Consider the following 72,089-nt stretch of genomic DNA (forward strand, 5'->3'; position numbering starts at 1 on the left):
TAAGTCAACTACCCTGGCCAGCAAGATCTCCGGATCTGTCCCCCATTGAGCATGTTTGGGACTGGATGAAGCGTCGTCTCACGCGGTCTGCACGTCCAGCACGAACGCTGGTCCAACTGAGGCGCCAGGTGGAAATGGCATGGCAAGCCGTTCCACAGGACTACATGCAGCATCTCTACGATCGTCTCCATGGGAGAATAGCAGCCTGCATTGCTGCGAAAGGTGGATATACACTGTACTAGTGCCGACATTGTGCATGCTGTGTTGCCTGTGTCTATGTGCCTGTGGTTCTGTCAGTGTGATCATGTGATGTATCTGACCCCAGGAATGTGTCAATAAAGTTTCCCCTTCCTGGGACAATGAATTCACGGTGTTCTTATTTCAATTTCCAGGAGTGTATATGTTGAAGTTTGTACACTTAGTTCATTTTAACATGTTGTAGCTAGAACATAGTGTCATGGATATTACACTGTCTCCGATGTTATTCAGTCAGTATATTGAGCAAGCAATAAAGGAAACAAAAGAAAAATTTGGAGTACGAATTAAAAACCATGGTGAAGAAATAAATACGTTGGTGATGGACGACGACATTGTAATTCTGTCAGAGACAGCAAAGGACCTAGAAGAGCAGCTGAACGGAATGGACACTGTCTTGAAAGGAGGATATAAGATGAACATCAACAAAGGCAAAACGAGAATTATGGAATGTAGTCGAATTAAATCTGGAGACGTTGATGGATTTAGATTAGGAAATGAGACACTGAAAGTAGTGGATGAGTTTTGCTATTTGGGGAGCTAACTATCTGATGATGGTCGCAGTAGAGAGGAAATAAAACGCGGACTTGCAATGAAAAGCTTCAAAATGGTTCAAATGGCTCTAAGCACTATGGGACTCACCATTTGAGGTCATCAGTCCCCTAGACTTAGAACTACTTAAACTTAACTAAAATAAGGACATCACACATATCCATGCCAGAGGCAGGATTCGAACCGGCAACCGTAGCATCTGCGCGGTTCCGGACTGAAGCGCCAAGAACCGCTCGATCACAGTGGCCGGCCAATGACAAGGAAATCGTTTCTGAAGAAGAGAAATTTGTTAACATCGAGTATAGATTTAAGCGTCGGGAAGTGAACATGGACGATAGACAGTTTCGACAGGAAGATAATAGAAGCTTTCGAAATGTGGTGATACAGAAAAATTCCGAAGATTAGATGGATATATCACATAGCTAATGAGGAGGTACTGAAGAGAACTGGGGAGAAAGGGAATTTGTCGCACAACCTGGCTAGAGGTAGGGGTCGGTTGGTAGGACACGTTCTGAGGCATTAAGGGATCGGCAGTTTAGTATTGGAGGTAAGTGTTGAGGGTAAGAATCGTAGAGGCAGACCAAGAGATGAATACACTAAGCAGAGTCAGAAGGATGTAGATTGCAGTAGGTACTCGCAGATGAAAAGGCCTGCACAGGATAGGGTAGCATGGAGAGTTGCATCAAACCAGTCTCTGGACTGAAAATCACAATAACAACAACATTTATATTGCCTGTGTGGGCCTAAACTAATTTTATTTTATTAATTATTGTTGTTATTCTAAGACGATATTTGTGTTATTCAAGCAATTTTCAAATTTGTTCAAAAATGTTCGAATGTGTATGAATTTCTTAGCGACCAAAAGTGCTATCGTCATCGGTCTCATGACTTTCACACAACGTAAACTAACTTTAACTTATGCTAAGCAAAACACACACACCCATGCCCGAGGGAGGACTCAAACCTCCGGCGACATGGGACGCGCAATCCGTAACATAGCGACTTGAACCGCGCATTTACGCAGCGAGGCTACAAATTTGTTCTAGCCATAAATGACAAATGGTGTTACAACACTGTTTTCAATCTTGGAACTACCATTATGAACCTGAGACAAAGAGAGAGTCAGTGGCACGGTCTTCATCGTCTTTCCTGCCACGCAAAAGTATCGGCTGACAAAATTCCAAATTAACGTAATGGTTATTTCCCTTTTGGTCGACTAGGGCTTTCTGCCCAAGGGTGGCATGAAAGGCTATGAACACCACGGCACTAACAGTCACTTAGTGCCTCCATATTGTGAGTAGCTGGTCTCATCGCTTGTGATGCTGCGTGACCAATGAGCTTCCAGTGTTTCCATAAGAAACGTTGTTGACACTTTGCAAGTGCTTTACAAGCGACGTAAGAGGTTGTATAGCTAATTCTGATTACTGTGAAGACGAATAAAAGTGTTTTGTTCATAACTCTGATTTCTTTTATTTTTTGCGACTGTTCACCGAACTTTTCGTACGCACCTTGCGTATGTAGCTGGTATAATGATCACATAGACGTAAGAGTGGGTAGTTGAGTAGTGTATTGCTAGATGATATCTACGGATTGGGAGACTTTAGAGCAACCACGCAAGCAGTAGCTACTAGAGATTTTACTCAGCTTTTAGCAACAGATAAATCAATATTTTCTGTTGTAATAAGCTACTGTTGTCACAATTACTGAAGACTGCAGGCAGTATATTGTATGGTGCTACACTGTAGAAGGGTTGATTGTTTGGGATCAGATTGAAATGTTCTTATTACTTATTATTATAATTTTATGAAGACTTTTTGTTTTATTATAGATCCGAGCAAGTATTTTGGAACGACGAAGAAATGCTACGTTGTATATGGCTGCCATTGAAGTGATAGATTAAATTGTTTGTAGTATTTATTGCTATTACTTTAAGCGGATATTTTTTAGTATTCAAATTCTTTTCACGTTTATTCGTGCCACAAACTTTGGTTTACAGTAGTGTTTCCATCCTGTTAAATTCGACTTTTACATGGTAAATAAAGACTTAATAAAAATATTGATCCTCCTGTCTACACAAGAACCAGTTCGAATACCACTCCTCTTAAATCCCACACAACATCCTTGAGGACTGAATTCGTTTCACATTTCAGGAAGTCATTTTTAACGAGCATAAGTTGAGGCTGTCGCGCAGTGGTTCAAAATCCATATTAAATTTGATGTGCCTTTGCTACCAAACTCCAAAAGTCTCCACGAAAGGCGAGTATGTGATTAAGAATCATGGACCGCGTTTCAGGTTGTAGCACGCGCATACCCAATCATACATGGAAAAATTAGGATATTTAACGTCCTTCCATGCTCTGTCAACTATAACTATTGGTGAAAGTTTCGACTTCCAGTATTATACAAAACTTACGTCACATTATTTTATATTCAATTCCACCGTTACTAGCTAATAGTGAAAAATATGTCGATAGTTACCGTCTCTTCGTATGTAGTCAAGAAGGATGGTGCTACATGTTGAACTCCGCGTCACCACTGAACTGAAAATATACGGACATCTCGCTATTGATTAAACAAACCCATAATTAATTATGTCTATTCTGAAACTTCCTGGCAGATTAAAACTGTGTGCCCGACCGAGACTCGAACTCGGGACCTTTGCCTTTCGCGGGCAAGTGCTCTACCATCTGAGCTACCGAAGCACGACTCACGCCCGGTACTCACAGCTTTACTTCTGCCAGTACCTCGTCTCCTACCTTCCAAACTATACAAAAGCTCTCCTGCGAACCTTGCAGAACTAGCACTCCTGAAAGAAAGGATATTGCACAGACATGGCTTAGCCACAGCCTGGGGGATGTTTCCAGAATGAGATTTTCACTCTGCAGCGGAGTGTACGCTGATATGAAACTTCCTGGCAGATTAAAACTGTGTGCCCGACCGAGACTCGAACTCGGCACCTTTGTCTATTCTGACTAGAAAACAACCAAAATAGCTGTCGAGTTGAAATCCTGGCGAGGAAAATTAATTTTGTTTCGTCATTTCGGTTTCAATCAAGTTGGTGCTACTGAAAAATTTTGATATACGACATTTAGGGTGCTTAATTAACTAGCGATAGGGGTTCTGGATCAAATCCTCTCCCAACACAAAATTTTACGCCACTTCATTTAAAGTTAAGTATCTGCACACTCTGTTACTTGTGAATAAAAAACATTAAAGACTACGTCATTTCTAATAACTCCTTTCCTGATGTTTTCATTATCCAAGTGTTAATTTGCATATGGATTCATTGCCATAGGGACGAATATTATCTGATGGTCTCTTGTTGTAAAAACTTTGTACAGTCAAACGAATGTACCAAAAAAGAGATTAGGAGATTTGCAAGGATGCTACGTTATGTATGTTGCACAGAATTACGGTGCAACGTAGTTCGGGTCTGTCGAATAATCTTGATTATGATATAGCCGTACATTCTAGACAAAGCGATGTTCTGTAAATTTTGAAAATTGGATTACGGGGTTAGATCTCAATTCGAAGACTGTTGTACTGACATACGTAAATTCATTCTGCTGAACATTAGATTCATTTCGATAAGCTTTTGGAGTCAACCATTACAATAAGTATAGAATTTGGAAGTGATACAATTTAGGATGAAAGTTATATTCTATACTAGTTTGTTTAGTGATTCAAGCGTTAAATTGACATTTTAACGGTTTCGTAATCTTCTGTTATTAATATTCTGAAAAATCGGGATCGTGGTAAATCCGTTACATCTCGTATTATCGCCCAAAAGCTTTAGTTCCGTCAAAGCGAATCTCACTTTCTATCATCGATCCTGGACAACACTGTCAACAATGAAATAGAGCTTGATACGTCACGAGCAGTTGCCTGGCATCATTGCGATACTTATTCGCTACGAGTGAACGCTTTCTGTGTTGCTACTTGTGCTGTATTAAGTGTCGTGCGCTATTTAACTAACATCTTAGAGTGATACTTGATTTCCAAGGGTGCGTGAACTTTCTCGAGTTCTAGGAAGAAGACAGAAAACCAGTGTCTTAACGAGATTCTGTTGAGGAACAAGTAAGTGACCAGTAATCATCTCTTCTCAGACTTCTCGTATGCACACAGCGATGATTCCAAGTTGGCATGCCCTACACGCCTATATTGCAGAACGTTGTGATGTTAGTTGGTCAATCAAAAGTATAAACCTTTTTCACCTTTTCAGAGGTTCACTTCATTCAACTCCAGTTTACTGATAAACCTATTTCTAGTACTGATCAGAGTTAAAGCTACGAGAATAGTTTTACAGAACCGCATTATTCTGTCCTTCTTTAACGGTTACGTTATATGATGTGGAATCATTTGAACATTAGCAAGTACCACGTTTCTCCGTTCTCAACGTTATTGTTGGCAGGTATATTTGGCAGTCGTCGTGCTGCTGTAAAATTGTATCAGATGTTTGTACATATTCTAAAAGGCCGGCCGGTGTGGCCGAGCGGTTCTAGGCGCTGCAGTCTGGAACAGCGCGACCACTACGGTCGCTGGTTCGCATCCTGCCTCGGGCATGGATGTGTGTGATGTCCTTAGGTTAGTTTGGTTTAAGTACTTCTAAGTCTAAAAACGTCGGCCATTCCGCGAGTACGCTCTCATTCATCAGTGATGTGTTACGTCACTTGGATAGCCAGCTTTGGCGTATTATCGCCCACGCTAATGGGATTCTTACGTCACTTTTCAATCGATTTTGAACATCTCACTGACGGGGCTCAATATGATTCGAAAAAATTAGTATACGAAATATTCAAAAGCAAATGTAAGACGGTAAAAAGCACTGACGACAACACTTTTCGGTCTCCAAAGGTAACTGTAGATACTCGTCACTAATACTTCCAGCTTCAGAAGGAGAATACGCCGAATATTTTAAAGTCTTATGTGCTGCTTTAATTCAGACATATTTAGAGAAAAGAGGAATCAGTCCAGAGAACATATATTTTCGCAGAAGCTCACTTCATTGCATTCCATTTGGCTCCTTTGTTCAAAAATCTATTGCGGATGAAAGGTCGCCTACTTGCATAAACGTGAATTCCTTTCTTTTACGTTTCGGGAAATCTTGATTGTACTAGTGCTACTGACTATCTCACGAATTTTAAACGTGAGATATTTGCTCCAAGAAAACATACAACAATTATTTCGAAATATGATATTGTTGCAGACCACTCAGGTCATGGGGTGAAGTAAGCCCATCTTTCGAAAGTACACTTAGTGTTGTTTCGCTATTAATTTTGCATCTACGTGGCAGTTTGCTGTTGTAATTCCTAATGAAATGTCAATGTGTTTGTACTTCAATGCAATATATCCTACCAAGGGATTCTGAGTACCGTCTTCACTGGAGCTCGCTGAATCACTAAGATCGTAATCTCCAAACAAATATTCATCTGTAACATCATGATGTGTCGTCTCGGCTATTTTGTTTCGCAAATCTTTAGAAATAAAATTCTCGAATTCGTCCACTATTTCTTCGGCAGAATTTTCGTCTTTGTCCTCTGCAATGGAAGCACCAAGGAAAAAGGCATATTGTTCACATTACCAGTCAGTATTAGTAGGCGTACTCTATTTTTCACCTCAAGGTGCGTGGGATTACTATAAAATGTACCAAGTTCACGAATTCTAGAAAAGGTATCAAGATCACGAATTCAGGAAATGGCATTTCCGGCACAATGTTAATTCAGTCTGGCAGTCAGGATGTAGGTTGCCCCAGCATTTTCCACATCTGCGAAAAGCCCAAAAAGTTGAATCATTTATGAAGCAAATACTATTTGATACTGTTTGGAACTAACGTAATTGCATATTCGAGCAAATTTTCAAAAACCTCTTAAGGAAACTCTCTTGACTTCTGAGGTTGAAACCACGACCACTTCTAAGAGGTGCATTATCATCTTCAGTGTAACCCGCATTCAACATACGGAAATCGTCATTGTGATAGGTGATCGAAACGTCACTTGTCTGGCGGGGCACAAGATCTTCTATTACAGTCTTTGTAAATACGGTAATGGATACACCAAACTTTTTCCCCACCTACGAATTGTTTCGCTCCCATATCTCATGTAACAGCTACCACACGAACCCCAACTCTATCAAGTTCAGAAAGATTGTATGAAACAAACTGCATGTGACTGTGACTTCAAAATCGTAATATTTTGACCGTTTGCTCTTTGAAAAAAAAATCTAATCATGGCTACTGTACGTTCTTGTATGGTTCAAGTATGACATCGTCAGATGAATCGCAGCTCACGCGACTGTCAGTGTTCGTAGCATCAACGCTTAGTACAGCCCTGACCTCAAGTGATGTAAAAATTAGTGACGTGCCCTTAATAAAATATAGTACATTGTTTAAAGTGACTAGTTGAAACTGAAACTGCATGGCCGAATTTTGGAGTGTTGATCGACAGGGAAAACGACAAGGCTTTCATTTTAAGGAAGAAAATGATTTTGCAGACAAAGTTCTCAAACAAATTGCATTTTCCGTGTCTTCCGAACTCCAAGACACAATTCCTTTCCTTCGTCACCTACCAAATTTGTCCTTGGGTGAAACACTAAGATAGTTTAATCTTAACCTCCTCATTTAGTCTTCCCGTATTCTTAGTAGCAAGAACCCATGTTTTGAGAGGTGGACTTGTTTCCTAGCTTTCTTCAGAGTTTAAATTTTTGCTCCACTTAAGTGTTCCTTCCATTTATAATAGCCAAGTCTTTGTTCAAGTCCTTAAATTCTTCCTCTTTGGTTATACCGATCGAACCATAGGAAATTTCTGTGCTAATTGACTTGTACAGTTTTCTTTTATTGGAAGAGAAAACTTCCAGTGTTTTGAGATGCCTCTTCCGCACTGCCACATTCCCTATCTTTTACATTGTCTTCCACGCTGGCATTATCAGTAGCACCCAGTTTCATTACCATACCAGTTGAATATCTTCGGGGATGGAACTACATGTGACTGCAGCAACATTTTTCTAGGTAAACCCAGTAAATCATTTTGCTTGTCCCGTTCGTAATCCTATGGACGACAACTTTCGGAACATGTCCTTGCATTTTTGTACTGCTCTTGTCCTCGCATTTAGAACGAGACTACTATTCACGTTGGAGTACAAAGTCTTTCAAAAACCGATGATAACGAACGCCCTCGGTTCTACGCACGGAATTACTACTCTTAGCAACAGCACAACCGGAAGTGTCTTTGCTCATTTCACTCAGAAAATACTGTGAACAATTCGTAGGGTCATATATATATATATATATATATATATATATATATATATATATATATAGCCACACCTTGTCAGCCCCCACCCCCCACCCCACGGTAATCTGGTTATGTTCTACTCATTATGCCGATTGTTACTGACTTTAAACAAATGTTTTTTGTTTCATTCTATGCTACCTCATTTTTTAATGTAGTGGTAGTTGAATGATTTGCATAACTTGAATCTCCTTCTTTAACTGTAATTCAACACATAGTTCTATGTGCTAGGTAATTATAAAAACACAGAATTTTAAATATCTTATGCGGCAGATATTCAACAGTGTGTAGACTTACGATTTTCTCTCACCTACATCCACATCTACATGGATACCTTGAAAGTCTCATTTATGTGCCTCATAGACGCTTCATCATTCTCTATTATTCCAATCTCATATAGCGCGCGAAGACAACGAACACCGAATCATTCCGTACGAGCTCTGATTTCCCTTATTTTATCGTGGTGATCGTTTCTCCCAACGTAGGTCGGTGTCAACAAAATATTTTCGCATTCGGAGGAGAAAGTTGGTGATAGGAATTTCGTGAGAAGATTCCGTCGCAACGAAAAAGCCTTTCTTTTAATTATGTTCAGCCCAAATCCTGTAACATTTCAGTGAATCTCTTTCCCATATTTTGCGATAATACAAAACGTGCTGCCCTTCATTGAACTTTTTCGATTTACTCCGTCAGTCCTATCTGGTAAGGATCCCACACCGCGCCGCAATATTCTAAACGAGGACGGACAAGCGTAGTCTAGGCAGTTACCTTAGTAGATCTGTTATATTTTCCAAGAGTCCTGCCAACAAAACGCAGTGCTTGGTTAGTCTTCCCCACAACATTGTCTATGTGTTCCTTCCGATTTAACATGTTCCTAATTGTAATACTTAGAAATTTAGTTGAATTTACGGCTTGTAGATTACACTGATTGATCGTGTAACCGAAGTTAAACGAATTCCTTTTAGCACTCATGTGGATGACCACACACTTTTCGTTATTTAGTGACAACTGCCAATTTTCACACCATTCAATTATCTTTTTAAATCGTTTTCCAATTGGCTTTGAGCTTCAGATGACTTCATCATTGATAAATGACAGCGTCATCTGCCAACAACGTAAGGTTGCTGCTCAGATTGTCTCCCAAACCGTTTAGATAGATAAGGAACAGCAAAGGGCCTACAACACTAACTTTGGGAACGTAAAAAGTCATTTCTGTTTTACTCGATGAATTTCCGTCAATTACTACGAAATATGACCTCTTTGACAGGAAATCACAAATCCAGTCACATCAGTGTGACGAAATTCTATAAGCACGCAATTTCACTACAAGCCGCTTGTGTGGCACAGTATTAACAGCCTTCCAGAAATCCAGAAAACGGAATCTATCTGAAATCCCTTGTCAATAGCACTCAACACTTATTGTGAATCAGGAGCTAGTTGTGTTTCACAGGAATGATGTTTTCTAAACCCATGTTGACTGTGTGACAATAGGCCGCTTTCTTCGAGGTAATTCATAATTTTCGAACACTATATATGTTCCAAAACCCTTCTGCATATCGACGTTAATGATTTGGGCCTGAAATTTAGTGGATTACTTCTACTACCTTTCTTGAATATTGGTGTGACCTGTGTACTTTTCTAGTCTTTGGGTACGGATCTTTCGTCGAGCGAACAGTTGCATATGAATGGTGAGTATGGAGCTAATTCATCAGTATACTCTGAAAGGAACGTAATTGGTATACAGTCTGGAGCAGAAGACTTGCTTTTATTAAGTGATTAAGTTGCTTCACTACTCCGACGGTATTTACTTCTACGTTACTCATGTTCGCAGCTGTTCTTGCTTCGAATTCTGGAATATTTATTTCATCATCTTTTGTGAAGGCATTTCGGAAGGCTGTGTTTAGTAAACCTGCTTTGGCAGCACTGTCTTCGATAGTATCTACATTGCTATCGCGCAGAGAATGCATTGATTGTTTCTTGCCACTCACATACTTCACATACAACTAGAATCCCTTTGGTTTTCTGCCAGGTTTCGAGACAAAGTCTCGTTGTGGAAACTGTTGTAAGCATCTCGCATTGACGTCCACGCTAAATTTCGAGCTCATGTAAGAGCTCCTTGTTTGTTAATTTATTTGGTATAAATATCTCAATTGCCGCCGATACTATCACTCTGAATTCATGCCACATCTGGTCTGCACTTATATTATTAATTTGGAAGGAGTCCAAATTGTCTCTCAGGAACACGTCATGTGAACTTTTATCTGCTTTTTTCAATAGGTATATTTTTCGTTTATTTTTGGAGGATTTGGGGTTTACAATATGCAGTCTCAGCACGACAACCCCGTGTTCACTGATCCCTGTATCCGTTTTGATACTCGTTATTAACTCAGGATTATTTGTTGCTAAGAAGTCAAGTGTGTTTTCACAACCGTTTACTATTCGCGTCGGCTCATGAAGTAACTGTTCTAAATAATTTTCAGCACAATTTCTGGTGATTTTTTATGTGTACCTCAGGAATTAAACATGGATTTTCACCAACTTATCGAGAGTAAGTTAATGTCACTACCAACTATTATCGCCGAGCCGAGTAAGAGTTTGAAAACAAACTCAAGAGTTCTTTGAACCTTTGAGAAACTGTAGCATCTGAATTGTGAGGTCGGTGAAAGGATCCAATTATTGTTTTATTCCGGCTGCCACCAATGACCTCTGTCCATACTAAGTCACACGAAGTGTCTACTTCAATTTCGCAACAAGATAAACTGCTTATAATAGCAACCAAAACGCCACTGCCAACTGTGTTTAGCATATACTTTCGGAACACCCTTAGGTTCTTGGCAAAAGTTTCGGCTGGGCTTATCTCCGGCTTTAGCCAGCTTTCATTGAGTATGACGAATTGAGCATCAGTGCTTTGTATTAGCGATTGGAGGTCTCGTACATTCCCAGCATAGCTACGACAATTTACAACTGTTATACCGATGGTTCCTCTATCTACGAACTTCCTGTGCTCGGCCTGCGCCCTTTGCGACTGTTCCCGCTACACACTAACCTAACATCGCCCAGTCCTCATCACACAGACCCTGCTACCTGTGCAGCCGCCTGCTGCGTATAGTGGACACCTGACCTATTCAGCGCAACCCGAAACCCAACCACGCTTTGGTGTAAGTCGAGGAATCTGCAGCCTACACGGTCGCAATACCGCCTGAGCCTCTGATTCAGACCGTCCACACGTCTTTGTACCAGAGGTCCGCAATCGGTGCTCTCGAAATGGTGCCAATGTTCAGCTCTCAAGAATGAACCTGCAAATCTGCAGCCATGTGTTTGCTTTATCAGAATTACCAGTCAAGCTGAAACCATGTGCAAAGCATTAACTCAAAATTACGACTGTGTCTTCAGCCGGCGCCGATGTTACCAGTTGTGTTGTCCGAGTAGGATCCTAGCTAAACTTAGTACTTCAGATTCAGTCTCCCTTACTCCGACATTTTGTCGCAGAAGGCAAATTTAATTTCGATTCTATCTCTTTTCGCTAGAAGACTTTTACCCACCGTCGTTGTCAAAAGTCAAGTATCTGTGTTCAAACAATACTAAGGTATTCGCAGTAATATGCCTTGCAGTATCAAAAACTGTCCCCTTCTTTTGTAGACTTGCGTCACTTACTGTTGCATGAATGTTAACATGCGCAGAATTCAATGCTGTAATTTCAGCTCGACAGAGATACGATCACTATTTTCTATCCTGACGAGTATCTCGAGACAGAGTCTTCCATTTTTCCATAGACTTCAACGAAATATTTCCTTTATGTATGCAGCGAAAGTTGTCATCCGTTGTCCTGCTACATAGTACCATGTCAGCGGTGAAACAATGGACAGCATGGTTCTACTGTAGGACTTTTTCACACATTTGACTATCAGACACTGGCCATTATTTTCAAGTTACTTAGCTGCTTAGTTAGTAATTAATTTTGGTTGTTTCATGCTCCATGTAACATTTTGCGCGATACGTCATAATGATGTGACACATTTCATTTCTCACTGCAAAATAATTTATACACATAGTTACATGCTGAATATTTGTAAGTATCTTAATATTGAAATGATTTTCATATGGGAGTTAGTAACTCCTACCAACCACCTTTTACACATTACTATAACAGAAATAGTCCTACGCAATATAATTAGTTGTTATGGAGAAGTTTTCTTCGTTTGTTTTCAAATTTTACTTTGATTTGTATCACTGGGTAAGTGACCAAAAAATTTTATTTCAGCACTGTGCTTCCCTTTTTGTGCCAAAGGCAACCTTAATGTGGAGTAATGAATATTATTTATTTTTCTTCCGGTACTGTAATTACGTACGTCATTGTTCTTTATAAACCTTAGTTGATTCCTTAAAACAGACTTCATGAGAGTGAAGCAATAGTCAGTATTCCTTAAACAATATATCTAGAACATGATCATGGGTGAACACCACATTTTATTCATACAGCATGTTATTGAGCAATGTATATTTTATTTCTTAAAGATGAGTTATCCCAGAACATTTTTTCCATATTACTTTATTGAATGAAAGTGTATAAAATTTTTCAATTTACTGATTTGTATCTCACCAAATTCTTAGGTGATTCTAGGTGCAAAAGTGCCTGAACAAAGTTGATTTATGAGTGCCAAGATGTGTTTTTCCCAGTGTATGCTCTCATCGAAAAGAACAACTAAGAGTTTCGAAGTTTCTATACTATCTACTATTTCCTTAGCATGTGTTACATTTATAAATGGTATAGTACCCCGTAAATGTGCAAAACTGAATATGTTGCGTCTTTTTAAAATTGGGTGTGGGGCCACCCACAGGAAAAGTGTTAATGATACTAATAATAACTTCGTTTAAGATTTCTTCTTTTTCTATATGCATGCTTGAATTGACTACAATATTGGTGTCATCTCCAAAAGGAACTACTTTTGTTTGTTGTACCCTGGATGGCTGATTGGTTACATATATGAGGAACAATACTGAACTTAAGACTGAGAATTGGGTTCCCCATACATTATATCTACCCAGTCAGAATTATGTATGTAGACCATACTGGATGAATTATTTCGTTCCGCTTTCTAAATTCTTTTAGTGCTATTTGATATCATCCATTTTTTGGCTATACCATCAGTCATAAATAACTTGTTTTATGTGGGAGAATACTATGATTCACATAGTCATACGCCTCTGATATGTCACGAAAACACCAACCAGCACTGTTTTATTATTTAATGCTAGTAAAATCTGGTGAGTGAACATGTAAATGGGATTCTCAGTAGAGCAAATCATATTGTGATTCGATGAGGATATTACTGTTGGTAAGAATCTATTTTATTCATGTTACAGGATCTATCTCATTCTCAAATATTTTTGGAGGTGATGTGAAATAGTTCTGTAGCTATTGACATCTCTCTTATCACCTTTCTTACAAAGGGGTTTAACAATGGCAATTTACAGTCTCTCTGCAAAAAAATGCCTTGACTTATGGGGCATTACATACTTCAGATAAGACCTGATGAGTTTATGGAAGAGAATCTGTAGTACTCTACTGGAAACGCCACCAAAACGTTATGAGCTTTTATATTTGTGAAAACATATAATCATGTTAATTCAGAAGGTGAAGATGAGAGTTATTCAATCAGCTTGCTGCTGAGATTTATCACTTGAACTATTCGACCCTAAACTTTCTACTATAATTTAGAATTGATTATTAAATACATTTGCCGCCTGTGACTCATAATTTATAGCCCTTCCATTCAGTTCAGATGATCATTTTATCCCTTTCTCTGGTTGGTTGTCCTGTCACATTGCCTGTACATTCCATATAGCCTTCAGTGTTTTGTTGAAACTACTGATTTCTCAAATTATGTGCATGTTCATTGACTTTTTTAATAAGCTTTTTCAGTATTTGTCAGTTGTTTAGTTGTTTTTGCAGTATGCAACAGTTGCATGATCTCTACTTATTCTTGCCAGAAGATGGATTTCCTTTTCCTTTTCGAAAGTACTTTCACCCATCTAGTGGTCTATGTTTTTTTTAATGACTGTTTAACGTCATTTCTGATTAGCTTATGCATAAAGGTAATTTCAAATAATCATATTACTTTATCAAGAAATAGATCATGTTTAATCCTACAATTTGGCTCATTATAAATTTCATTCCATGTTATCTCAAGTTTTCTTAAGAACATTTGTCCTCGAGTCATTAATTATTCTGATATCCACTGAGCTCTATCGATACTCTAAGGTGCCATAATATTTATCCTGACTAACTGCGCATGATATAAGAGCGACCATTTGTTACTGGGTGAACAGTTATTTAGTTTCTTCAAACTTCACCAAAGAGAATACAAACAATTTGTGTTCTATTGTTTTTAACCAACCATGTTGGCTAATTAATTATTGAAATCCAAATAAGCCTTCCAGGTCATTTTGCTAACAGAATCCTTTAGAAAATCTACACTCAGGTCACCAAGGACTGTTAACTGATTGCTGGTGTCTGACATACAGCACAATAAGGTATCCACACTCCTCACAAAAATTTCAAAATTTCCCAGTATGGATACATATGTAGTAAAAGTTGAAAGGCAAACAGTTTTCCGTTTTTGATCTTGCGTTCTTTTTTAACATATCCCACAACTACTTTTTCGGCATTAGTTCTGCATGAGTGAGCCACCAGATTGTAAGTTTTTTTATATATAACTTATATTTTGCTCTACCTTTTCATAGATCTCTAAATTTTCGAAACTCACAGGAAGCTTCTAATTTGTTACTCGGTCTTCTAATATTTTTATGAAATAATCTAATCTTACTTTCATGTGCATTCTTAGGTATTTTATGGCGCTATTCTGTTATTTTGATTTCTTTCAAAGCAGTGTGCCTGAATCCTGATACAACCTACAGAGATGCCTCTCTGACATCAGTAACCACTGGTTTCTTGCTTTGTGTGATGGTGGTCAAGAAGTCCATTCAGTCTAGCTTTCCCTAGCATCAGGCATTGCACTAATAAGAGATTTCACTACAGTCAACAGCACGGCACACATCCATACTCAGACAGTTCTCACCAGCGTTAACTCAGGGTTCGATATGGCGCTGCAGGACCTCCACATAGCTTTTGCATGAGTAATTGCTACTCGTATGTCATCCAATCACATCTAATGCTATAATTACCGTTCTTAGCCAGGCTCTTCCCTGATCTGCCGACTAGAATACGCTGACTCTCCTTGCCAAAACCTTTGCGCAAAAGGAGTATGTTCCATGTCACCTGCCTAAGGATAGCTCTTCGCTTAATTATATATGTGACATGGTACCCCCTTATTAATTTGTCCTGTACCATCTGGCCTATATCCGTCCCATGCCTACTACATAGCAGTAAGACTCTTTTCTTCCTAGTACTTTTTGGTACTAACCTACATTGAGTAGATGAGGTTGAAGAGGTCTTCCCTATTTAACCCATTGATTGTGACCTTTACCCAGTCCCCAAGATCTTCTCATCTTTTCTCGATTGCGCTTGACACGTAAATATCAGTGCATATGAGTTGAACACCAGTACCCGATACTGGTACACGTAAATTCAGGCATATCCAAGAGATACCACTGCTTCTACTGTTTGAGAAACATTTCGTTGTTTCAACCATGATTCACGCATTATTTAACAAAAGTAGCAACGAACGGACCAATTTTTAATAGTTTACTTGTGGGAGTCCTCCCGAACTATCCCCATTTCATGCATAAAATAGAAACAACAACGGCGAGGTACACGCAAAACTACACCATTAATCAATTATGCCGAGTTATAGTTGTTTACATTGGAGAGACATGTTAAAGCAGTCTTAACATATGCATATTGCATTCCACCTGGGTAAATGTGTGACCCAAAGTTAAGTGTAGATGAAATTCTCAAATCAGAAACTCTGCTACTTTGAATCCTTCACACTCTGTATAACGTGCATATTTAATGTACATAGAAGAAAATATTTACTTTTTTATTAATTCAGCCAAATGTCTCGACCCATCACCACTCAAGCAGATCTCAGTATAACCTACAGTGTTGAATGATCCTTTACCTTGTGTTAGCAATACCAGCATCACCTACAATCATTTCAGACCAATGCAGAACCAAAATTTCTCAGCTTAAGTCTAACGTAACAGTAGAACTACTTCAATGGAAGTAGCTTTTTAAATATATAATGAGTTTCTTCTGGAGGTATGACCGAATTTGACTGTTTGTTGTAAGTCATTTGTACATGACCAATCAGGAAATAAGACTGTACTGACAGGAAGCTTTCCAATGGACGTGAGCGGACGTGAGTCGAATACTACAATAAGAATAACAATTGGAGAAATCTGTAGGCGAAAAAGATCATGTTTCATTGTTCACACATGATACCAGAAACTCGTTACGCAATCGCGTAATGCGAGTAATACGTAACAGTTAACTGAAGCAAAAGGTCACGATAAAAGTTAAACTCAGACTGTACTTCACCATCACTTCGGCCTGGAATCTCAGTGACAGTAGTACAGATGCGTTCAGTGATGGGTCGCGCTACGAACTGAGGGCCAGCGATTACGTGTCTGGAGACGCAGTGGACAGCGACGGCATGCCAAACTCTCACCCGCCAAACGCCCCGACAACCAGGCGTGTTGTCTGCAGTGGGATGACTCTTCGTAGCAGAACCCCTTCGGTTGTTGTCACCCGCCACTCCCTTACAACACAGTGGTACGCCTTAATTTGTTACCCTTCTTGTCAAACCAACCTTTGTTACCGTTTCAGCCAGATAAGCGCTCTCGCACAAAGCGACAGCTTCTACTGCTTGTCCTCATACTTGCGAAATACCACTTTGGTCAGCAAGGTAGCCGAACCTCTCTCGAATCGAGAATGTTTGGAGCTTCGTTGGTGTGGCCCTCCAAGCATCTTGGGATTCTGAAGATAAACGCGCCCGTTGTGCAGAATTTGGGACGATATCCATCTGGAAGACTTTCAACAATTCTCTCAATCAATACCAAGCCAAATAACTGCACGCTCAAGTCCCAGTGGTGGACCTACGCTTAACTGACTTACAGCTCTTTGTCTTGAATAAATGATGAATTTTTTGACATTTGCTTGTCTTTACATGTACATCACATCTGCGGATATCATCCCATTCGGATAATTCCTTCATTGAGCTTCGTTTCCTTGTCTTGGGCGTATTTCGAAAATTTTTATACCTAACTTATTTCTGGGAGCTGAACAGCCGTAGGACGCTTCGCCTGTGCAGTCTGAGATCTGACTAAGTAATTAATTATTTCATCGTCAGGGATACGCCCACTCTACGATCCTATCCTTCTTTCGTAATATTTTCTGCACAATTACTTGAAAAGTGAACACAATGAATCCTTCATCAACTTTATTTTGTAGTTGATTTTCAGCACTACCTTTAACATCTTACCCTGACCAAAAAAAATATATCAGCCCATAATGCGTTCCAGAGCTATCTGACGTCTTGGTTGTGGTACCACTGTACACTGTGCTCGGACATAACAGTAACAAGAACTGTCAGTCATTGTAATTAGCAGTCCATTATATGTTATTTTTCGAAATATAATTCTTTGTTCATGATAATGCTCTCACATGCATATTTACTGACACTTCATCCCTAATCTACATAAGAATACGTCACGGCTTTATTCGTACGAGAATGAGCTCACTAAATTAGGGAGTGAACAGAATTCCAACGCAGGCGATGTATTATGTCTGTTTGTAAACAAGAGCTTTGTACTGCTAATCGCGTGAGCTACTGCACTAAATGCTACTCCGTTCATGTAGGACCAACTGTTGCGCTGTTGCTCCAGTACATGTACAGCAAGAGCACACCAGAATTTATGTAGGACAGTGATTTCTAGTTACTTTATCTCGTCGTAGGAAACAGCATCTGACTTCATAAAGTAATCCAGTGGTGGCAGTGGTGGCAGGGAAAACCAAAACTCACGATGAAAGATGAACGGTAACTCTCTGGACGCGTGGCGGGAGCTTTAATTAAGTAGCTTGTGCATAGTCACTTCAGACACAGTGTTTGCACTAACTTACAAAGCGGCTGGCTATCTGTAGTGTGCATTAGTACTCCAGTCTACGTCAGCACAAGTATATGTAGGCTACCGTCACCTAATACAATCTTTTGTATCCATCATTTTTGTAGCACCTTTAATAACAGGCAAAAGCACGACGAACTTCAGATTTGAGAAAAATTTAAGCACTAAGTGGCGACTTACAGAGGTATTCCGTAAATGATACAGACAGGTCTCTCAAATGTTTAACTTCCTGAGCTTGCCAACTGTCAACAAAATCCCTTTATCTTGGTCAGCGATCATATGCGTATAGTATACTGAATGTATAATAACTTCTTTAGTAATGAGCTCATAAATGAGACAGAATTCCGCACATACAAATATATTAGAGTTCCTTGTCCTAAAGCTTCTGTCATAGTCGAGATAACACGTAACCGACTTGCTTTCGAGACAAAGTGTTCTCCCTTCATCAGTCGGAACTAATTTCATCAAAGTATTAGTTTCTCCGTCTGCTTAAAACAGTCAGTCTGTGCCTGTGGGTCGTTGCTTTCGATTTGAAGTTCCTAAGAGTCACAATATTAACATATCAGCTTTGATTGACGTTGTAATAATTCAGAGTTACCTCTAAACATTTTCACAAAGTCTCTTTTCAAATAAAAACACAGTAATATCGTTTTACCAGATTAAATACCGTTCGTTAATTATCAAACGAAAGCAGTATCTTTGTCTTCTAAAGATAATCTTTCTCGTTAAATTTTTGTACTCATCCGTCAAATCAAACCGTTCAATTATTTCACACCTAACTGAATAATAACGATCACTATCAAGTAATACTCCACAGTTATAAAGCAGATATAATTATCTTGGGGCCAGCGTTGCAGTTCTTCTATTTAGTGAACTCAAATTACTACTGATTTTCTTAGGTTTTAAATAGCGAGTGCTATGATAGAAGGTGAACATCATTATCACTATACATTAAGAACAAAAACACAAAAACAAAATAAAGTCCTAAATGCCACCGCCACTTTGTACCATTACCTTACATTAACGTTCGTTCAAAAAGTGCTATTCTAAACATCTTCAACCGTTGGCAGTATGCATCCTCTTATAATCCGCAGTGAAACATTTCAACAGTAACTCGACTTTATTTAAATTTATATGACTCAGTAATGCTATTCATTTTGTATAGATGGTTCCTTGAGGTCTACCAACTTTCAAAAAACCATTTCTGACTAAGGAGCGATTTCATTTACTTTAGGGTAACAACTTGAACTCAAGTAAGCAAAATCTGTGAATATTTCTGTTAGTGCCACACCAAAGCCACAACCGTAATGAAGACATTACCTCATTCGATGCATCAATACACCACACAATCCAGTAAAGTAAATTTGCAAATAGCCAGTTACCTCTGGCAGAGTGAAAAGGCGACCTAAAAGTTCATCACAGAAAATCGGAGGATTCCGATACCATTAAATATTACTCCAATAACAAGTACTAGCATTTGAACTTGCTATCCTATACACGTGACCCTCCATCACTACAAAAATTAATGTTCCCACTCACCAACTCAAAATCTCACAACTGGCCCTTGCCACGAGGAAGATATTTCGTAATAGCTCAGCTTTATTTTTGGAACCTAGACAAACAAAAATTAAACATAGTTCTTCACGGGATTTCAATCCAAGTCACTAAAATTCCTGATAGTCATCTTGAACTCGCCTTACCACACACTGTATCTGCACGATAACTTGTCTGTCCCCAACAGTTGTCAATTCCCAATCACTGCTCACTTCTGCCAACGTTTAGCGACACACACAACTCTACGAAATTACGTTAAGCACCTCTCTCGCGCAACTCTAGCGAACAACTCTCTAGTTTACATGCTAAATTCAAAAGGAAACCATCAAAATTGACAAACGCATTGTGCAACTTCGACTCATCACAGCGGTTTTTCGCACACGAGTGACAAAGAATTTCTCAAATGTTCTTGACATAGCACAGCGGATGAACATGGACCACTTAATCCGTATTTATTTACTTATTTCGTACTAGCCTTACCAGATCAGGTCATTAAGGCCCTCAGTTACATCTGAGAAGGTAAACATGAACAGAAAAATACATAAAAATCACAATACTTTTAATACGTTATTAAAAATTAATAGTTTGAATACTAATAATAGTTGTAGTGCAACTAATAATGATAATCAAATAATGAAGGAATTACTAACGATACTAAATTTTTGTTACTCAACGTACTCAGTAACAGAAATCTGCTTTATTAACAAAAAATTAAAGTTCTAAATAACAACAATTATAATAGCACCACTAATAATAATAATAATATAATGGAGGCATTAAAAATGATATTGATTGTTTTAGCACTTTTGAAGCCGTGTATGGTATTAGAGAAAGTGGAAGGGAGTAGGTGGGGATTCAAATGAAAGTGTCAATGGATGCTCGGAATGAAGAAATTTTAGAAGAGAATGCTGTAAGCAAGGGAAGAGAAAAGTGATGGAGGATGGAGCGTTGATGAGAATTAGCAGAATTAGAGAGAACCACTCTCACCGATAACCGGCCGTTAACTGTCTTTCGAAGTCTGAAAGGACTTAAATTTCTCTCAAGTTTTGAGCAAGACTGTTACAAAGTCGGGTTTCTCATATACGAAATTATTTAGAGAATATGGCAGTATTGTGTACTGTTACAGAGAGGACTGTACTGTGCTGAGAACGAGTATTGCCGGCGTGTTGTTCATCCAGTAGTCTAAGGGATGAAAATAAATAGAAACGTGCGCAGTGATTGATTGACAAAAAGGCTGCTGCAAACTCGGCGTGTAATCATGATCAGTGTTCATAGTCAGGAGTGATTCGGTCGAAATATCATACTTCACAAATGTATCACATACAAGTATTCTTTGCCAGCTCCAAACGATGTGACCTCTCATACGAAAGTCCTTGGAGAATACGACCACCATAAATAAGAATGTGGAGTGTTAGTGTTCTCTACCGCGTTTCTCTTTCAAGCTAGACAGAAAATACTTTTCTATATTTATGTAATGAGTGAAATCATGCCCACACATATTCTTACAGACTGCAGTTGTGTTTTCATCCCAGTCTAGGTGTTGGTCCAGAATAATCCCCAGATTCTCTGCAGAAGAAGAGAAGGGAATTTTGTCCATTTTACGACTATGGCTGGAAGAGATTCTCTGAGCTGAGGAGTAATAAGTCTTTTTTGAAGGGCTAAGAATGCTCGCATCTTAGATGGGTAAGTTTCAAAATTATGTTCTGCGCCCATTCTGATAAAGCAAGTAAATCAACTTTCACGTTCTGAATGGCTGTGGGCAGGTTTTTTTGGCCCGTACGTCACTATAACTCAAAGTCATCAGCGAATAAATGATATTTTCAACGGGAAAAAAGGTCTTCATATAATTAACATATAACATGAATAGGATTGGCTTCAGTACTAATTCTAGTGGACCCGTGATAGCTAATTTCTTAAACTGCGATCTCTTTTTTTCCGATCATTGCACACTGCTGGCGCTATGTAAGGTACGGGGAAACCGTTGTGCAGAATATGGCTTTACTGCGATTCATTTTCCAAATGAAATAATCGGTGCCTTGTGGGAGGTTTTCCCACATCAAACTAGGGTGTCCCCTTTCGTCTCGGTCACACATATCGCAAACATTTCGTTAACGTTCTCACACTTCCACATGCGATAATACGACTTATAGGCAGGAAGAGTGCACGTATTCCTTTCCCTGGAAGGAGGAGGAGAGGGACATCCAGCCACCCTCTACCTCTAACATTCACATTTTTAGGAGTCGTCAGTCTTCTAACTGGTTTATTGCGACCCACTACGAATTCTCTCCTGTGCGAAACTCTTCATCTCAGAGAAGCAATGTCCTCAATTATTTGCAGAATGTATTCCTATCTCTGTCTTCCTCTACATTTTCTGAACTCTACAGCTTTCTCTAGAAACATCGAACTCATTCGCTTCCACGTGACAGTGTTTTCCACATACTGCTTTTCTCTCCCATTCTGCTTTGACCTTCCTCATTCGTTAACTGATAAGTAAACCAAATTTTCAACATTCTTATGTAGCACCATATCTCAAATGCTTCGATTCTCTTCTGTTCCGGTTTTCCCACAGTCCATGTTGCACGACCATACAGTACTGTACTCCAAAAGTTCAATCTCAGTAATTTCTACATCACATTAAGGCTTATGTTTGACACTAGTACATTTCTCTCGACCAGAAATGCCCCTTTTGCCAGTGTCAGTCTGCTTTCGATGGTCTTCTTGCTCCGTCCGCCATTGGTTATTTTGCTATCTAGGTATGTAGAATTCTTTAACTTCATCTACTTCGTGCCCATCAGTCCTGATGTTAAGTATCTCGCTGTTCTCATTTCTGGAACTTCTCATTACTTTCGTCTGCCTTCGATTTACTCTCAGTCCATTTTCTATACCCGTTACTGTTCATTCCATTCAGCAGGTCCTGTAATCCTTCTTCACTTTCACTCCGTTACTGTTCATTCCATTCAGCAGGTCCTGTAATCCTTCTTCACTTTCACTCAGGATAGCAATGTTTTCAGCGAATCCTACCACTGATATCATTTCGTCAGGAACTTTAATTCCAGTACTGAAACTTCCTTGTACTTCCATTATTCCTTCTTGGATGTACAGACTGAACAATATCGGCGAAAGACCACACCCCTGTCATACACCCTTTTTAATCCCAGTAGTTCGCTCTTGGTTGTCCACTGTTATAATTCCCTCTTGGATCATGTATATAATGTATATTACCCACCTCTCCCTATACCTTACACCAATTTTTCTCAGAATTTCGAACATCTTGCACCATTTTATTATTGTCGAACGCTCTTTCCAGGTCGACAAATTCGAAGAACGTGTCTTGATTTTCCTGAAGCCTTGCTTCCATTAGCAGCCGCAACGTCAAAATTACTGTGTGGCGACTTTACGTTTCCTAAAGCCAAACTGATCATCATCTAACACATCCTGAATTTCCTTTTCCATTCTTCTGTATACTATTATTGTCAGCAACTTGGTTGCATGAGCTATTAATCAGGCTGTGCAATAATTATCGCACTTGTAGGCTCTTGCAGTCTTCCGAAACTTTGTGTCATACACTCTACACACCAATGTCAATTGTTTTTTTTGCCACTCCTGGTGGAATGTTATGTATCCTTTTGCCTTATCTGATCTTAAGTCCTTCAAAGTTCTCTTAAATTTTGATTCTAATACTGGATACCCTAACTCTTCTAAATCGACTATTGTTTCTTCTTCTATCAAATCAGACAAATCATCTGCTTTATAAAGACATTAAACGTGTTCTTTACTTCCATCCGCTCTCTCCTCTGCATTTAACAGTGGAGTTCCCGTTGCACGCTTACTGTTATAATCCTTGATTTTAATTTCATCGAAGATTCTTTTCGCTTTCCTATGAGCTGAGTCCGTCCTTTCTTTTTCGATTTCTTCACATTTTTCTTGTAATCATTTCGTCTTAGCTTCCTTGCTCCTCCTATTTATTTCATTGCTCAGAGACTTGTATTTCTGTATTTCTGAAACTACCTGAGCATTTTTGTACTTCCTTCGTTTATCGATCCACCGAAGTATTTCTTCGTTTACCCATAGTTTCTTCGCAGTTATATGCTTTGTACCCAAGTTTTTCTTTCCAATTTCTGCGACTGCCCTTTTTAGAGATGTCCATTCGTTTTCAACTGTACTGCATACTGAACTAGTTCTTATTGATTTAGAGAACTTCAAATGTATTTCATCATTCCTTAGTAGATCCGTGTCATGCTTCTATGAATATTGATTCTGCCTGACTAAACACTTAAACTTGAGCCTACTTTTCATCACTACTACATTGTCTGCTTCTGGCTGCGCCTTTCACTCCAGTACGTGATTTCGGAATCTCTGCTGACGATGTGGTTATCTAACTTAAATCTTCCCATATCATCTTGTCTTTTCCAAGTATACCTTCTCCTCCTGTGATTATTGGACAAAGTATTCACTGTTACTAGCTGACATTTATTACATAACTCAATTAGTCTTTCTCCTTTCTCATTCTTTGTCCCAAGCCCACATTATCCTGTAACCTTTTCTTCTACTCTTTCCCCTACAACTGCACTCCAGTCCCCCATGACTGGGAAACATTCATCTCCCCTTACGTACTCAATTACCCTTTCAGTACCCTCATGTATTTTCTCTATCTCCTCATTTTCAGCTTGCGACTTCGGGATGTATACCTGCACTATCGTTGTTGGTGTTGGTTTAGTGTCGATTCTGATAAGATCTGTCCTAACATTGAACTATTCAGAGCAACGCAATCTCTGCGCTACCTTCCTATTCATAGCGAATCCTATTCCCGTTATACCATTTTCAGATGCTGTTGATATTACCCTATACTCATGTGACCAGGAATCCTTGTCTTCTATCCATTTCACTGACCTCTACTATATCTGGATCGAGGCTTTGCATTTTCCTTTTCAGATTTTCTAGCTTCCCTAACACATTTAAGCTTCTGATATTTCACTCTCCGACTCAGAGAACGCTATCGTCTCTTTGGTTATTCAGCCTTTTTCTCATAGCCACCTCCCTCTTGATAGTCCCCAACCGCAGAACCCGATGGAGGACTTTTCCGGAATCTTGACTGCCATTTCAAAAGCTGCCACTTGCAGTAAAGACGTTGTAGAGCTTTCTTAGAACTTCAGCCATATCGCAAGGCCTTGACAACAGAAAGGGAAACTGTGATGAGCACCACACCCAAGATCTGACTGGACAACGAAGTGGCAGTAGTAAATCGGCCATATCTGTTTTGAACCCAGCTCTTAATTAATAAGACACATGTGTCCCAAACACTTTACCACACTATTCGCTGTTCCCTATCAATCACAACACAAGAAATCCGCCACAACGTGGTTCTGATTCATTAATAAGACGAGGCTGGTGCGTTTGCAACAGGTGTCTCGGTTTCCCTTTGGGGTCATTTCCGGACAGACTAACCGTAGTGCATTTACATGTCATAATTACTGCTTCCCGGCAAGTCTAACTGAAATGAAACTTTCATTTTTCCTAATGAACCAAAAATAACGTTGTCACCTATTGTGGCGGTTCTCCTATTCTACAGGCTCTTAGGTTCGTTCAACCGACTGGCCAGGGGAAACCTGATTGCTTCCAGATGAAGTCATCAACTTATGGATAAGCCACACAAAACGACGTCTTAGTATAAATTCCCTAGACTACTACAATATTACTAATTGTTAATAAGCCGTGACTTGAGCTATTGAAATGTGCCTAAGCAGAAGTGGAGGGGGAGAAATCTCATAACTATGATGGATGTGGAAAATTCACGGCTAACACTCATTTCAGAATACTTTCAGCAAACGTGCAATGTCAAAAACAGTAGTAACTGTTGTCGGCTTCCGTTAGCGTTCGATACGGGCCTCTCACATGACTTCATGTACATGTAGTGGAGATTTAAGGAATCATGAATTTCTTGGTACGATTTATTATAGAACGATACATGAATAAATATTTGGCGATTTCCGAGTCCATGTTTAGGCGGGAACCGAAGAAGACAACCAAAACTGCTAGGAGTGAATCGAGGAGCATTAACATTTATATTCATCTTTGTAACAAATACCATGGCTGTTCTTGCGGTTGTCGATATTGCGCTTGGTGTATTTGCAGAACGTCTTGTAACATGAGTGTTACCCAAAATACACCAAAGTCAAAGAGTTACATTTCTAGTTAAGTTCGTAATCATTCATCAGAAGAAACCACCCAAGTCCAAGCTATTTACCGCTTAGAGCAGAATTAAATATCAACATTTCTCTATTTTCTGGCAATGAATACATCAACGTGGAACAGAAAATGCTAAAAATATTTCACTTTCAATACGACATTCAAGAAGAAACCCGTATTTGTTGTTTGCCTCGGTATGCATTCGAACATGATCTGATGCCACACAGCACTAAATTTTATTTTTTTAATACATTATGAAGTCCAATCTTCGGCATTCGCTATTATCTGCTCTTTAGCGGTCGCCTCAGTCTCGCTCGGCCAAGAAATATCCGCGGTTGGTGGGCAGTTGCCGGTAGTAAGACCGACAGCTGTGCTTTCTGCAACGTATATTTCACATTGATTAAACATAGAGTTTATCGCCTTTTTGAACCTGGCTGCGCTCTCAACTGTTCCTTTACCAACCATCGTCTCCAAACGAGCAGGTCCCAGGGTTGGCTTGAAAAGCAATTTACGTCAGATTGGTGGTTTAATTTTCTCGCGCGTAGTATGTACTGTGTGAAATTCAACACTCATGACAAGTATGAATTTTTTTGTTGAGATGTCATTCTGTTTTATCGACTCTGTTTCAAAGGATACTATAGTGTTAATCTTATTTTGACGTTGACGTACCAAAGATTTGTGCCTGGAAACCGGCAAAAGGAACCAAATATGATTCACCTGTGCATCTGACGACTTACTTTTTCATCTTTGTAGTAAATTACAACAAAGCGGATAATCGCTAGTCTACCGTGTCCATGGCCCCTGAGCTATAATTCAAATTGGAGAATACCTACTTTCTGAAAAATATGGTATGGGGATGCTTTCTTGACTCCGTTGTGTTTCACTTTAATATATCGTTCATACAATATTTCTAAACTAACGATGGAACTAAACTCTCTTTACGTTAAATAGTTAGTTTTCCCATTTGTTCGCCAGTATAGGGCTACAAAAACTCACTCTACTTGAAGAACTGATGTCGATATTCAGTAAATACGTGTAACTCTGGCAGTAAGCGCTGTTGATTTGGTCTGAGCTCAAGGCGTGGTTTTTGTGAGAAAATATTTTAAGTCGGCGAAAATCGTACATTGCCAGAAATTCTTTAATTTTCAGAGCTTTCGGTAGCATGTTGATGAGGCGTGAAATTTCTTGTAAAACTCAGTCGCAGCACCCATCCAAAACCTTGAGATTGCCTTACAATCTACATGTGTGCTGCAACCATTCTGCTGTGCTATTTTATGAATCGAGGTCAACACTTCATACGAGTATACACTTCGTTTATCTTCGCAGATGTTCCGCAGAGCTCTCGCCTTTTTCTGTCTCCCTTGTGGGCGGGAGACCGACACCGAAGATCTTCGTGTCGTAGCGGTCTGCGATGACGACGTAGACCCTGTGCTATTGGACCCACAGGTGAGCAGCGTCGAGGAGTGTGAAGAATGTAACACTGAAGCTTATGGGAACGCAGATTCTACATAATCATAGTGGTCATTAATTAACACATCACATTACAGAAAAGCGCGAATAATTCTGTATTTTCTAAAGCTACAGTTAGCTAAAAGCGAGCCAGCACTTACTGGTAGCTGTAATGTTATCTTATGTAGTGGGCTAGTACTTAGTTTCACTGGGTTATTGTCACCGTGGCTAGTGGGTCAGTAGATGTGAGTACCACATGGAAAACCCAGGATCAGTTTCCGGTAACTCCAGCGAATTTTATTTAATTTGAGGACGGGAACGAGCTACTCAGCCTCCTGAGACCAATCGAGGAACTACTGGCGGCTCCAGCAATTGAAAACTGACAATGACCTGGAAAACGGTGTGATGCTCCATCGCCCCTCCATACCACATTCAATGACGCCAATGCCAGAGGATGACCCGGCGATTGGACGGTATCGATGGTCTGTGGGCGGAGTCAGCGTTTTTACTGTATTCCCACTGTGTCGGCACGGAACGGTGTCGAACGTGATGTAACCTCCGTCTGCTATAAGACCGATCCGCAGATTTTTTATGTAGCCATTTATCACCTCTGGTGTTGATATTACTCTCCCAGCCTATATTTTACCATTCCTACAAACATTCTCTCACAACGTTAGATTTCATCTTAGCTTCGGATGGAATACGCAATGAATGCGTAAATGAAGACTAGCTGCTTACGCACTTTATTATCAACAAACTTTCCATCTTCAACTTGAAGCCGACTATTCGCCGTCTGTGTTAGTTTCCTGTCAATTCCGATGTAACAGAGCAGTAATTACATCCACACTGCCTGAAACATGATCAGAACTTATTTCCGGATAAATGGATAAATCTTGAGGAGGGGGGAGTATGGCACGTTAAATAGGTAAACATAACTAGTTTTTATATTTGTTATCACTTTTCTTTGTGGACAGATTTCTTATCAAACACGTGTATCAACCCTTGAAAGAGATATTTATAGGCAAAGGTCCCCCACAATCTTTTTGATGCTTCATGGATAAATGACTGCACGTTCCCATGCTGATTAGTGTCTTCAGCACAGCAGCACATCCTGTCATGTGACCTCCACCGTGGTCAGACCACTGACCTCCCTATCCCAACTAAACTGAAAATCGTGAAACAGATGATTCGTGTTTCGGTTTCATCGCTAAGCAACGACGTATCAATGGACATGATTGAACCTAACCGCGGAGTGACATCCGTACTGAGGGCACAGTTAATAATATAAGTGGGTCAACATACCCGGCGTTTAAAACTTCGTGTTAGCTAGGGCCGCCGTTAAGTACTTCACGGAGAAAACGAGCGGATGCTCTCGTCCGCATTGCCATATAAACCCGTCAGCATGCCGTATTAACCTGATATATATCTTACACAAGAAGTCGGAATTTTGTTGTACCAACTGAGAAAATTACATGACTGTAGTTATATGATGATAAAATCACAGTATCATGTATTGGAAAACACGATTGTTTTAGATTATGGTTAAATAATAAGAATGAAATAAAGTAAATTCAATAAATGAAAACAAGACGGTAAAAACAAAACTCCCACAGGATTTCAACGTGGTGTGGATGCGGTTCCGTTTGGGCCCTGGTCAAGAGGAGGGTGGTCTTCCGAAGTCAGAAGAGCTGCAGAAGATGCCGATGTCAGCTGATGCTGCAGACGCCAGTCCTTGGCTACAGGACACACAGCAGGAGGAGCGCAGCATGGGGAAGGTAAGGTGACAAGAATACTGAAGGTATATCGAAAGTTAGGGCAGTCAAATTCCAATTCTGAGTTTGTGCACCTTCTGTCCCCCCCCCCCCCCCCCCAATATTTTTTACCCTCTACAGCTCCCTCTAGTATCACAGAGGTTATTCCCTGATGTCTTAACCCATGTCCTGTTATCCTGTCCCTTCTTTTCACTGTTTTTGATATGGTCCTTCCTGCGCGTATTCTGTGTGCAACCCCACTTCTTATTTTTTCAGTCCCCCTAATTCATATCATTCTTCTTTAGCACCACGTGTAAGACGCTTTGATTTGTTTCCATTCCGGTTTTCGTACGGTGTGTGATTAACTGCCATGACTATGCAGTCCTCCAAACGCACATTCTTTTTATTACCAGTAGACTTATCTTGGCCAGATATGTCCTCTTTGACTGTACTACTTCGGTTTCCATGTCCTGCTAGAATCTTCCATCATGGGTTATTTCTCTCTCAAAGTAGCAGAACGCTCTACATTCGCCTACGTGATAACCCCGAATTTTGATGTCAAGTTGCTTGGTATTTTCATTTTCCGCTTCTCATTCTTTTTCTCATTTTTTGGTTTATTCTCAATCCTCGTTCTATGCTTATTAGACTGTTCATTACTTGCAACAAATCTCATCATCTTCTTCAGTTTCACTGAGGATAGGATTGTCATCAGCGTTTATTATTGATCATATTCTTGAACCTTGAATTATGGACCATCTTTTGAACCATTCTTTAATTTGCTTCTGTGCTGTAATGATTGAAAAGTAGGGCTGAAAGACTGCGTCCTTTCTTACACTCTTTCTAATCAGAGAACGTGAAGCTTTATTATTTTTCAATTTTAGTTTGTGATTTATTCCTATCTCTCTCAGACTTTAGAATGTCTTACACCATTTCACGTAGTTGGACAATTTTTGAATGATTACTTACGCTACGACTGTGTCATCATTTTTCTGCATCCCTCCTTCCGTTGTCAATCACAATGTCAGATATGCCTCTCCACTTTTCTGTATATTATTCTCGTCAGCACCTTGGATGTTCGAGCTTTTAAGCAGATTGTGGGATATCTCGCACCTATTCACCCTTGTGAGTATTAAACCGGGGACCTAGAAACGACGGAGAGACTTCGACCCGCCGTAGCCTTCAGTGGTTCACGAACCCACAACAGCCCACCTACCCACCACCGTTCCCCACCGAACATAGAGTTATTGTGAGGTTCAGCCACCAGTGGATCCCCCCCCCCCAAACCCCCGTACATCCACCCCCCCTTCACCCCACGGGAACGTCTCGTAACAAACCAGTGTAACCACAATTGTTTCTGTGGTAAAGTAATTGTGGTGTAAGCGTACGTAGAGACAGTGTTCGCACAGAAATCGCCGACATAGTGCATGGTGTAACTGAGGCGGAATAAGGGGAACCACCCGGCATTCGCCGAGGTAGATGGAAAACCGTCTTAACAACCATCCACAGGCTGGCCAGCACAGCGGACGGCGACACTAATCCGCCGGGGGGATTTGTGCCGGGGAGAGAAACCCCTTTCCCGCTCGGAAAGCAGCGCGTTAGATCACGTGGAGAGTCGGCCAGTTTATTTACCCTTCCTATCTTCGGAAGTTTAGGGATGACATTTTTCCATATATGATGTTCATGAAAGGAGCCGATACCATCAGAATGCACAGCTACACCTTCATGAAATTTATAGTTAGTAGGACGGAGTGATTCATTCAATGATGGATTTCGCCAACGCATATCGGAGGAAATTCTCCCACTTACTCAATGCTTCTCTAACAGTTGTACGGAATTGTATGCACTGTCCTAGAGCAATTAATTTCAGTGGGTTAGAGCAAAAATTCGAAAAAGGATGAGGGCCAACAACTTCACAATCACATCTCTTGTTTGAAAGCGCTGCTTTTAGTGTTTATAGAAGTTCCTCGTAGTGGTTTAGAAACTTGAACTGCAATGTATTAATAATAATAATGTCATCTTAAACTTACCGGTTTCTTACTTTATTTGCTCTTTCGGTATTTGTAGTTTGATGGAGTTCTCCGTGTTACTCTATCCTGTGCAAGCTACTTCATCTCCGAGTAACTACTAAAACCTACATCCTTCTGAATCTGCACATCGTATTGATCTTTTGGTCTCCTTTACGACTTTTACCCTCCCCCCCTCTTACCACCCATGCTCGCCTTCGGTGTGGAATTGTGTCCTTCAGAATTTTTCTGTAACACCATATTTCAAAAGCTTCTACGGTATTTACCTCTACTATTTTGAGCGATTTTGGAAGTACCTCATTCTATGACCACGTAGTTTTCGATGACAGTGTCCCATGGAATGTAGCGAACTAAATAGAAAAGGAAAAAGTAACGAAGTCGACCACTGACAAGTATTCACTGTAGATCAAAGGCCGAGTGATATTACATTCCTTTCTCAGAAACAGCACTCGTCTGAAACAGACCTTGCGGTTTTCGCGTGCGAAGTAATAGACTATGCACAATGTTGATCACTGATTACTCAGACAGGGTCAGCAGCAATTGATCGTTAACGATTCCGTTGTACCAAACGAAGTAGCACAGTGGTTACCACACTGGGCTCGCTTTCGAGAGGACGACGCTTCAAACCCGTTTTCGGCCTTCCTGATTTAGGTTTTCATTGATTTCTCTAAATCGCGTAAGGAAATGCTGGGGTGGTTCCTTCCAAAGGGCACGGCCGCTTCCCTTCTCCATCCTTCCCGAATCAGGGCTTGTGCTCGATCCCCAATGACCTCGTTCTGAACGGCACGTTAAACACAAATCTCCTGTTACTCCTCTTCCTCCGATTCCATTCTAAACTGCGAAACCATCTCTTGCACAGAAATGCTGAAATATTTTACCACTATTTCGTACCGGGAACTAAATGGTCAATCTCTCCGACTGCAGCGAAATGCATGATAATCCGCACGACAATCGCGAACTACGACACAGTTGTTAACATATGGAGACATTAATAGTGCCTAATGAACTGATACTAATAACACAAGATTTGCGTATTTTATTCTAAATTCAGACTTTCGTTCTTAGAGGAGCTCTCACTGCTAATCTGAAGTAGATCTTGCGCAGTGTCCTATTGCAAAGTCAATGTTCAACCAATATTAACTTTTTCCAAAACGCTTGTTATCCTGTGCACACATCAAATTACATATTCGCGAACAGTCTACTTTGAAGCATTTCAATGTGAGTATTCGCTTTCTGTGCAGGTTAGTGATGCGACTGCTGTCTCGACGGTCGCCGAGGTGAACTCCGCCCCAGACGATGGAGCTTCCAATGAGGGGGAGGTGCCGCCTCCAACTCGCCGCAGACGCGGCTGCCGCCGTTGCTGGGCGGAGAGACTTGGCGAGAAGGTGGTCGTTCTGCCACACGGTCGCCAGGGCTACCGCCTAAATAGGAGATAAAGTTTTGACATGGGGAAGGAGAACTGAAACCCTGCAGAAACTGCAAATTTCTGGTCGTGTGAAAATGATACAATTCACTATAACAACGGGGATGAGAGCTTCTAAATCTTTCCATGTCATATTATGGAATAATATTGTTCGGCAGGACGCTAATAAAGAAATTATTAAAGTGTGGCGGAGAACATAGTTCTGTAAGGAGCTGAGATGTGGCCTGAAACGGGGAGATTGAGGGAGATAATTAGAACACTGGAATAGGACCATATGAGAAGTCTGCAGGTAACGTGACAAGATAAATTTCGAAATAAAGTGTGGAGACAATAGAGATAACGTACTCCACAGCTAAATCTTTGAAGAATACAGACATTTACTGGTACCGGTACGTTCGAAGATTAACCAAAATTTACGCCGAGGAAGATTTCAACGTTGAAGCCGCGCGGAAGAAAGAGGAGAGACGCGTTAAAATGGGAAGAATACAGACAGGAAGAAATGGGAGACCGGAAGACTGGAACAGCAGCAGCCTGTCGAGGGCGAAAACGACTAACTCTTAGCACCAAACGCTGTTGAAGAAGAGAAGTTTTTCGCTGCTCAGCTTCGACTTTGGTGCAAATCGAAAAATATGATATTTACTGAAATAGGGTGATTTTCTCAACTGTTTCTCACCTGTTCCTTGTTTGTCTTTTGTGAGGTTATTGGCAACTGGTAATAGAAGACATTAAATCCGAAGAATTACGTAAGAGTTGAACTTTCGCATATCCAGCAAGCAGTTAAACTAAGGAAAATGTTGCAGTGGACCGTCCGGTGTTACTGAAAAGAAGTCAAAACGTTTTTGGTTTTGTAACGCTTTCGGGAGAGTCATGTAAACTGATGTTACTAAATTCAGTGTTTTGTATATTGACAAACCATTTGCTTAACACATAATAAAAATTTAAAAGTGATATAACACCAAAATTTATTTGTTTTTGTAAAGTATTATTAGAGTCTTACAGCATTTACGGTTTATGAAAATGTGATGCTATTGAATAGTTTGTGAGTCAGTATTTAACTCTCCTTCATGAGGACTAGGCGAGTTAAACTGGCGAAATGTCTACGTATTTAAAGATGATAGGACAAAAAGTAACAATTTCGGAATAACTGGCTTGGTTTCGTCTTTTCGCACCTGTATGAAGCTGGAATGTTTCAACTGTCATAATTTACTCTGCAGTCGGCTGTCAGCATACGTTCAATTAAATGAAGGCAATTTTCTAAATAGTTATAAAATATGTAGTTATCTCGTTGAAATGGCCACAATGGTGGATATACAAATTTCGCCCAAGCCGGTTATTAAGGTTTATAAAACAGCTTCCACCCACTTTTCACTTGGTAATCTCATAATAACATAAGAGAGAGATTAATGTTAAGAAAAATAAGATATCCGTCATTATTGGTACGGTACAGATAGTTATTCGCACCAATACATTTTCTATGATATGTACATCCTAAAACAATAGTGAAACGCGGAGGGAAGATATCGAGGGAAACATAAACATCACTTCAAAGATATACTCGACCCCCTCCTTTGGAAACAGTATGAACTTATTTCACCGACAAGACCCCTTTCTTAGTTATTAATTGTTAATGTATAATTCATTCTATATTTTTACCAAAGAAATCTTGTTAGCACAGAAAACGTAAGAAACGTTAATACGTCGTTATAATTACTAGCTTAGAATATATTTACAGACAGAACCAGTTAGTTAATTGCTGATGCTTAACTCCGAAAACAAAATACGTAGAAATTAATGAACCACTATCAGTTCACTTTCCGAAAAGCGTTTAATTTATAGTCAAAACTTACGGTGAGTTTTAAATTGCCATGAACCACATAGAGGATAGAAGGAAGGTATTACATTAAAACTGTGGAACGGTACAAGATAACTTTACTTCATGTAAAAAAAAAATCATGAAGAATTGCTATGGGTAAATAAATAATTAAATTAATGTTTCACGGTTATTAGAGAAGTATGATACAGTTACCACCTTCATCTATATAATTACTCTGCGATTCACAATTATGTGCCTATTAGAGGTTTCATCGAACCACCATAAAGTTATTTCTCTATTGCTCCAGATTGCTCTCGAATAGCGTGCGGGAAATACGAATAGCTAAATTCCTTTGTGCGAGCAGTTTCAACCAATTTAACATGACTGCCAGGCAGGCAGACTGACAGCCCATAGTAGCACGGCGACGGAGGGAGTGTCTTTTCTTCCGACGACCAGTAAGTCGTGCACCAGTGACAACCACCCACCGGTGGCACCGTTTGCGATGTTTCCAAGGGCACAGGGACTGCAGCAACGAGCAGTGGCGTCGTGTGCTATTCTCTGACGACAGCAGATTCAGTCTCAGTAGTGGTTCTCGTCGAACGCCATATGGCGGGTGGCGGGAACACGTCATGCGGCCAGGAACATTGTCGAACATGATCGTTTTTGTGGTCTATGTGTTGTGGCGTGGCGAGCAATGATGTTTCATGGGCGTACTGACCTCCATATTTTTGAAAGTGGACTCTCACCTGTCACCGTTATTATGACGCTGTACTGCTTTCCCACGTGCATCTGTTCAGAGGTGCAACGAGGAACCACATTTTTATGGTAGACGCATTCGAACTGCACAAGTGGAGGAATTCCTGGAGCGAGAGGATATTCGGTGAGTAGACTGGCCTGCACGCTCACTCCAACTTAATTCTAGAGCACTAACGCCTATTTATGTTTAACAAATGCTGACGCCATGTAAGATGTGTTTGTATGTCTTAAAATGGATTACATTTATGACCTACTGTAATCAACAGCTCATTATTTATTTGAATCCTTGAATTAAGTAATGTCTGTTGTACAGAATTGGTTGTCATACAGTGCACAAAAATTCTACATATGTATATATTATACATATGTATATATGGGAACCAAAATTTCTATAAAGGGTGGTTATAATTAAACTCTTCCTATTTAACACTTTATAACGCGGAAACTAATTACCGTACGAGCACCAAACTTTGTAGCATTAATGTCCTGAGAGTGGGGTGCAAGACTTCCACGGGTCACAGCGCCGCTGGGGACCGAACCGCATAATAACCCTGGGTTCAGTGTGGGCGTGGTGAGGTGGGTGGGTGGACTGCTGTGGCCTATTGTGGGAGTGTGAACTACAGAGGGCCACGGCAGGACGAAGCCTCTCCGTCGTTTCTAGGTCCCCGGTTCAATACATAACACACAATAAACAAATACTAAATGTACAGCAACAGAATATGAGTATGTGGAAACGGTAAGAAAACTTAAAAGAGAAAAAGAAGACGGTAGCAGTTGAATGTTTTACATCTATGATGAAGGGCAAGAGATATTGTCATGGATCTAGCTAGCACAATAGTTTGTGCTAATAAGGGAGATGGACCGTTACTATCTTGAAGAACCTGTTTACCAATGGAGGAAGGTGAATTTGTCTTCTGATACTGTTTTTTTACGCGGCGACTCAGTCGGGATCACAGTATAGAAATTTCATTAAATAGATTAAATAGTGCTGCAATGTAAAGTAAAACTGTAAGTGATACTGTATAAAGGGAATGAGTTTTTCTGCTGTTCTTTTTTGTAAAGGAATGCTTGTTGAGAATTAACACTAACGGTCGAAATAGCACCTGCTGACACTAAGCAGTTCCTACAGTTGTACCCACACTTGTCTTTAGGACGACAGCTGCATCTGCAAAGCGTTGACGAAATGGCGCTTTTCATGTAGGGACACGAGTGTTGATACCCGAAGGTCATGTATGTCAGCTGTTCTAAACGGACCCAGTGCAGTACTATGTTTTTGTATTCTTCTAAGTTCCCTGAGGACCACGTAAAGTGTTGTAGTACATATAACGACATTTTAAGAACTGCTTTGTTAGGTCAATACCTAACACTAGTGCTCATTTCCTTTACAAATTTCTCTTCGCTTAATAACATCAGCCGTTTCCAAGCCAGTGGAAGTCCACCTTGAACACCACAGCTTCCGATCAGTTATCAATACCGGTGGATAAGCAACGTAAAGTCATGCTCATCTTTGCCTGGGTCAGTCCCTATGGGCCGCAATGTCTGACTGTGTTGCTGTGTTCCACCGCAACCTTTGACGTAACGCTGTAATTCAGTATTGTGAGTATGGAACACGCAATTGTTACATTCTCCCAGATGCATCATGAAGTATTGTGCTCATTTTAACCAATTAACAGTAGAAATGTTATAATAAGTATTGGAAATTGAGACTTTCTAGTACAAGGATGATGAGCACTAAATTACGCTAGTTTATTCTACACCAAATTCAGCACGTGGTCAGGAACGTTCTTATGACATCTGAGTGTAAGCTTCTGGTATGATTTTTTTTTTAGTAATTTAATTGAAAGCTTTGTTGCTTTGGTAAAAATAAAATTGGTTCTTTTTGTCGTGACAGAATAAATCACTATTAATCACACCAGATTTCTCGGAGAACAGCAGCAACATGTGTAATTGATCGAGCTTTGAGAAATTCTATTACCTTTTAGCGGAAAATTCGTGCGGTACTCTCCGACGTTAGAAAAGTCGTGGTGTTCCGTTCGGAGCAGGAGGCGGCTGTCTTTTCTCATTCGCGATATCGAAAATTACTAAAAAAAAAAATGAACAGAAATTTTTTTTCGGAGGAAGATCGCGCGGAGAAAACAGACGGAAGTTACATGAAAGAAACCTAAGGGACCAACTAATTGGATTTGTACGAACATATAAACGGAACTGAAAGAACTTGGAATAAATACTATAACGATGTCGTCACGACAGCCTCTTGTTCCGACAGAACACACGCTGGATCATAAGCTGCATAAATCTTTTAAACAGGAAAGATTATCACAAGTATAATTAATGAAATTAAGGTTGAGAGATTTTCTTTGAAATTAAATAAACTTCAAGGCTTCAAGTACTATATTATGAAACGGAAACTTACATTAACATGGCCACCCATTGTGGCGGTGGAGCGAATTTTCATGATATACACTCTCGCTTGTTTGTAGCTACATATATTTTTTAATCACTTAAACTCTTAAAGTTACAATAAAATGATTATATCAGTATGGAGGACAATACTTTTGCGTCCGACTCGCAACACATTCACAGAACAGCTAGAGAGCGGCGTGGCTCCCTGCAGAAGTAAAAATTGGCAATTGTTATTTTAAAACATAGGTGCATCGTTTTTTTTTTACTGATCGATAGCAGCGTATAACAGTTTATAGCTATCGTGATATTCTGCGCTTTTCAGGAGCGCGGCAAAGATATCTGGTTACAACATTCATTGGTATATGTTAAAAGTTCGCACATACTGACGCGAATACAGAAAAAAATAAATTTACATGTTAAAAATCGCAGTGATAAAGGCTGTAATGTCACAAGCTTTCATGACCGGATGACATTGGTGCTGGTAAACCTCCCGGGGTATAGGGTCGTGGCCACGAAACTCTTATTTTCCTAACGTTTCGTCTAGGATAACACTGGAAGTCTTCGGAGCCGTTGCTCCTCCACTGAGTCTTGCCGAATGACACGTCGGACGTCTGAGAGTCACATAAATACTGCAGAAAAGAGGCCATAGCCGGAGTTACATGCGATAAGTAGAGACGATCCTTGTCAAAGATATAACTTGACTATCGATTGTTGTCCTGTCGAAGATAAAAAAAACTGTTTAGCGATTGTGCTGAGCTGCTGTCCGTATCTCGCTATGTTTCAGAGTCTCTCCTTCCCTATTACAATTACCCTTATTTTTACATATTCCAGTGGTTTCTATACATAGCCTTGGAGATTAGTTCGTCCTCGTACATAAACTTTTTGTTTCAGGAAAAATCATTTCGTGACTTCCTGACTGAAGGGCATGTTACGCTACGACTGATTTGTCTTTTTAGTTAGAAAGTTGCGAAGTAAAATGTTCAGAAAATAAAATTTTACCTATGACGACGAACTACTCTCCAAGGCTATAAGTAGAAGCTATTGAAATATATAAAAAGTGGATAACATTAATAACAAAGAAGAGACAGTGGAACTTAGTGACATATGTACGGTAGCTCTGCAGAATCACTTAACAGTTCTTTATCTTTGGCAAGACGACACTCAAAAGTCAAGCTATATCTTTAACAAGGATCGTCTCTGTTCGTCACGTGTAACTCCAGCCAAGCCCTTTTCCTGCAGTATATCTGCCGCTCTCAGACGTCCGACAGGTCAGTCAGCAAGATTCAAAGGAGGAGGAACGCCTCTGAAAACTTCCAGGGCAATTACGGACGAAACGTTAGGAACAGTAGAGCTTCGCGGACTTCGCCCTTGTGATATCGTTATGGTTGCTTTCAGCTGAAATGGAGAAGAAAGAAAAAACTGGAATGAAATACACCCGCATTTTTGCCAATTTTTAACTTACGGCTACGGCGGCATTAACTACGGGAAACAAGAATCCTGGTGAAAGTCTTGTGAGTAGGCGTTGAGCAGAATTCGGCATCCAGTGTCAAAACGTGAATATTACACATTTCCTCCCTCTTGGGCAAATGGAGCAAGGAGGTTTGTTCTTTTAGCATTTGATGTGATCTGCGGTGGGCTTCTTAGGACTTATGGAGGCGCCTTTAATATTCATGGGCGGTTCCATGAAATACTTCACAAAAAGGATCTTTTCACTATCTTTTCCCCTTCACCAGCGAACTAAAATCCAGCCGAGGTTTCCAAAAAGCTAGAAAAGGCATGAAAAGGCTGCAATTTTTACCGTGTATTTCTTAGATCCTGATCTCAAACAACATTGAAAATTTTCTTCCTATCTTCAATCGATTCGCGATACAGAGGTTCAAAGTTACCCTACTACTACACGTAAAATACGTACGTCAAATACGGTCTGAGGCAAAATCGTAGTTTATAAAGTCACGTAGCGCAGCAAAATATGCCGTATAAAGTGTCTCCGATATAATCTAGCAACCTCATTCTGTAGTACTGAACCATATGCTAAGCGCTTCACACGTAAATTCTGGGTTTAGGTGTTCAATTACTTTTGCTTTATTTCCATTGTGCATATGTGAAATATCTAAATTTGTGTTTTTTAAATAAAACAGTCTTTTCCTGTTGCTACTCGAAGCAGGAAAATGCGAAATTATTTACAAATCTAATTCCGTGCTTGCTGCGGAGGATGGCCATGCAAACAAACTTGTTCTCTAAATAAGACTGACGATCACATTCATTTTTTTTTTCAAATAAGACACATGCACTGCTGCTGCAGGTAGAAAAAGGGAACCAAAGGAAAAATACTCTTTTCGGGGCTCAAAAATGCGAAAACGTTCCTGTTTATTTAAAAGTCTCTGACTCTAAAGTGTTGTACCCTGTGCCTCATTATACCTTAAAAATGTTCAAATATGTCTTTATTCCTAAGGGACCAAACTGCTGAGGTCATTGGTCCTTGGACTGGCACGCTACAGAAATAACTGATTTAGGTACGTTATCTGTATGGTGCGGAAAATTGACAATTGACCATGAATAAAGAAAAGTGTGAACTTCTTCTTATGAGTACTATAAGAAATCAGCAAAATTTCGATTATGCGATAAGCCTCACACCCCTGAAGACTATAAATTCAAGTAAATGCTTAGGGATTACAATTACAAATCACCTAAATTAGAACGATCACATAGATTGTGTTGTGGGTAGAGCCAACCAAAGACTGCGATTGGAAGAACACTTAAAAGGTGCAACAAGCCTACTAAAGCGATTGCATAACCCACGCTTGTCCGTCCTGTTCTGGAGTACTGCTGTGCTGTGTGGGACTGACGGATGACATCAAAAAAGTACAAAGAAGGGCAACTCGATTTGTATTATCGCGAAATAGTGGAGGTAGTGCCACAGACTTTACGTGAACTGGAGTGGCAATCATTAAAACAAAAGCGTTTTTCGTTGCGACGGTATCTTCTCATGAAATTTCAGTAACCAGTTTTCTCAAAGGGGGGGGGGGGGAGGTTTACAGTGCTTAAAGCACTATGGGACTTAACATCTGAGGTTATCTGTCCCCGAGACTTTGAACTACTTAAACCTAACTAACCTAAGGACATCACATACATCAATGCCCGAGGCACGATGCGAACCTTCGACCGTATCAGCAGCGCGGTCCCGGACTGAAGCGCCTAAAACCGCTCGGTCACAGCGGCCGGCTCTAGGTTTCTCCTCCTGTTGCGAAAACATACTGTTGGTACACACGTACATAGAGAGAAATGATCATTACGATATAACATGAGAGATCAAGGCTGACATATATAAATGTCAGTGCTCGTTTTTACCGCGCACCGTTCGAGAGTGGAACGGTAGAGAGACAGCTTGCAGGTGGTTCACTGAATCCTCTGCCAGGCACTTTATTTTTAATAGCAGAGTAATCACATAGATGTAGATGTACATGCAGAAATGTAACTGACTTATGCTAAGGTCAGCACACAAACCCATGGCCAAGGGAGGACTCGAAACTCCGGCGGGAGGGGCCGCGCAATCCGTGACCTGGTGCCTCTAACCGCGCGGCCACTCCACGCGGGCCCATTCTACCTTCCTCAGCACCATTAAAATTTTTGTAAAATATTTTGGCATGCGAATATATTCTCGCTTCTTTACATTGAGATTGAAGAAGACAGTGGCAGTGAAAAGAGACATAAAAGTAATAACTACTGTAATGTAGTAGACAGTGGTTGTGTTATAGAATGAGCGAAGGAGACAGTGGCAGTGTGAGAGAAAGATATGGACACAGTGGCAGGGGAACACTGTTGACACTCACAGATCAGTGCTAGGAAAAGTGTAAAAGTGTGAAGGAGACAGTGTCATGGAAGGAGGAGGTGCGTGGGGGGGGGGGGGGGGGGAGGTGCTAGGAATAAAGTGAAAGAGAGGAGCAGTGTGTGACAGGCAGTGATAATGGCGGACAGAATATATGACAGTGAAAACGAAGAAGGCCGAGAGGGTGACAGTGAGAAGCAACTGCAGCTGTGTGAAGGAAACAACATGAGCAGTAAGAGAGAGTAAGGGGGAGACAGTGACAGTGAGAGCAGACTGTGTTAGTAGGACAGAGCGAAAGGGTCTGTGACTGTGAAACAGGACAGAGGAAACAATGCCAAAGAGGCACTAAGAGTTAATAACAATTTTCTGGGCTGAATGAGTGAGTGAGGATGGATAACTGTGAGTGGCAAGTTATGAGGGACTTACAGCAGTGGACTGGTGGGTGTGAGTGAGTTACAGTTAGGGGAGCTTGTGGGAGTCTGAAATGACCTGAATTTTAAAAAAAAGCACCAAATGTTCGCATGCCAAAGGTTTTGTGATAATTGTTAAAGGTTTTGAGGAAGCTAGAGTGAGACATTCCTTTAAATATATATTTTGCTCTCCGATTAGAGAAGTTTTCTGCTGGTTGTAATTTATGTGTTACATTACGGTTCCCAATAGAAAAATAAATTCTTTTTCTCATGGTCGCACCTTACGTAGAAATTGTTCTGAATGTTTCGTAGAAAAGATAAGATCGAATTCCACTTCAACGGATAGCACAACGTTTTCTTTCTTTCAGTTACAGCATGTACTACAGTTATTCAGTGACACACGGCCCATACACGTCACACATGTATCGAGCTACTGCCACTGCATTTACGTGCTTGAACTGTTGCGATCACAAGAGTTGCCACTAGGCGGGCAGCGTCAGGGTGGCTGCTGGCAGCTAGTACACACCAACGGCTTCCTGACGAAACTCTCACGCTGAAATTATTGTAGTGCGGATAAAGGAACAATAGAACTTCCCTAGGAGTACGTTTCTTAATTTCGCTATTACTAATGGTTTAGAAGTGAAACAAAAAGTCTTTCAGTTCCATCAGAGTAATGCTTATACGTAGGTTGGAACTTAAATAGTGGCAACACTGCTGTGGAGACTCTATGCAATGGAATCTACTATTGTCGCTGATAGCACACTTTGTTGCCATACCTACTTTACCTCCGGACAAATGCTCTCGACCGTCCCGCGTCACCGGCGAGCGACACAATCGAGGAAAACGCAGTCACTTGTGAGGGAGCGGTCTAACGTAACGGTGTCACTATGTTTTCGAAACGGGAACAATGGAGTTGGATCAAGTTTGAATGTGCCTGAGCTCGTACAGCACAACAGTGTGATCAAAGACTTCAAGACCCACCCATGTAGTAGTAGTAGTAGTGGTCTTCAGTCCTGAGACTGGTTTGATGCAGCTCTCCATGCTACTCTATCCTAGACCCACCCATGAAAAAAACAAATTGTTGAAATGTGTGTGAAATCTTATGGGACTTAACTGTTAAGGTCATCAGTTCCTAAGCTTACCCACTACTTAACCTAAATTACCCTAAGGACAAACACACACACCCATGCCCGAGGGAGGACTCGAACCTCCGCCGGGACCAGCCGCACAGTCCATGACTGCAGCGCCTTGGACCTCTCAGCTAATCCCTCGCAGAAAACCCATAATTTTGCACAACAATGCGCGTGCGCATACATCGCAAGCTGTGGCTGCCCTGTTCGGTCGAAAGGGGCTGGGATGTACTGTACCATTCACCATACTCTCCAGCCTTAAGTCCTTGTGACTTTGATTTGATTCCGAAGATGAAGGAACCACTGCGTGGCATTCGCTTCAGAGCTCTTCTAGAGATTCTACAGGCAGTAGACCGCTCCATTCGCACCATCAACAGAACAGGCTTTGCTAACGGTATACAATGCCTTCCACATCGCTGGCAACGGGTTCTCCAAGACGATGGTGAGTACTTTGAAGGACCGCAACAGGTGCAAACATGTATCTCTTTAGTATCGGTTGTGAATAAATAGCTTCCACTATTTAAGTTCCAACCTTTTCAGTAGAGAGGCAAAATGCATATAAAAAATGAAAAAAACAGTGGTTTCACAGTTAACTTTGCTTATAAAATGCGCAGCATATACCACTGCGCCACGAACAGATACTGTATCACATTTTCTAAAGTGGAAGACATCACATTCTGTATAAGACAAGTTTCCAGCAGCTTTGCGATTTGATGCAGATGACAGTTGTATCACATTATTTCAGTGATAATAAAATGAAGTTAAAAGTAGGTGAGGCAACTGGCGAATTGAAATGCGGTCGAACATGGATATGAACTTATTGAGTGGGGTTTTAGTTACTTGCAGGCAATCACGTTTATCATCCAGAGCAGTGCTTCTTCCATAGTGGTGAATTAATGAGTCGTATGTGTAGTGCAATAGTCAATTGAAATGATCCTCGGTTCGTTCCTTCGTGCCGTGTCGAACGGCACGGCTATGTTCCCTGGCGCCAGCATTCTTGTTCTTAGATATGCAGTACTAGTGCCACCAGATAGCATGCACTGTGAGACACGTGACCAATGGGAACGCCACGGTGGCCCTTGCTGGTGAGAAGAGCGGACAGTGCAGTTTTAATATAGGAATACCTATCATTCCTCACGACTACTACTACTGCTATTACCACGACTACTACTCCGGTAATAATAATAAGAAGCAGAAAAAGAAAAAGAGAATAATGACATCCACTTTAATTTACAAACGTACTGGTAGAGTGGGCGTTTCAGCGTTGTTAGTTGTAAAACAAATTAACTCCACAATACTGCTTCTTCCGAATCTTTTGATGACATTGTCGTACCATGTGTCTCGGCTTTCAAGTATTCACAGTACTGGTTTTCCAGTTGGGGTACAAGTAAGAGCTGATAAGCGATCCTGGTCCGTACTGTTCTACAAATATGTTTTTACGCGTTTTACACAAGAGAAACTCCTTTCAACTGAAGCAGATTTTTCAGGAATGATAGCAATTAGAAAAAGTAGTTTGTATGCATCTGTAAGAATTGATCTGTTTCATTCTCAATCATTCTCTTGACAACGTCTCTCAAACTGACGGATTGAAATATTTGTTTATACTTTGAAGAAAATACAGTTTCCATTTCTATAAGCAACTTTGAGCGACTGAAGCAGGTAATTTACGTTTGCAATAATGAGTCCATGCCGTCTGCAGGGAAATGCTGATACGATTGTCGAACTGAGCAGTATCACTTAATTTAAGGTACAGCAGCTTATCACAATGTGAAAACCTTGTTTCCAGTTGTGATACAATATTATCCAGACCATCAAAGTTCCCCGGTTCTATTTTTACATCAATGGATTCCCAATGTATTCATTCATCATTAGAGCTCTATTCACCGAACCTTCGGCTTACGAAGTAGTCGAGTGCATCGTGGAATTTAAAAAGTCGGTCAATTTATGTTCATTTATTGAGTTCTTCATGTAAGCTAAGCATTCTGAGACAGCATTGTCGCAAAAACTATACATCACTGTGTATTTTTCTGAGTAGGCATTTCAGTCTTTAAAATTATGGTTTCATAAAGAAGAGAAGGAAAATAAAGTCAAGGTCTATGAGAGTATGTTTCAAACCACAGGCCTCTCTTGAAGTCGCTATGCTACATAGTCTGGACTACTCAATAATTTCAGTTAATCCCTAAGGTAGCCCTGGACGGTTTTCATAAATGGCAGATATTTTGGTGTTTCAGTTTCGTCTCATTCAACTGTTAGAAGAAAGTGTGAGAAAGGAGGAATACCATGAAGCGTTGAGAAAAAAATTCTCACTGCTTCGGTATAAGAACAGCTCTGCCGCGAAACTAACTTGAAACGAAGTGCAAAGCAGTGAGTTCAAAGAGCTTGTGAGGCAGTTGCTCAGATAGGAGCTTGGCGGCTATTTAATTCTCCTGCCAGAACGAAAGCACTATCATACGTTTGAGCCACGAGTTAGTTCTTCATATCAAAATTCCGAAGCACGCCTTTCAGCACAGTCAATAAGACAGTAGCAGTTCCATCTCCGCTAACATCGTGGAAACCAGGAAAATATCATGAATGTCCCCGCTGGAGTCCACAAGAATAAAGCATTGTGACTTGTCTAAAGCGTCGATTGCTAGTCCTCAATGCAGACGTAAAATAAGGTTCTGTCCGAACCTGGATATTATATTCACATATCTCCTCGTTTATACAGACAATCAGTTCGTTCCGTATAGAAATCCCCGATACAGCCAATTTTCTTCCAGCGTGGTTTCAGTTCTTATTTTCTGTTTAGCACAAGTTTAAAAATGGCTCCGAAATTTGCGGGGTCAGGCGGCTCTCGATCAACATTCAGCAGTTACGGTTCAAAAATGATTCAAATAGCTCTAAGCACTATGGGACGTAACATGTGAGGTCATCAGTCCCCTAGACTTAGAACTACTTAAACCTAACTAACCGAAGGACATCACACACATCCATGCCCGAGGCAGGATTCGAACCTGCGACCGTAGCAGCAGCGAGATTCCGGACTGAGGGGCCTAGAACCGCTCGGACACCACAGCCGGTAGTTACGGTTCGTTGTGGCTACTGCACACGGGGCTGTGATAAGTGAATATTGATTACTGCACGCAATGTGTTCTGACGTGAATATTGTGTCCCAAAGGAAACTGGGTTATTGCAGTACGCAGAGCGCATGTGAGTGGGAAAAAATTAAATGTAGTTTAAAATCTGGTTAAAACAGTGGATATGCTCCATACTTGTTAGTTATATTGTTGATGCAGTATGCGTCATTTTACTGAACCAGCGGTTCAGTCGCATGTATTATGAGTTGGTATATAGTCTTGTATGAATGAATTACACTCCTGGAAATTGAAATAAGAACACCGTGAATTCATTGTCCCAGGAAGGGGAAACTTTATTGACACATTCCTGGGGTCAGATACATCACATGATCACACTGACAGAACCACAGGCACATAGACACAGGCAACAGAGCATGCACAATGTCGGCACTAGTACAGTGTATATCCACCTTTCGCAGCAATGCAGGCTGCTATTCTCCCATGGAGACGATCGTAGAGATGCTGGATGTAGTCCTGTGGAACGGCTTGCCATGCCATTTCCACCTGGCGCCTCAGTTGGACCAGCGTTCGTGCTGGACGTGCAGACCGCGTGAGACGACGCTTCATCCAGTCCCAAACATGCTCAATGGGGGACAGATCCGGAGATCTTGCTGGCCAGGGTAGTTGACTTACACCTTCTAGAGCACGTTGGGTGGCACGGGATACATGCGGACGTGCATTGTCCTGTTGGAACAGCAAGTTCCCTTGCCGGTCTAGGAATGGTAGAACGATGGGTTCGATGACGGTTTTGATGTACCGTGCACTATTCAGTGTCCCCTCGACGATCACCAGTGGTGTACGGCCAGTGTAGGAGATCGCACCCCACACCATGATGCCGGGTGTTGGCCCTGTGTGCCTCGGTCGTATGCAGTCCTGATTGTGGCGATCACCTGCACGGCGCCAAACACGCATACGACCATCATTGGCACCAAGGCAGAAGCGACCCTCATCGCTGAAGACGACACGTCTCCATTCGTCCCTCCATTCACGCCTGTCGTGACACCACTGGAGGCGGGCTGCACGATGTTGGGGCGTGAGCGGAAGACGGCCTAACGGTGTGCGGGACCGTAGCCCAGCTTCATGGAGACGGTTGCGAATGGTCCTTGCCGATACCCCAGGAGCAACAGTGTCCCTAATTTGCTGGGAAGTGGCGGTGCGGTCCCCTACGGCACTGCGTAGGATCCTACGGTCTTGGTGTGCATCCGTGCGTCGCTGCGGTCCGGTCCCAGGTCGACGGGCACGTGCACCTTCCGCCGACCACTGGCGACAACATCGATGTACTGTGGAGACCTCACGCCCCACGTGTTGAGCAATTCGGCGGTACGTCCACCCGGCCTCCCGCATGCCCACTATACGCCCTCGCTCAAAGTCCGTCAACTGCACATACGGTTCACGTCCACGCTGTCGCGGCATGCTACCAGTGTTAAAGACTGCGATGGAGCTCCGTATGCCACGGCAAACTGGCTGACACTGACGGCGGAGGTGCACAAATGCTGCGCAGCTAGCGCCATTCGACGGCCAACACCGCGGTTCCTGGTGTGTCCGCTGTGCCGTGCGTGTGATCATTGCTTGTACAGCCCTCTCGCAGTGTCCGGAGCAAGTATGGTGGGTCTGACACACCGGTGTCAATGTGTTCTTTTTTCCATTTCCAGGAGTGTATTTATATAAGGAGAGTTAGAGAAGATCGCCATATGGCATCAAAAGAAAACGAAGGGGGACGAAAATTTAATAATCATGGGGACTTGAATTCAATAGTAGGAATAGGAAGACAAGGAAAAGCAAGAGGTGAAAATGGACTGAGGGTAAGGAACGAAAGAGGATGCCACCTGGTAGAATTCTGCAAAAAGAATAACTTAATTATGGATAACACTGGTTTAAGAATCATGAAAAAAGATTGTATACGTGGAAGAGGTTTGAAGACACTGGAAGGTTTCAGATAGATTATACACTAGTAAGACAAAGGTCTAGGAACCAGGCTTAAAACTGTAAGACATTTATACAGGCGGATGTGGACTTTGACCACAATTTATTGGTTAAGAAATGTAGCCTGAAACTGAAGAAACTGCTAAAAGCTAGGAATTTAAGGAGATGGGAGCTTGATAAACAGAAAGAACCAGAGGTTGTAGAGAGTTTCAGAGTGACCATTAGGGAATGATTGACAAGTATAGGGGAAAGAAATACACTAGAAGAAGAATGGGTAGCTTTTAGAAAAGAAATAGTGAAGGCAGCAGAGGATGAAGTAGGTAAAAAGACGAGGGCCACTAGCAATCCTTGCGTAACGTAAAATTTAATTGATGAAAGGAAAGAATATAAAATGCAATAAACGAAACAGGCAAAAAGGAATAAATACGTCTCAAAAATAAGATCGACAGGAAATGCAAAATGGCTAAGCAAGGATGGCTACAGGACAGATGTAAGGATGTAGAGGCATATATCACAAGGGGTAAGGCAGATGCTGTCTGCAGGAAAATTAAAGAGACCATCTATATGAATATCAAGAGCTCAGAAGGAAAACCAGTTCCAAGCAAAGAAGGGAAAGCAGAAGGGTGGAAAGAGTATATTGAGGGTCTATACAAGGGCGATGTACATGAGGAAGATATTACGGAAATGGAAGAGGATGTAGATGAAGATGAAGTGAGGGATATATTGCCTGAAGGATTTGACAGAATACTGAAGGAGCAATTTCAAAAAAAGGAACCGGGGGTACACAACATTATAACTACTGGTGGCCTTGGGAGAGCCAGTCATGACAAAACTCTACCATCTGGTGAGCAAGATGTATGAGACAGGTGATATACCCACAGACTTCAAGAAGAATATAATAATTCCAATCCCAAAGAAATCAGATGTCGACAGGTGTGAAAATTATTGAACTATCATTTTAATAAGTCATGGCTGCAAAATGCTAACACGAATTCACTACAGTTGAAAGGAGAAACTGGTAGAAGCTGACCTTTGGGGGATATCAGTTAGGATTCCTCAGAAATGCTGAAACACGTGAGACAATATTGACCCTACGACTTATCTTACGAGACAGATTAAGGAAAGGAAAACCTAAGTTTCTAACATTTACAGACTCAGAGAAAGCTTTTGACAACATGAACTGGAATACTCTCTTTCAAATTACGAAGGTGGTTGGGGTAAAATACAGGGAGCGAACTGCTATTTACAATTTGTGCAGCAACCAGATTGCCGTTATAAGAGTCTAGGGTCATGAAAGGGAAGCAGTCGTTAAGCATGGAGTGAGACAGGTGTAAAGGAAACATAATAAAAATTTGCAGTAGGAATTAAAAACCATGATGATGAAATAAAAACTTTGATGTTTGCCGATGACATTGTAATTCTGTCAGAGACAGCAAAGGACCTGGAAGAGAAGCTAAACGGAATGGACACTGAATTGAAAGGAGGATATAAGATGAAAATCAACAAAGGCAAAATAAGAATAATGGAATATAGTCTAATTAAATCAGGTGATGTTGAGGGATTTAGATTAGGAAATGAGACACTTAAAGAAGTAGATGAGTTTTGCTATTTGGGGAGTAAAATAACTAATGATGGTCGCAGTAGAGAGGATGTAAAATGCAGATTTGCAATGACAAGGAAAGCGTTTCTGAAGAAGATAAATTTGTTAACATCGAGTATAGATTTAAGTGTTAGGATGTGAAATATGGACGATAAATATTTTTGACAAGAAGGTAATAAAAGCTTTCGAAATGTTGTGCTACAGAAGAATGCTGAAGTTTAGATGGGTAGATTACATAACTAAAGAGGAGGTAGTGAATATCGGGAGACAAAGAGATCGGTACACTAAGTAGATTGAGAAGAATGTAGGCTTACACAGGATAGGGTAGCATGGAGATTTGCACCAAACCAGTCTCTGGACTGAAGGTCACAAATACATCAACATTTTGGTTGCCTGTGTGGACCTAAATTTATTTTATTTTATTAATTATTATTGTTATTTTAAGACGATATTTGTGTTATTCATTCAATTTTGAAGTTTGTTCAAAAAAATTTCAAATGTGTATGAATTTGTAAGCGACCAAAAGTGCTGCGGTCATGGGTCGCTTGACTTACACACAACTTACACTATATGCTAAGCAAATTACAAACACAAACACGCCCGAGGGAGGACGCGAACCTCCGGCGGAAAGGGACGCGCCATTGGTAACTTAGCGACTCAAATTGCGCAGTTACTCCACGAGGCTTCAAGTTTGTTCGAGCCATAAATATCCATTGGTGTTACAACACTGCTTTCAATCTTGATACTGCAATTACGATCCTGAGCCAAAGTGACAGTCAGTTCAAAAATGCTTCAAATGGCTCTAAACACTATGGGACTTAACATCTGAGGTCATCAGTCCCAAAGAACTCAGAACTACTTAAATCTAACTACCCAAAGGGCATCATACACATCCATGCCCCAGGCAGGATTCGAACCTGCACTAGTAGCAACAGCGCGGTTCCGGACTGAAGCGCCTAGAACCGCTCGTCCACAACGAGACAGTCAGTGGCATGGTCTTCTTCGTCTTCCCTGCCTCCCCGTAAGTATCGGCTGATAAAATTCAAGATTAACATAATGCTTGTTTCCCTTTTGGTCGGCGAGGGCTTTCTGCCCAAGGGAGGCATGAAAAGCGATGAACACCATGGCAGTAACAGTCACTTAGTCCCGCCATGTTGTAAGTAGTTGGTCTCATTTCCCGTGATGATGCGTGACCAATGTGCTTCCAGTGTTTCCATAAGAAGCTTTTTTGACACTTTCCACGTGGTTTACAAACGATGTCAGAAGTTGTCTAGCTAATTCTGATCACTGTGAAGACGAACAAAAGTGTTTTGCTTATAACTCTGATTTCTTTTATTTTTTGCGACTATTCAGCGAACTTTTCGTACGTACCTTGCATATGTAGCTGGCATACTGGTCATATAGACGTAAAAGAGGGCAGTTGTGTAGTGTATTGCTAGTTGACGTATAGGTGATTGGGAGACGTTAGTAGCATCTAGGCAAGCAGTAGCTACTAGAGATTTTAGCTTTCAATAACAGATAAATCAAATATTTTTTGGTATAATAAGCACTATTCACACAATTACTGACGGCTGCAGGCTGTATATTGTATCGTGTGACTTTGTATAAGGGCTGATTATTTGGAACAGAAGGAACTATTCGTATTACTTATCATTATTATTGTAAGAAGACATTTTGATTTATTACAGATCAGTTCAAGTGTTTTAGAACCACGAAAAATTCTTACGTTGTATATGGTTGCCTTTGAAGTGATAGATTAAATTGTTTGTATTATTTATTGCTATTACTTTAATGGGGTATTTTTTAATATTCAAGTTCTGTTCACGTTTGATCGTGCCACAAAGGAACTTTGGTTTTACAGTAGTGTTTCCATCCTATTAAATTCGTCTTTTGTATGGCAAATAAAGACTTAATAAAAATATTGGGCCTCCTGTCTACACAATACGCCACTCGGATACCACTCCTATTAAATCCCACACAATATTCCTGAGGATTGAGTTCGTTTGAGACTTCAGGAAGCCATTTTTAACGAGCATAAGTTGAGGATGTCGCACAGTGGTCCGAAATCCAAATTAAATTTCATGTGCCTTCGCTACGAAACTCCTCAAGGTCTTCACGTAAGGCACGTGTCTGATTAAGAATCATGGAACAACAAAAAACATTTGATCACCTCGTTTCAGGCTGTAGCACGCGCATACCGAAACACACATGGAAAAATTACGATTTATAACGGCCCACTACCGATGCTTTGTCAATTATTACTATTGGTGAAAGTTTTGAAGTCCAGTCATATACAACACTTACATCACATTACTTTATATTCAAACATACCACTTCTAGCTACTGGTGAAAATATTTCGATAGGTACCGTCTCTTCGTATGTAGGCAAGAACGATGGTCCTACATGTTCAACTCCGCGTCAGAACTGAACTTCAAACATACGGACATCTCGCTATTGGTTAAATTAACCAAATATTTAATAATGTCTAATCTGACAAGAAAACGACCAAGATAGCTGCTGATTTGAAATTCTGGCAAGGCAAATAAATTTTCTGTTGTCATTTCGGTTTCATTCATGTTGGGCTGCAGAAAAATTTTGATATCCTACATTTGAGGGTGCTTAATTAACAATCGATCAGGTTCTGGATCAAATCCTCTCCCAACACAAAATTTTACGCCACTTCATTTAAAGTTAAGCATCTGCACACTCTGTTACTTGTGAATAAAAAATATTAAAAACCACGTCATCTCTAATACCTCCATTCCTGATATTTACATTATCGAATTGTTAATTTACATAGGGACTCGTTGCCATTAAGAGGAATATTATCTCATGGTCTCTTGTAGTAACAGTTTTGTACAGTTGAACGAATGTACCAAACAGAGATTAGAAGATCTGCAAGGAAGCTACGTTATGTGTATGGCATAGAAATAAGGTGGAACGCAATTCGAGTCTGTCGGATACTTTCGATTATGATATAACCGTGCATTCTAGACAAAGCGACGTTCTGTAGATTTTGAAACTAATATTAAGGCAACAGATTTCGATTCCAAGACTGTTGTAGTGACATACGTAAATTCATCCTTCTGAACATTACATTCAATAGTAGCTTGTTTAATGATTCAAGGGAGAAATTCCCATGTTAACGGTTTCGTAATCTTCTGTTATTAATATTCTGAAGACTCATAATCGTGGTAAATGCGTTACATTTTACGTATTATCGAGCAAAGGCTTTCGTACCGTCGAAGCTATTGTCATGTTTTATCATCGATCCCAGACAACACTCTCAACAATGAAATATAGCTTGATACGTCACGAGCAGTTGCCTGGCATCATTGCGATACTTATTCGCGACGAGTGAACGCTTTCTGTGTTGCTACTTGTGCTGTATTAAGTGTCGTGCGCTAGTTAACTAACATCTTACAGTGATTCTTGGTTTCTAGGGGTGTGCGAACTTTCTCGAGTTCTAAGAAGAAGACAGAAAACCAGTATCTGACGAGATTCTGTTGAGGAACAAGTAAGTGACCAGTAATCATCTCTTCTCAGACTTCTCGTATGCACACAGTGATGTTCACAAGTTGGCATGCCGTATACGCATCTATTGCAGAACGATGTGATGTTAGTTGGTTAATTAAAAGTATAAACCTTTTTCACCTTTTCAGAGGTTCACTTCATTCAGCTCCACTGCTAAACCTATTTCTTGTACTGATCAGAGTTAAAGCTACGATAATAGTTTTACAGAACCGCCTGATTCTGTCCTTCATTAACGGTTACGTTATATGGTGCGGAATCATTTGAACATTTGCAAGTACCACGTTTTTCCGTTCTCAACGTTTTTGTTGTCAGGTATATTTGGCAGTCGTCGTGCTGTTGTAAAATTGTATCAGATGTTTGTAAATATTCTAAAAGGCCGGCCGATGTGGCCGAGCGGTTCTAGGCGCTTTAGTCTGGAACCGCAGGTTCGAAACCAGCCTCGGGCATGGATGTGTGAGATGTCCTTAGGTTACTTAGGTTTAAGTAGTTCTAAGTCTATGGGACTGATGACCTCAGATGTTAAGTCCCAAAGTGCTCAGAGCCATTTGAACCATATTCAAAAATCGTCAGCCATTCCGCGAGTACGCTCTCATTCGTCGGCGATGTGTTACGTCATTTGGATAGCCAGCGTTGGCGCATTAGCGCACGCGCTAAGGGTTTTTCACGTCCCTTTTCATTCGAATTTTGAACATCTCATTGATGGGGCTCAATATAATTCGAAAGAATTAGTAAACGAAATATTCGAAAGCAAATGTAAGGCGGTAAAAAGCACTAACGACAACACTTTTCGGTCCCCAAAGGTGACTGCAGATGATCGCCACTAATACTTCTAGCTTCAGTAAGTGAATACGCTGAATATTTTACAGTTTTATGTACTGCTTTAGTTTAGACATATTTAGAGAAATGAGGAATCAGTCCAGAGAACATATATTTTCGCAGAAGCCCACTTCATTGCATTCTATTTGGCACTTTTGTTAAAAAATCTATTGCGGATGAAAAGTCTCCTACTTGTATAAACATCAGTTCCTTTCTTTTACGTTTCGGGAAATCTTGATTGTACTAGTGCTACTGACTATCTCACGAATTTTAAACGTGAGATATTTGCTCCAACTAAACATACAACAATAATTTCGACATATGATATTGTTGCAGACGACTCAGGTCATGGAGAAGTAAGCCCATCTTCCGAAAGTACACTTATACAGTGTTGTTTCGCTATTAATTTTGCATCTACGTGGCAGTTTGCTGTTGTAATTCCTAATGAAATGTCAATGTGTTTGTTCTTAAATGCGATGTAACCTACCAAGTACTTTAAGTGATTCTGAGTACCGTCTTCACTGGAGCTCGCTGAATCACTAAAATCGTAATCTCCAAACAAATATTCATCTGTAACATCATGATGTGTCGTCTCGGCTATTTTGTTTCGCAAATCTTTAGAAATAAAATTCTCGAATTCGTCCACTATTTCTTCGGCAGAATTTTGGTCCTCTTCCTCTGCAATGGTAGCACCAAGGAAAAAGGCATATTGTTCGCATTGTCAATCAGTATTAGTAGGCGTACCCTGTTTTTCACCTCAAGGTGCGTGGGATTACTATAAAATGTACCAAGTTCACGAATTATAGAAAAGGTATCAAGATCACGAGTTCTAGAAATGGCATTTCCGGCACAATGTTAATTCAGTTTGGCAGTCAGGATTTAGGTTACCCCGGCATTTTCCACATCTGCGAAAAGCCTAAAAAGTTGACTAATATATGAAGCAAATCCTATTTGATACGGTTTCAAACTAACGTAATTGCATATTCTAACAAATTTCCAAAAAATTTCTTCAGGAAACTCTCTTGACTTCTGAGGTTGAAACCACGACCACTTCTAAGAGGTGCATTATCATCTTCAGTGTAACCCGCATTCAACATACGGAAATCGTCATTGTGATAGGTGATCGAAACGTCACTTGTCTGGCGGTGCACAAGATCTTCTATTACAGTTTTTGTAAATACGATAATGGACACACCAAACTTTCTCCTCACTTACGAATTGTTTCGCTCCCATATCTCATGTAACAGCTACCACACGAACCACACCTCCATCAAGTTCAGAAAGATTGTATGAAACAAACTGCATGTGACTGTGACATCAAAATCGTAATATTTTGACCGTTTCCACTTTAAAAAAAATATCTTATCATGGCTACTGAACGTTCTTGTGTGGTTCAAGTATGACATCGTCAGATGAATCTCAGCTCACGCGACTGTCAGTGTTCGTAGCATCAACACATAGTACAGCCCTGACCTCAAGTCATATATAAATTATTAACTTACCCTTAATAAAATATAGTACATTGTTTAAAATGACTAGTTAAAACTGAAACTGCATGGTCGAATTTTGGAGTGTTGATCGACAGGGAAAATGACAAGGCTTTCATTTTAAGGAAGGAATTGATTTTGCAGACAAAGTTCTCAAAGAAATTGCATTTTCCGTGCCTTCCGAACTCCAAGACATAATTCCTTTTCTTCATCACCTACCAAATTTGTCCTTGGGTGAAACACTAAGATAGTTTAATCTTAACCTCCTTATTTAGTCTTCCCGTATTCTTAGTAGCAGGAACCGATGTTTTGAGGGGTGGACCTTGTTTCCTAGCTTTCTTCAGAGTTTAAATTTTTTGCTCAACTTAAGTGTTTCTTCTATCTATAATAGCCAAGTCTTTGTTTATGTCCTTAATTTCTTCCTCTTTGCTTATACAGATCGGACCATAGGAAATTTCTGTGCAACTTGACTTGTACGGTATTCTTTTCTTGGAAGAGAAAACTTCCAGTGTTTTGAGATGCCTCTTCCGCACTACCACATTCCCTGTCTTTTACATCGTCTTCCACGCAGGCAATATCAGTAGCAACCAGTTTCATTTCCATAGCAGTTGATATCTTCTGGGATGGAACTACATGTGACTGCAGCAACTTTTCTCTAGGTAAACCCAGTAAAACATTTTGCATGTCCCGTTCGTAATCCTATGGACGAAAACTTTCGGAACATGTTCTTGCATTTTTTATACTGCTCTTGTCCTCACATGTAGAACGAGACTACCATTCACGTTGGAGTACAAAGTCTTTCAAAAGCCGATGGTGAAGAACGCCCTCGGTTCTACGCACAGAATTACTACTCTTAGCAACAGCACAACAGCACAACCGGAAGTGTCTTTGCTCATTTCACTCAGAAAACACTGTGAACAATGCGTAGGGTCATATATATATATATATATATATATATATATATATATATATATATATATATATATATATATATATAGCACAGGTCACGAACTTCCCTCAAGTAAACGAGATCACTGCACTATCAACAACGGCGAAAGTCCCATTGGTACTGTGCAGTAACTCCCCAGTGAATCCACGCCATGTCAGCCCCCCCCCCCCCCTTTGTAATCCGATTATGTTGTACTCATTACGCCGACTGATACTGACTTTATACAAATGTTTTTTCTGTCATTCTATGCTACCTCATTTTTTTAATTGTAGTGGTACTTGAATGATTTGCATAACTTGTATCCGATCCTTTAACTGTAATTCAACACATAGTTCTATGTGCTACGTGATTATAAAAAAGAAATTTTTAATATCTTTTGCGGCAGATATTCAGCAGTGTGTAGACTTACGATTTTCTATCACCTACACTTACATCTACATGGATACTCTGCAAATCACATTTAATTACCTGACAGAGGCTTCATCGAGCCACCTTCACATTATCTATTATTCCAATCTCCTATAGCGCGCGGAGAGAACGAACACCTACACTCCTGGAAATTGAAATAAGAACACCGTGAATTCATTGTCCCAGGAAGGGGAAACTTTATTGACACATTCCTGGGGTCAGATACATCACATGATCACACTGACAGAACCACAGGCACATAGACACAGGCAACAGAGCATGCACAATGTCGGCACTAGTACAGTGTATATCCACCTTTCGCAGCAATGCAGGCTGCTATTCTCCCATGGAGACGATCGTAGAGATGCTGGATGTACTCCTGTGGAACGGCTTGCTATGCCATTTCCACCTGGCGCCTCAGTTGGACCAGCGTTCGTGCTGGACGTGCAGACCGCGTGAGACGACGCTTCATCCAGTCCCAAACATGCTCAATGGGGGACAGATCCGGAGATCTTGCTGGCCAGAGTAGTTGACTTACACCTTCTAGAGCACGTTGGGTGGCACGGGATACATGCGGACGTGCATTGTCCTGTTGGAACAGCAAGTTCCCTTGCCGGTCTAGGAATGGTAGAACGATGGGTTCGATGACGGTTTGGATGTACCGTGCACTATTCAGTGTCCCCTCGACGATCACCAGTGGTGTACGGCCAGTGTAGGAGATCGCTCCCCACACCATGATGCCGGGTGTTGGCCCTGTGTGCCTCGGTCGTATGCAGTCCTGATTGTGGCGCTCACCTGCACGGCGCCAAACGCGCATACGACCATCATTGGCACCAAGGCAGAAGCGACTCTCATCACTGAAGACGACACGTCTCCAATCGTCCCTCCATTCACGCCTGTCGCGACACCACTGGAGGCGGGCTGCACGATGTAGGGGCGTGAGCGGAAGACGGCCTAACGGTGTGCCGGACCGTAGCCCAGCTTCATGGAGACGGTTGCGAATGGTCCTCGCCGATACCCCAGGAGCAACAGTGTCCCTAATTTGCTGGGAAGTGGCGGTGCGGTCCCCTACGGCACTGCGTAGGATCCTACGGTCTTGGCGTGCATCCGTGCGTCGCTGCGGTACGGTCCCAGGTCGACGGGCACGTGCACCTTCCGCCGACCACTGGCGACAACATCGATGTACTGTGGAGACCTCACGCCCCACGTGTTGAGCAATTCGGCGGTACGTCCACCCGGCCTCCCGCATGCCCACTATACGCCCTCGCTCAAAGTCCGTCAACTGCACATACGGTTCACGTCCACGCTGTCGCGGCATGCTACCAGTGTTAAAGACTGCGATGGAGCTCCGTATGCCACGGCAAACTGGCTGACACTGACGGCGGCGGTGCACAAATGCTGCGCAGCTTGCGCCATTCGACGGCCAACACCGCGGTTCCTGGTGTGTCCGCTGTGCCGTGCGTGTGATCATTGCTTGTACAGCCCTCTCGCAGTGTCCGGAGCAAGTATGGTGGGTCTGACACACCGGTGTCAATGTGTTCTTTTTTCCATTTCCGGGAGTGTATATTTTTCCGTACGAGCTCTGATTTCCCTTATTTTGTTGTGGTGATCGTTTCTCCATATGTAGGTCGGCGACAACAAAATATTTTCGCTTTCGGAGGAGGAAGTTGGTGATTGTAATTTCGTGAGAAGATTGCGTCACAACGATAAACGCATTTGTTTTAAAATCCTGTACCATTTCAGTGACACTCTCTCACATACTCCACTATAATACAAAACGTGATGCTCTACTTTGAATTTGTTCGATGTACTTCGTCAGTCCTGTCTGGTATGGATCCCACACCGCGCAGCAGTATTCTAATAGAGGAAAGACAAGGGTAGTGTAGGTAGTCTCCTTAGTCGGTCTGTTAAATTTTTTAAGTGTCCTCCAAATAAAATGTAGCCTTTGGTTAGCCTTCCGCACAAAATTTTCTATATGTTCCTTCCAATTTAAGTTGTTCGTAACTGTAATTCTTAAGTATGTAGTTGAATTTGCGGCATTTAAATTTGTCTGATTTATCGTGTAAACGAAGTTTAGCGAATTTCTTTTACCACTCACGTGGGTGAACGTACACTTTTCGTTATTTAGGGTCAACTGCCAATTTTCGCACCATTCAGATATCTTTTCTGAATTGTTTTACAATTTGTGTTGATCTCTTGATGACTTTATTAGTCCATAAATGACAGCGTCATCGGCAAGCAATCTAAGACGGCTGCTCAGATTGTCTCCCTAATCGTTTATATACTCGTAGATAAGAAACAGCAAAAGGCCTATAACACTACCTTTGGGAACGCCAGAATTCACTTCTGCTTTACACGATGACTGTCCGTCAATTACCACGAACTGTGATCTGTCTGACAGGAAGTCACTAATCCAGTCACACAACTGAGACTATATTCCATAAGCACGCAATTTCACTACAAGCCGCTTGTGTGGTACAGTGTTGAAAGCCTTCCGGTAATCCAAAAATACAGAATAGATCTGAAATCCCTTGTCAGTAGCACTCAACACTTCATGTGAATAAAGAGCTAGTTGTGTTTCACAGGAACTATGTTTTCTAAACCGATGTTGACTGTGTGTCAATAGGCCGTTTTCTTCGAGGTAATTCATAATGTTCGAACACTATAGATGTTCCAAAATCCTGCTGCATATCGACGTTAATGATTTGGGCCTGTAATTTAGTGGATTACCCTTACTACCTTTCTTGAATATTGGTGTGAGCTGTGCAACTATCCAGCCTTTGGGTACGGATCTCTCGTCGAGCGAACGGTTGTATATGATTGTTAAGTATGGAGCTAATGCATCAGCATACTCTGAAAGGAACCTAATTGGTATACAGTCTGGGGCATAAGTCTTGCTTTTATTAACTGTTTCATTAAGTTGCTTCACTAATCCGAGGGTATTTGCTTCCACGTTACTCATGTTGGCTGCTGATCCTGATTCGAAATCTGGAATATTTACTGCGTCCTCTTTTGTGAAGGCATTTCAGAAGACTGTGTTTAGTAACTCTGCTTTGGCAGCACTGTTTTCGATAGTATCTCCATTGCTATCGCGCAGAGAATGCATTGATTGTTGCTTGCCGCTAACACACTTTACATACGACCAGAATCTCTTTGGATTTTCTAACAGGTTTCGAGACAAAGTTTCGTTGTGGAAACTGTTATAAGTATCTCGTATTGAAGTCCTCGGTAAATTTCGAGCTTCTGTAAAAGATCGTCAATCTTGGGGTTTTTGGTATGTTTAAATTTGGCATGTTGGTTTCGTTGTTTCTGCAACAGTCTTCTGACCCGTTCTGTGTACCAAGGAGAATCAGCTCCTCGTTTTTAATGTATTTGGTATAAGTATCTCAACTGCTGCCGATACTATTTCTTTGAATTCAAGCCACATCTGGTCCGCACTTGTATTATTAATTTGGAAGGAGTGCAGATTGTCTCTCAGGTAGACGTCAAGTGAATTTTTATCTGCTTTTTTGATAGGTATATTATTCGTTTATTCTTGGAGGATTTGGGTGTTACAATATTCAGTCTCGCTACGACAACCCTTTGGTCACTGAACCCTGTATCCGTTTTGATGCTCGTTATTAACTGAGGATTATTCGTTGCTAAGAGGTCAAGTTTGCTTTCTGACCGGATTACTTTTTACGTGGGCTCATGAACTAACTGCTCGAAACAATTTTTAGAGAATGCGTTAAGCACAGTTTCGGATGATGATTTATGTGTACCTCCGGAATTAAACATGGATTGCACCAACATATTGAGGGTAAATTAAAGTCTCCACCAACTATTATCGTACGAGTTGAGTACGTGATTGAAAACAAACTCAAGAGTTATTTAACATTTGAGCAACTGTATCATCTGAATTGTGACGTCGGTGAAACGATCCTATTATTATGTTATTACGACTGCCACCACTGACATCTGCCCATACTAGCGCACAGGAAGTTTCTACTTCAATTTCGTGACAAGATAAACTAATTCTAACAGCAGAAAACACGCCACCGCCAACCGTGTTTAGCCTACACATTCTGAACACCGTTAGGTTCTCGGCAAAAGTTTCGGATTAGCTCATCTCCGGCTTTAGCCAGCTTACATTGCGTGTAATGAATTGAGCATCAGTGCTTTCTATTAGCGGTTGGATCTCTCGTACTTTCCCATCACAGCTACGACCATTTAGGGCTGTTGTATCTGCGTTGGGCCTGTACTCTTTGTGACTGTTCCCGAGACCCTCTAACTTAAAAAACCGTCCACTCCAAACCACACAACCGCTACTATCCGTGTAGCCGCTTCCTTCGTATAGTGGACACCTGACCTACACAGGGGATCCCGAAACCCAAACACGGTTTGGCGCAAGTCGAGGAATCTGCAGCCTACATGGTCACAGTACCGTCTGAGCCTCTGATTCAAACCCTCCACACGGCTCTGTACCAGAGATCCGCAATCGGTCGACTATGCTGCCGATGGTCAGCCCTCACGAATGAATCTGCAAATCTGCAGCCATGTGTTTGCTATAATAGAATTGCGAGTGAAGGTGAAATCATGTGCAAAGCACTAACTTCAAACTACGGCTGTGTCTTCGCTGTCGATAATGTTACCAGTTATGTTGTCCGACTAGGATACTGGCTAAACTTAGTACTTCAGATTCAGTCTCCCTTACTCCGACATTTTGTCATATAAAGCAAATTTTGTTTTCGTTTTCATCCACTTTTGCTAGAAGACATTTACTCAACGTCGTTTTCAAAAGTCAAGTATCTGTATTCAAATGCCGGCCGGAACGGCGGCGCGGTTCTAGACGCTACAGTCTGGAACCGCGCGACCGCTACTGTCGCAGGTTCAGATCCTGCCTCGGGCATGGATGTGTGTGACGTCCTTAGGTTAGTTAGGTTTAAGTAGTTCTAAGTTCTAGGGCACTGATGACCTCAGAAGTTAAGTCCCATAGTGCTCAGATATGCCTTGCAGTACCAGAAACTGTTGCCTTCTTTTGCAGACTTGCGTCACTTACTGAATGCGTTAGTCTTAACATGCGCAGTCTTCAATGCTGTATTGTCATGTCGCCACAGATACGACCATTTTTATCTATCCTGACGGTTGTCTCGTGACAGTGTCTTCCCTTTTCCAATAGACTTCGACGAAATATTTCCTTTATGTGTGCCGCTGAAGTTGCCATCCGTTGTCCTGCTATGTAGTACCATGTGAGCTGCGAAACAGTAGACAGCATGGGACTAGTGCAGGACTTTATCACACATTTGACTATAAGACTCAGAGCATTATTTTCAGGTTACTTCGTTACTTTGTAATTTATTACATTTGTTTCATGTTCCATGGAACATTTTGCGTGATAAATCAAGACGATGTGACACGTCTCATTTTACGTTCTCCCTGCCAATTAATTTGTACATATGGTTACATGCTGAATATTTTTATTTTTGTTAACATAAGAAAGATTTTCATGTGGTAGTTAGTAGTTCCTATGAACCATCTTTTGCACATTACTATAACATAAATTGTCCTACACAATATAAGTAATTGTTACGGAGAAGTTTTCTTCGTTTCCTTTCAAATTTTACTTTGATTTGTATCACTGGGTAAGTATCCAAAAATTTTGATTTCAGCACTGTGCGCCACTTTTTGTGCTAAAGCCAAACTTAATGTGGAGTAATGAATGTTATTCAATTTTCATCTGGTACTGTAATTACGTACGTCATTGATCTTTATAAATTGTAGTTGATTACTTATAACAGACGTCCTGAGTGTGAAGCTGTAGTTAGAATTCCTTAAACGGATACCTACGACGTGATCTTGGGTGAACTATTCATACAACATGAGCAACGAGGATTTTCTGTCTTAAAGATGATTTATCCAAGAACATTATTCCACATTACTTTATTGAATGAATATGTGCATAATTTGTCATTGTCCTGCTTTGTCTCTCACCAAGATCTGCGGTGATTCTAGGTGCAAATGTTACTGAACAAAGTTGATTTAGCATTTCCAAGATGTGCTTTTTCAGGCTTATGTTCTAATCAAAAGGGACACCTAAGAATTTCAAAGATTCTACTCTATTTACTATTTCTTTACCATGTGTTACATTAATAAGTGGTATACTTCCGCTAAATGTGCAGAACTGAAGATGTTGCGCCTTTTCAAAATCGAGTGTTAGACCACCCACAGGAAAAGTGTTAATGATACTGACAATAACTTTTTTTGACGTTTCTTCTTTTTCTGTATGCATGCTTGAATTGACTACAATACTAGTCTCATCTCCAAAAGGAACTACTTCTGTTTGTTGAATACTGGATGGCTGATAGCTTACGTATATGAGGAACAACAGTGAACCTAAGACTGAGACCTTGGTCCCCCATACATGATTTCTCCCGAGTCAGAATTATGTCCTCTGAGCATACTGGATGAATTCCTACGTTCAACGTTCTATGTTCTTTTAGTATGATATGATTTCCATTGGTTGGCTATACCATGAGCCAAAAAAAACCTATTATGTGGGAAAGTACTATGATTCACATAGTAAAATGCCACTGATAGGTCATAAAGACACCAACCAGCACTGTTTTATTATTTAATGCTAGCAAAATCTACTGAGTGAACATTTAAATGGCATTGTCAGTAGAGCAACTCTTCTGAAACTCATACTGTGATTTGATGAGGATAATGTTGTTGGTAAGGTTCTATTTTATTGATGTTATAGAATATATCCCCGTCTCAAATATTTTTGAAAATGCTGTCAGCAGTGAAATAGTTCTGTAGATATTGGAAGCTCTTGCATCACCTTTCTTAAAAAGGGGTTTAACAATGGCATATTTCCGTCTCTCTGAACAAGAATGCCTTGACTTATGGGGCAGAACATACTGCAGATAAGAGCTGCTTGGTTTATGGAAGAGAACCTGTAGTACTCTACTGGACTCGCTACCAAAACATGATTAGCTTTAAAATTTGAGAAAAAATGTATAGCTATCTTCATTTCAGAAGGAGAAGTTGGTGAGTATTATTCATTCAGCTTGCTGCTGAGATTTTTCGCTTCAATTATTCGACTCTGAATGTCCCACTATATTTAAGAAATGAATACAACTGCCAACTGTGACTCATAATATACAGCCCTTCCATTCAGTTCAATGGTCATGTTATCCCGTACTGTGGCTGGTTGTCCTATCACACTTTTTCGTCCCTCCATGTAGCGTTCACTCTGTTGCTCAAATTAGTAATTTCTCTAATTATGTGCTTGTTCCTTGGTTTTTTAACAAGTTTATTCAGTAATTCTCAGTTGTTTTTGCTGTGTGCAACTGTTGTTCTGGCAAAAATATGTATATCTCATATCCTTTTAGAAGGTTCTTTCACGGCTCTATTGGTCCATGGTTTTTTAAATGCCTGTTTAGTGTCAGTTCTGATTAGCTTATGCAGAAAATTAATTTTAAAGAATCATATGATTTTATCATGGAATATATTAACTTTAATCTTACGATTTGGCTCATTATAAATTTCATACAATGTTATCTCAACTGTGCTTAAGAACATTTGTCGTGGAGTCATTATTTATTGTGATTTCCTCTGAGCTGTATCGGTACTCTTAAGGTGCTATAATATTTTTCCTAACTAACTGTGCATCATATAATAGAAAGCATTAGTTACTTGGTGAACAGTATCTTTTTCCTTCGAACCTCACAAAAGAAAAATCTACACTCAGGTCACCAAAGACTGTCTTTCGAACTTTCAAAGAAATTTAATTTCTCTCATGTTTTGACGAAGATTGTTACAAAGTCAGGATCCTGATATACGAAACTATTTAGAGGCTATGGCAGTGTTGTGTACTGTTACAGAGAGGACTATACTGTGTTGAGAACGAGTTTGCCGTTTTGTTGTTTAGTCAGTAGCTTAAAGGATGAAGATAAATAGAAAGCTGCGCAGTGATTAACAAGAAGATGCAGCAAACACAGCATGTAGTTATGATCAGTATTCATAGCCAGGGGTGATACGGTCGAAATATCGTACTTCACAAATGCATCAAATACAAGCATTCATTGCCAGTTCCAATCGATGTGAGCCATCGTATGAAAGTCCTTGGAGAGTAGGATCACCATAAACAAGAATGGGGAGTATTAGTGTTCTCTACCGCGTTTCTCTTTTAAGCTAGAGAGAAAATATTTTTCTATATTTATGTAATGAATTCAGTGATGCCGACACTTTCTTATCGACCACAGTTGTGATTTCAGTCCAGTCCAGGTATTGGTCCAGAATTACCCCATATTCTCTGTAGAAGAAGAAAAGCCAATTTTCTGCATTTTAAGGTCAGAGCTGAAAGATATACTCTGAGCTGAGGAGTGATAAGTGTTTTTTTGGGGGACTAAGATTGCTTGCATTTTAAATTGGTAAGTTTCAAACTTATGTTCTGCGCCCATTCTGATAAAGCAAGAAAATCAATTTTCACTTTCTGAATGGCTGTGCGCAGGTTTTTTGGCTTGCAAGTAGCTATAATTCCAGATTATCGGTGAATAAATGATATTTTCTATGGAAAAAAGTCTTGAGTTAATTACCATATAACAGGAGTGGTAATGGCTTCAGTATTAATTCTAGTGGGACCCTGACAACTACAGTCTTCCACTGCTATCTCTTTATTCCGATCATTACACACTGCTGGCGGTATGTGTGGTATGTGGAGAACCGTGTGTAGAATATGGCAAAACTGCTATTCGTTTCCCAAATGATATAATCGGTGCCATGTGAAAGCTTTCCCCACATCAAACCAGGCAGCCTAGTCTCAGTTCCACGTAATGCAAATATTTCGTAAACGTTCATACACTTTCACATGAGATAATACTAGATAGAGGCAGGTAGAGTACATATATTCCGTTACCTGGAAGGAGGGTGGTGAGGGGCTGGGAAGAGGTGCCGAGGAGAAGGACATCCAGTCACGATCTACCTCTAACATTGACATATTTTTGAGTCATCAGTCTTCTTACTGGTTTGATGTGGCCCACTACGAATTCCTCTCCTGTGCTAAGGCTTCATCTCAGAGTAGCACTTGCAATCTACGTCCTTAATTATTTGCAGAGTGTATTCCAATCTCTATCTTCCTCTACAGTTTATGAACCCTACAGCGTTCTCTAGAAACATCGAACTCATTCCCTTCCAGTTGTCAGTGTTTTCCACATGTTGCTTTCCTCTCCCACTCTGCGCAGACACTCCTCATTCTTTAACTGATAAGTAAACCAAATTTTCAACATTCTTCTGTAGCACCACATCTCAAATGCTTCAATTCTCTTCTGTTCCGGTTTTCCCATAGTCCATGTATCACTACCATACAGTGCTGTACTCCAAAATTACATTTTCAGAAATTTCTACCTGAAATTAAGGCTCATGTTTGACACTAGTACATTTCTCTTGGACAGGAATGCCCCTTTTGCCAGTGTTAGTCTGCTTTTGATGTCCTTCTTTCTCCGTCCGACATGGGTTATTTTCCTACCTAGGTATGTAGAAATGCCCAACTTCATCTACTTCGTGACCATCAGTCCTGATGTTCAGTATCTCGCTGTTCTTATTTATGGTATTTCTAATTATTTTCGTCTTTCATCGATTTCCTCCCAGTCCATTTCTGTACTCGTTAGACTGTTCATTCCATTCAGCAGATCCTGTAATTCTTCTTCACTTTCACTCAGGACAGCATTGTCCTCAGCGAATCCTATCGTTAATACCATTTTATCTGTAACATTTCTCTCACTACTGAACCTTACTTTTACTTCTATTATTGCTTTTTCGATGCACAGACTGAACAATATCGGCGAACGTCTACACCCCTGCCATACACCCTTTTTAATGCAAGCACATCGCTCTTGGTTGTCCTCTCTTACAATTCCCTCTTGGCTCTTGTACAATTTTATACCAATCTTTCTCAGAATTACGAACATCTTGCACTATTTTACATTGCCGTACGCTTTTTCCAGGTTGACAAATCCTAAGAACGTGTCTTGATTTTCCTTTAGTCTTGCTTCCATTATCAACCTCTTCGTCAGAATTACTTGTCTGGTGCCTTTACGTTTTCTGAAGCAAAACTGACCGTCATCTAACACATCCTCAACTTCCATTTCCATTCTTCTGTACATTATTCTTGTCAGCAACTTGGATGCATGAGCTCTTAATCTGGTTGTGCAATAATTCTCACACTTTTAGGCTCTTGCAGTCTACAGAATTGAGCGAATGATATTTTTCCGAAACTCAGATGGTTATAAAACACTCGTTCGATCTATACTTTAGTATTGCTCATCAGTGTGGGATCAGTACCAGGCCGGGATGACAGAGGAGATAGAGAGGATCCAAAGAAGAGAGGCGCGTTTCGTCACAGGGTTATTTGGTAAGCGTGTTAGCGTTACGGAGATGTTTAGTAACCTCAAGTGGCACACACTACAATAGAGGTGTTCTGCATCGCGGTGTAGCTTGCTGCCCAGGTTCCGAGAGAGTGCGGTTCTGGATGAGGTATCGAATATATTGCTTCCCCCTACTTATACCTCCCGAGGAGATCACGAATGTAAAATCAGAGAGATTGGAGCGCGCACGGAGGCTTTCCGGCAGTCGTTCTTCCCGCGAACCATACTGCGACTGGAACAGGAAAGAGGGTAACGACAATGGCACGTGAAGTGCCCTCTGCCACACACCGTTGGATGGCTTGCGGAGTATAAATGTAGATGTAGATGTAGATAGTATGTCGCCATATTCACACACCAACGTCAATAGTCGTTTTGTTGCCTCTTCTGATGCAATGCTCTCTATCCCTTCTGACTTATTTGATCGTAAGTCTTCCAAAGCTCTGTTAAATTTTGATTCTAATACTGGATACCCTATCTCTTCTAAATCGACTATTGTTTCTTCTTCTCTACTGAAGAGGGGCAGCGGCCTTTTCAGTAGTTGCAGGGGCAACAGTCTGGATGATTGATCGATCTGGCCTTGAAACACTATCCTAATCGGCCTAGCTGTGCTGGTACTGCGAACGGCTGAAAGCAGGGGGAAACTACAACCGTAATTTTTCCCGGGGGCATGCAGCTTTACTATATGGTTAAATGATGATGGCGTCCTCTTGGGTAAAATATTCCGGAGGTAGAATAATCCCCCATTCGGGTCTCTGGGCGGGGACTCCTCATAAAGACGTCGTTATCGGGACAAAGAAAACTGGCGTTCTACGGATCGGAGCGTGGAATGTCGGATTCTTTCATCGGGCAGGTAGGTTATAAAATTTAAAAAGGGAAATGGAGAGGATAAAGTTAGATGTAGTGGGAATAAGTGAAGTTCGGTGGCAGGAGCAACAAGACTTCTGGTCAGGTGAATACAGGGCTATAAATACAAAATCAAATAGGGGTAATGCAGGAGTAGGTTTAATAACGAATAAAAAAATAGAAGTGCGGGTAAGCTACTACAAACAGCATAATGAACGCATTATTGTGGCCAGGATAGACACGAAGCTCACACCTACTACAGTTGTACAAGTGTATATGCCAGCTAGCTCTGCAGATGATGAAGAAATTGATGAAATTTATGATGAGGTAACAGAAATTATTCAGGTAGTGAAGGAAGACGAAAATTTAAGTCATGGGTGACTGGAATTCGAGAGTAGGAAAAGGTAGAAAAGGAAACATAACAGGTGAATATGGATTGGGGGTAAGAAATGAAAGAAGAATCAGTCTGGAATAATTTTGCACATAGCATAACTTAATCATAGCTAACACTTGGTTCAAGAAACATAAAAGAAGGTTGTATACGTGGAAGAATCCTGGAGATACTAGAAGTTATCAGATAGATTATATAATGGTAAGACAGATGTGTACTGTAATCACAATCTATTGGCTATGAACTGTAGAATAAAGCTGAAGAAACTGCAAAAAAGGTGGTAATTTAAGGAGATGGGACCTGGATAATCTGACTAAACCAGAGGTTGTACAGATTTTCAGGGAGAGCATCAGGGAACAATTGACAGTAATGGGGGAGAGAAATACAGTAGAAGAAGAATGGGTAGCTCTGAGGGATGAAGTAGTGAAGGCAGCAGAGGATCAAGTAGGTTAAAAGACGAGGGCTAATAGAAATCCTCGGGTAACTGAAGAAATATTGAATTTAATTAATGAAAGGAGAAAATACGAAAATGCAGTAAATAAAGGAAGCAAAAAGAAATACAAACATCTCAAAAATGAGATCGACAGGAAGTGCAAATTGGCTAAGCAGGGATGGCTAGAGGACAAATGAAAGGATGCAAAGGCTTATCTCACTAGGGGTATGATAATACTGCCCACAGGAAAATTAAAAAGACCTTTGGAGAAAAGATAACCACTTGTATGAATATTGTAAACCCAGTTCTAAGCAAAGAAGGGTAAGCAGAAAGGTCGAAGGAGTAAATACAGGGTCTATACAAGGGCGTTGTACTTAGGGAAAATATTATGGAAATGGAAGAGGATGTAGATGAAGACGAAATGAGAGATACGATACTGCGTGAAGAGATTGACAGAGCACTGAAAGACCTGAGTCGGAACAAGGCCCCAGGAATAGACAACATACCATTAGAACTTCTACCGGCCTTGGGAGAGCCAGTCCTGACAAAACTCTAGCACGTGGAGAGCAAGATGTATGGGACAGGCGAAATACCCTCGGACTTCAAGAAGAATATAATAACTCCAATTCCAAGAAAGCAGGTGTTAACGGATGTGAAAATTACCGAACTGTCAGTTTAATAAGTCACAGATGCAAAATACTAACACGAATTGTTTACAGACGAATGGAAAAACTGGTAGATTCCGACATTGGGAAAGATCAGTTTGGATTCCGTAGATATATTGGAACACGTGAGGCAATACTGACCTAACGACTTCTCTTAGAACCTAGATTAAGGAGAGGCAAACCTACGTTTCTAGCATTTGTAGCCTTAGAGAAAGTTTTGACCATGTTGACTGGAATAATCTGTTTCAAATTCTACAGGTGGCAGAAGTAAAATACATGGAGCGAAAGGCTATTTACAATTTGTGCAGAAACCAGATGGCAGTTATAAGGGTCGAGGGGCACGAAAGGGGTGCAGTGGTTGGGAAGAGAGTGAGACAGGGTTGAAGCTTCTCCCCGATGTTATTCAATCTGTATATTGAACAAGCAGTACAGGAAACAAAGGAAAAATTCGGTGTAGATATTAAAATTCGTAGAGAAGAAATAAAAACTTTGAGATTCGCCAATGGCATTGTAATTCTGTCAGAGACAGCAAAGGACTAGGAATAGCAGTTGAGCGGAATGGACAGTGTCTAGAAAGGAGGATATAAGATGAACATCAACAAAAAATACGAGGATAATGGAATGTAGTCGAATTAAGTCGGGTGATGCTGAGGGAATTAGATTAGGAAATGAGAAACTTAAATTAGTGAAGGAGTTTTGTTATTTGGGGAGCAAAATAACTGATGATTGTCGAAGTAGAGAAGATATAAAATATAGATTGGCAACGGCAAGGAAAGCGTTTCTGAAGAAGAGAAATTGGTTAACATTGAGTATAGATTTAAGTGTCAGGAAGTCGTTTCTGAAAATATTTGTATGGAGTGTAGCCATGTAGGGAAGTGAAACATGGACGATAAATAGTTTGGACAAGAAGAGAATAGAAGCTTTCGAAATGTGGTGCTACAGAAGAATGCTGAAGATTAGATGGGTAGATCACATAACTAATGAGGAGGGATTGAATAGAATTGGGGAGAAGAGGAGTTAGTGGCACAACTTGACAAGAAGAATGGACCGGTTGGTAGGACATGTTCTGAGGCATCAAGGGATCTCAATTTTAGCATTGGAGGGCAGCGTGGAGGGTAAAAATCGTAGAGGTAGACTAAGAGATGAATACACTAAGCAGATTCAGAAGGATGTAGGCTGCAGTAGGTACTGGGAGATGAAGAAGCTTGCACAGGATATAGTAGCATGGAGAGCTGCTTCAAACCAGTCTCAGGACTGAAGACCACAACAATAACAATACTGGATGCACTATCTCTCCGAAATTGACTATTGTTTCTTCTTCTATCAAATAAGACAAATCATCTGCCTCATAAAGACATTATATATCCTCTTTCCTCCCATCCACTATGTCCTCTGCATTTAACAGTTCCTGTAACACGCTTAATGTTACCATCCTTGCTTTTAATTTCACCGAAGCTTGTTCTCACTTTCCTGTAAGTTGAGTCAGTCCTTTCGACAACCATTACATTTTCTTTTCTACACATTTTTCACGTAGCCATTTCGTCTTAGTTTCCCTGCTCTATTTGATTCCTCAGCGACTTGTATTTCTGCATTCCTGAAATTCCCTTTGCATTTCTGTACTTCCTTCGTTCATCGACCCTACGAGCTATTTCCTCGTTTACCCACAGTTTCTTCGCAGTTACATGGTTTATACCCACATTTTTCTTTCCAACATCTGCGACTGCCCTTTTTGGAGATGTCCATTCGTTTTCAACTGTACAGCCTACTGAACTATTTCTTACTGCTCTATACATATCCTTAGAGAACTTCAAACGTATTTCGTCATTCCTTAATAATTCCGTGCCATACTTCTTTGCATATTGATTCTTCCTGACTAAACACTTAAACTTCAGGCTACACTTCATCACTACTACATTGTCTGCTGCTGGCTGCACCATACAATACAGAATGAGATTTCCGAATCTCTGCTGACGATGTTGTAATCTAACTTAAATCTTCCTGTATCACCCTGTCTCCTCCAAGTATACCTCTTCCTTCTGTGATTATTGGACAAAGTATTCACTATTACTAGCTGACATTTATTACAGAACGCAATTCGTCTTTCTCCTTGTTACTCCTTGTCCCAAGTCCACATCTCCTCTAACCTTTTCTTCTACTCCTTCCCCTACAATTGCACTCCTGACCCCCCCCCCCCCATGCCTATGAAATTTTCATCTTCTCTTACGTGCTGTATTACCCTTTCAGTACTCTCATATACTATCTCTGTCTCTTCATTTTCAGCTCACGACGTCGACATGTATGCCTGAACTATCGATGTTGGTGTTGGCTTACTGTCGATTCTGATAAGAACTATCTTATCATTGAACTGTTCAGAGCAACGCAATCTCTGCGCTGCTTTCCTATTCATAACGGATCCTGATCCCCTTATACCATTTTCTGATGCTTTTGATATTATCATATACTCATGTGACCAGGAATCGTCTTCTTTCTACTTCACTTCACTGACCCCTTCTATATCTAGATTGAGGCTTTGCATTTCCCTCTTCTGATGTTCTTGTTCGCTACTACGTTCAAGCTTCTGATGTTACACGCCCCTACACGGAGAACGCTATCCTTTAT

This window comes from Schistocerca americana, chromosome 1 (assembly GCF_021461395.2).
Source record: "Schistocerca americana isolate TAMUIC-IGC-003095 chromosome 1, iqSchAmer2.1, whole genome shotgun sequence".
NCBI lineage: Eukaryota > Metazoa > Arthropoda > Insecta > Orthoptera > Acrididae > Schistocerca > Schistocerca americana.